The sequence below is a fragment of the Corvus kubaryi genome, unplaced genomic scaffold (genome assembly GCF_017639235.1).
Source record: "Corvus kubaryi isolate FWS band 111438036 unplaced genomic scaffold, C.kubaryi_AGA036_p1.0 65438, whole genome shotgun sequence".
Classification (NCBI taxonomy): Eukaryota; Metazoa; Chordata; class Aves; order Passeriformes; family Corvidae; genus Corvus; species Corvus kubaryi.
This window is the reverse complement of record NW_024582002.1, coordinates 230-71321: the sequence shown is the minus strand read 5'-3', so window position 1 is coordinate 71321 and position 71092 is coordinate 230. Positions and strand designations below refer to the sequence as shown.

General features: G+C 45.0%; 1 protein-coding gene across 4 annotated transcripts; it reads left to right on the top strand.

The window, feature by feature from the left end:
* Positions 1-18119: 18119 nt before the first annotated feature.
* On the top strand, positions 18120-65703 carry LOC121673441 (high affinity cationic amino acid transporter 1-like). 4 transcript variants are annotated; one of them, XM_042046732.1, is made up of 14 exons: positions 24399-24422; positions 36749-36916; positions 37088-37298; positions 43777-44160; positions 48948-49106; positions 51286-51460; positions 53351-53475; positions 55042-55264; positions 56049-56188; positions 57852-57954; positions 59675-59886; positions 60236-60384; positions 62578-62686; positions 63266-65703. In XM_042046732.1, the coding sequence occupies exons 4-14, from the start codon at positions 43791-43793 to the stop codon at positions 63373-63375; spliced, it is 1875 nt and encodes a 624-aa protein (XP_041902666.1). In that variant the 5' UTR covers positions 24399-24422; positions 36749-36916; positions 37088-37298; positions 43777-43790; the 3' UTR covers positions 63376-65703. The 4 variants fall into 4 exon arrangements, with proteins under 4 accessions (XP_041902667.1, XP_041902668.1, XP_041902666.1 ...); XM_042046731.1 differs by having other exon boundaries at positions 36749-37298; XM_042046733.1 differs by lacking the exons at positions 24399-24422; positions 36749-36916; positions 37088-37298 and adding an exon at positions 18120-18204.
* Positions 65704-71092: the final 5389 nt, after the last annotated feature.

Genomic DNA, 71092 nt, shown 5'->3' with positions numbered 1-71092 from the left:
GATCTACTTGTCTTTCCCAAGTTTAGTTTTATAGGAAATTCCAAAACTTTCTGGTTTTGATTCAGCAAAGAATAATAGCCCATTGCAAAACTGGGGAATTCCCCACAAAAATGGAAATTCCAGCTCCTGCACAGTGCTAGTTACTCTCACTAGTTTTAGTTTCTGGCTCGAACACTCCCTGTTTTCCCTCTGCTGCCCAGCCATGTCTGCCCCCTCCCCTGCCCTCTGCAGCCACAGCCTGGGAAAAGCACCAGCTCAGCAGAATGAGGAGGGACAGGGAGCCCATCCAGCATGGGAAAAGGTATCCATGTTCCTTTGTGTTTTGCCCACAAAAGCAGTCCAAGAAGGAAGGAGAACAGGGCTCGCAGCTTGGCTGAATGTGGTCATGAAGGCTGGAACTGCTCTTGCCACTGAAGAGGACACCTCACTGAGAGAGGACTCCAAACCTGCAGGCAAAAATGAACTCAGGTCTGGGCAAATTGTTCGCAAAAGTGGAAAAGCAAAGTCCTACTGGACCTGCAGCATGAGATAAGCCGGGTCCCTCCTGGGCTTGTCCCTGGCAGAAGTATGCCCAAGTGGCTCCTCTGCCTAGGCAGGAGTGGACTCCTCTACTTGGACATCTGTATCTATCAAATGAACAGGATATTTCCTCCTGCAGCCAAACTCCACTCTGCAGGTATGTTAACTGTTGAGAGATGGAAAGATGGATGTTGAAACACTTCTGGGAAAACTGTTTTTCTCTCTCCCCAGCGTGATTGTGCCAGTTCATCTTGAAAACTTGGCCAGAAGAGGGCTGAATGTAAATTGATTTACCACTGGATAAAAAAATCATGAGAAAGTTTTTGCCATCTCTAGTGGTTTTTTTCTCTATCTGGTTTCCACACTTCAGCATCACAGAGAATTGCTTTCCATGGACAAACTATACTTACCACCAGGAAAATCAACTTTCTGCTCTCATGTGCAACAGAGCTACTTGCTCAGGCCAGGAGTTTGCTGTCCCAGACATGTATTTGTGTGGGCTCACCCTGTCTGGACCCAGCCATGCAACCACAAGGAGACATTTCCTTCATGGCTCACAGATCCCCAGCACAGGCAGTCCTTGTGCACCTCAGTGTGATGGGGCACTCATACTTTACTCCTTGCTACATTTTAGGCCCTTTGCAGCAAAATATTCCAGCATGAAGCTTCCCTTTAGGATAAGAAAGAGGTTGCACAACAGCCCCAGTTGGGATTCCACACTGCAGTTCTTAAAAGCATACTTGTATCATACTTGTGTGCAATTTTTACATACTCCTGGCAAGCATTTCTGGGCACTGCTGCAGCATTCATGAGAACCAAGAGTATCCCAGCCTTAGAGAGCATTTCCACTGGTCCCACATGCACCCCTGAGTCCAGTGACAAGGGGAATGCACTGGCACATTGACTTGTGGCAGGATATGACTCCAGTCAGGGATAAATAAGCAACGTCTATTAAGAAAAAAGGAAAGTAATTGGGAGAGGGAAGGGCAAAAGTAACAAACTGAAAGGATAGAGTAATTTGATATTACAGAAAAATAGTTCTTTAACAATACAGAATGGAACATGGACTAGTTGGGTTTCTAGGTGTATCTCCTGTGATTCACAGACTGACTCACATCAGAGCATCACCAGTTATATAAAGGGATATGTTCTTGAAGGTATGTCATGGCCTGAATTTTCACAATGGAAGAAATTTAGATAGGAGCCTCTACTCTACTATTACACAGCTGGATCATCCTGGCAGTGACATACTGTGGAAAGAAGCAAGAACAGGACGAAGTCTCAAGAAACCTGTGCTTTAAAATTAGGAACTCATAAATTTTTCCCCAGAGAGGGGCTCCCCTGCAAGATGCACTCAATGTTCTTGGTCAGTGGCAGCAAGGCAACTAGTCAGGACTCAGACGTGTATAGATAAGGCAGGGATAATAAGCCCTACTTCTGCTTTCTAATGAAAATTCCCCAGTAGACTGAGGGCTGTGGGACTGATGGGACTCCTGGCTCATCAAAACAAACCTGCTTTTGCCTCCTGTGCCACATCACCTAGTGCTGCTTATAAAGCTGCCATCCTTTAGGCCGAGGTGGAGTTGGGGCCCTTTATGCTGGGTCAGGGGCTGCTCTGAGCCTGTGGGACCCTCGGTGAGCACCCAGCTGAAGCGTGCCCTTGGCAAGCTGCTATCAGCTTGCTCTGTGCCAGCACTGGTTTACAGTGCAGAAAGCTTCTTCAGCCTTCCTATGCTTGCCCTTGAGGCGTGAGGAGAGTGCTCACAGCCTCTCTCAGGCCTTCTCACGAGGCTTGGAATGCCCACTCCAGCAGTGTACGCTGATTCCAGGATGTTTTGTTTGCTTTGGGCATGGCTGAGCAGAGCAGGCAAAGGGCTCATCAGGTCTTCAAATGAGGCTTTCCACCTGCCATGTCAATGTAGGGCATACAGACCTACCCCAGGCCAGCACCACAGCAGAGACACATGGAGTTCATTGTTCTGCCAGCTTCTCCCCCTGTCACCACAGGCTACTGCAGACATGGCTACTGCTCTGCCAGGGCACACCCTCCTGCTGCAGTGCAGTCTGTTTCTTCTGCTGTGGTCCTCAAGGTGAAATAGGATCACAGAATTTTTTTGCTTGGAAAAGACCTTCAAGATCATCAAGTCCAGCCATTACCCAGCACTGCCAAGTCCACCACTAAACCATGTCCCTCAGTGCCACATCTACACATCTTCTAAATAATTCCAGGGATGGTGACTCTACCACTTCCCTGAGCAATCTGTTCCAGTGCTTGACAACCCTTTCCACAAAAAAAGTTTTCGAATATTCCACCTAAATCTCCCCTGGAACAACTTGAGGCCATTTCCTCCTGTCCTGTTACTTGTTACCTAGGAAAAGAGACCCCAGCTGGCTACAATCTCCTTTCAGGTAGTTGTAGAGAGCAATGAGATCCCCACTGAGCCTCAGTTTCTCCAGGCTGAACAATCCCAGGTCATGAATAGGATTTTGGCAGAAAATAACCATTTGGAAGAGCTATATCATCAAACTTTGCAAGTTGTTAGTGTCTCACTCACAGGAATGGACATTCTCCACTGGATGTGGATAGCCCCTGGTACTATAACCAGCTTCAGGTGCTATGAAGCATGGAGGCTCATGGACCCTGAAAACCCTCATTTTGAGACATGGGCTTTCTCAGGGGAGATCAAGGCACACACAGGACCAAAAGGCTTGTGAAACTGATGAAACTTTTAGTACTAAAGAAATACTTCTAACTTGTGTTTGATGTTGATGCTACAGCCACATTCTTCATGTTGTCTTACTGCTGCGATGTGGACTTAATGTTTAGATCAAGTTTTTCTTTATAAGACTAGTTGCTTCATCTACTTTTTTTTATTTCATGTTTTCATTTATAAGACACAACTATTGTCAACCTGGAATACTTAAAGTGAGCAATTAGGATAATTATTTTTATTAAGGTAACACCAGAAAGCCTTCAGTGAGGGTGAGGTTGCTATGATTTCATGCATCGTTCAAAGGTAGGGCAGAGACTGTTTCTGCTCTACCTTGCTGTCTCTCTCTTGCTTGTTATTTATAGAGGTAAACAAGCCCAGAAGAGAGACTGAGCAAGAGCTGAGGATTTGGCCCAGTAATGTTCCCGCACAGTTAGAGCCAATGCCATGTAGAGTTGTCCCCAGGAACACAGCTCCCTCCCAAATGAAAAGCCTGGGGGTGCTTTTGGGCTCAGAGATTGCTGGGGCACATGAATCACTGCTTTGATGGCTCTGGAAATACTGTGTCCAGCACCACTGCAGTAGGAAGTGCAAATCAAGTGGACTGAACTGCACCAGGTGTAGGATGCTGAGGACTCACAACCTCATGCCAGTGCAGAGGTACTTTGGAGGCCGGCAGAGAGGGTTTTCACTGTGGAGAGGGTGCTGGAATCCTGCTCTACACAGGCAGTAAAAATGAAACAATCTGCAATAAAACCAACCTGGATGGTTATTTACAAACAAACTTGTCCAGCCAACAGTGCTACTAAGGGCTAAGCATTAACATAACAGGTGGTTGAACCCTTAAGTGTCCTGCTCAGATGCTTCCTATGACATTGATACCCAAAAGAGTGGTTTAGACCTCTGACTTCCCAGTGATGGTTCCATATAGCCTGTCTGAGGTTCAAACCGTAATCTACTGGCACCTCCCTAGGGTGTTTGGATGATTTCTCTTTATTGATCACGTAAGCAGGCAGGGTCTGGGCATGCTGGAAAATTGGGCTTTGAATTGCTCATTACTCTCTCAAACGTAGACTCCACAGGAGGCAACAGTGACAATTGTTGGTATCATAGAAAATGCCCTCAGTATCATCTTAGTCACTTTTTGACATGTTTATCTAACCCAAGACAACCATTCATCTGGACATAGGTTCTTAAATAATGGTTTACCCCAAACTGAGCTCTAAAAAGTATCCATGATTAAAACTTAATTATTGCATAAACAACTTTAGCTTAATTGCAAGCTCCAGCTGAACAGACCCCCTGGGACATTAGGGAATTAAAGCTAATGCAAACAGAACCCTGATGTGTTTCTTCACAATATTGTGTTAAGTAAAATCCTTGAATTCCTCCAGTGTTATTTCAAAGAACTGTGTGTGATAAGTCAACTTGGTTATGTATGCTTGTGTGACAAATTGCCAAACATCCCACAGGGCAAATATGAAAAAACAACAGAGAAGTCGTTCTGAAGAAATGAGACTTTATTGACTTTTTTGTCCCACTTCCAAAGGCCATCAATGACATATTGTTGAAGACTGTGATTCCACAATTTTATTGAAATTGCAGAGGGTGGGCAGTAAAGTGAATCTCAGGTTGGCATATCATCGATTGTGTGATTTTTCTTTTTCAAACCAAAAAAAGAAACAAAGCAAGTGAGGGGATAGTGATGGAGAGCAAGGAAACAATGACAGTCCTTGATTCACTTCTTTTTTATACCCATGACAGCTGGTGCTGGTCTATCACAAGGATGGGATTCACACAGAAGAGGATATGATGAGAAAGCAAAATCCATCATCAGGGAAGTGACTTTTGAGCAGATCAAGAAAATCTGGATTCCATACTTGGGCTGGTTTTGGGGTTTTTTTAAGCAGAGAAATAATAACTAGAGACACAGGTATCTAGCTGGTCTACAGTGGCACTTTTTTGATCTTTTCTTCTTTGCAGTTGCCAAATACTGCTGTTCCAGCAGATCAAAACTGAATAAGGGCTTTTACTCTGTGCCATATCATGTTTCTGTTTTGCAAATGGTATGCCTTGAATAGAGAAAACAGTGTATGATAAACCCATTAGTTCATGTAGGACCACCCACTGCCACGGCTGGGGTTCAGCAGCAGAGCCCCAGCATTGAGCAGGTGCAGAGGAGCACAGCTGTCCCCAGAGGCCTCCACTCGTGCACAGCTGCACCCACCTTCTCTGTCCACATGACCACGAAGATTTAGGGTCTGCTCTACCATCTTGCTTCTGCCATCTTCTCCAAATCTTTTAAAGTCCCACATCACACACTCCATTACCAGGGGTCACCTTTGATTATTCTCTTTGCCATATGTCTCATAGTTCAAGGGCTGGTTCCCTTTTCCCTCCTTGCTGTTTAGACTCCATATTGACGCTATCAGCATCTTTTTATCTACTGATACATATTTTTACTTGTTGGCAGTGTAGGCCCTATCTCAAAGAACTTGCACTGTGGGTTTGACAACAGCAATCCATATTCCCCAGCAGCTTCAATAGCCTTGAGCTGTTAATTGTCAAGGACTACTATGAATGACATCAGGGGAAGATCCGGTGCTGATAATTTACAAAAGCAATAATTTTTGAATGCAATCTTCTAAGTGAGTTTGTGATGTGAACAATAATGGAAGAAGAGGAACTGGGGAGAGCTGCATGCCGAGGAAGCAACAAGGGATGCCAAGAATGAGCAAAACTGCAGGTGGAAGGGTAAAACTACAGACAAGCCAGGCAAAAAGTAATGAGGTAGCTTGTGCTAAATTACAGCACCAAGCCGTGAGTGAATTGTTGCCATGAAGTGGTGCCACAGGCGAACCCAAACTGTGTGTGGGCCTTTAGAAGTTCTTCTGATATTTCTGTTTCCAGATGTTGCTTCTCAGGATTTGGGTCCTGCTGGAGATGGCACAACTTTAGTTCAAATGCTGACAGTCGTTGATGCTTCTTCCTGGAAGGCTGCAAAGTACTGTTTTTCTTAACATTTCAAATGAAATGTCCTTGAAATGTCAGTTAGTGTGACAGTGTGACGAAAAGGATTTACAGCAGACCCGCCTGGAATGTGTATGAGGGGACAATGACAAGCAAGGAAAGAAGAAAAGAAAGCAGGCAGAGCAGTAAATGAATGAAAATATAGGGTTTATTTATTAAAACAGACAATCTAGTTGTTCTCAGTTTCACCAGAATATGTGTTATATATCAGCATCTCCTGCAAGGCTGTTTCTCTTTGCAGTGGGAGTCTTTCTTTCCTGCTAGATTTTGAATCTGATTTCCAGATTATCTTAATTACTTTCCAACTGAGTCAAGATACTGGAATGTTTCTTTTGGAATTGTGCAAAATGAGCTTTTTCTTCTTTTCTTGGAGATTCACTTCTATTTCTGTATGGAGTTCATGAAGTTCTGAGTATTTAAATTTTCTGCAGCTGACCAGTTTCAATGGCAGCTCCCCACACAAAAGGCTTCGTACAAACAGATTCTTGGCACTGTTGCAGATGAAATGCATTAAATGGCCTATGTGAAACTGCCCAAATCAACAAGCATTTTCCAGTAAACTTAGAGGAAGGAGAACAACCTGGACAACTCTGACCAATTTTGGAGCTATTCCTGCGGTGAGACTGGCTGATGAGAAAGGAAGTGAAGGATGGGAAGAAGCATTGAGCCACTTATCTCTGTGATGTCTTGATTATACAACTGAAAAGCAGAAGCTGTAATTGAACGCGGAGTCCTGTGCCGAAGTCTCTGACAGACACATGCTTTGAGGAGAGGAGATAAGCCAAGCTGGTTCTGGTACATGAAAATTGCCATATATTATGCTTACCTAAGCATTAAGGAGAACAAAAAAATGAAGAGAAAAATTATCACTAGCCTGAGCTCCATGGCTTCTGTGCCAGAGCACAAGGTGCTGCGGTCTTCCAAGAGCATCTTGTAAGCTGCTCAGCAGGACCAGCCACACTCTCACACACGTGTCCACACACAAACGCACAGATAGCTTCAGTAAGATGGGTTGGCAGCAAAGAGGCAGGAAGGGTCTCCGTTTAGAGTTCCACGGATGGAGGTTTATTGCATCCACACCACGAAGGAATCAACAGGCGAAGACCAAGAACAATGGAGAGTCCAGGTTTAAGTACGTGAGCGAAGGGAGCCTCAGAGACCAATGATCTGAGGGCATGGGGGTGGTACAAAGGTGGGACTAGGGAACGGGAGCCAGTGAGGAAGCTCTGGGGGAGTGGTGAGGGGCAAGGGCCAATGGGGGGAACCTGGAGTGGAGAACTTTCTAGGATATGAAACATATAAGGTAGCAAGGGGGCGGGGCGGCCGATGGCCAACCAAGAATGCAAAACTGGGGTACATTAACATACCAGAACAATGCATGCGGGGGGAAGCCTTTTCTGTTCACCTTGACCTGGGGAGGATCTCTGATACAAGAGAGTGTCTCACCAGCAGACTCTCTTTGTCCCTTGTACCCCTGGCTTACCGGCCCCCACAAAAAACGAGCTCTTCTCCGAGTTTAAAATATTAAGCAGAGGCTAAATGATTGGTTCTGAGCCCTAAAAAGCCTCCTTACATGAATCATTCACGAAGTGAAGACATGAACCTTATTTAATATCTCAGTTCCTAGAATGGGACTTTGGGCTTTTTACTATGGAAAAATGTTCCCTGAAAATAATGGCTTTATCAGTGCGATTAGCACCATCCAGAGTTTACTGCCTTCTGAAATCAGTGGTGCCTTGTGAGAGGTCCAGGACAGCACCTGGCTCTTGTGAGGGGTTGTCCTTCCTCATGCAGAGGTGCTTAAAACAGGGAGAATGTAGCTGGGTGACACAGCTATAGTTCATGGGACTGGATTTATCTCTATGCCGGGGAATGAGCTGATTGCTCTACTTTTGCATGGGCTGATTTATTTTGTGTTCTGGTTATGAATGTAATTCCTTAAGGGGAAACACTTCCATCCTGTTATATTTGTTCCTGTTATGGAGCCATTCCCCATCTCAATGTGCTTAATTTACTTTCCTAAGGTTGTCAAGTTCCTCTCAAATTTAGAATTCAAGCTTTGACGTACCAAAAATACCGGGCAGGACTCTCCAAAGTACAAGTAGTCTGAAGCTGCCCTGGAGACTAGTGAATTAGCAGACATTTTTTTAGAAAAAGACATGGAATAATAGAGCTATATTTGGATGTTCTTTCTAAATCGGTGGCTGTCTAAGAAGGCTCCTAGCACAGGCTTCATTGTAACTGGGAAATGGATCCATCCAGAGAGTTCAACCACACGTGTATCACACAGGCTGACAGCTCACATCCTATTACCTTTCTTTAATGCTTCATTTCTAAGTGATAATTATTTTAATGGGTGATTATTCTAGTTTTGAGCAGTTTAAGGAATTTCTGATATGGGTAAACAGGTGTAACTTTTAAAAACCTTTGCTTCATATAAATTTGCCCTATAATTGATCATATCATCTCGTGATACAATCCCTAGAAAATGATCTGACTAAAACCTATCATTTTATCTCCTTTGAGATACTTACATCCATTAGACAAGGTTCTCCATTCTCTCTTTAATTATTTGTTCTGGCAATAAAATCTTTGGTGGCTGTTTAAGAAATAAACCTGGAGCTCAAAAACTCCCAGTAGAAACTGTGGTGAATATAATTTCATTATACATAGCACAGAAAACATTCTATCTATCTGCTGAACCCTTTGTGGCCTACTGGGAGAGTCCTGGAACAGAGAGAGGGAAATGCCTCCTTCTATGGGTTGCAAACTGGATCGTATCTAAGTTTTAATTTTGAGCTCTGAGACACCAGTGCCAAATGAGTCACTGACCAGATGAAGAAAAAATACAACAGACTCCAGTTTTCTTTTTTGTTTGTCAGCCTTGCCCTGGCCCTTTTTTGCATGCAGGACAAAAATAAGAGTCCTAAACCTCCTTCATTCTTCAGGGAACCATGGAAAGCAACTGTCTGGGCACAGGAGCTCCTAATTCTGTGGTCAGTGAATGAGAAAGAAAGCCGTTCACACCAAGTCTATCAGGGGAGAGATTCAGGATAGGGTACTGTCCCTGCCAAGCAAACTGTGGCAAGTGGATACCCAAGGAAGGAGAATATCTACTTTTCAAGGACCACCATTGCAAGGGAAGGCTCTGGGGTTACTGGTACATCTGCTTCTCATGCTGAAGACTGGTGTGGGGGTGGATACATCTGTGTTGGATGTTTTCCCACTTAACTGCAATTATGAGGAGGGGATTACACCCTATTCTGAATGGTGACAAAGGCAGATGTGCCAGGCTGTGATGAACACATTGGGAAAGGGGAGGTGCTGCACACCACTGTGTTTCCTCCTTATAGTCATGAGGTAGGAGGGCAGATAGGTCAGGATCTGGTCTGGTCCTGTTTCTTATGACCCCAAGAGGGTGGCTGGAAGGAGGCAAGACAAGGTAAGGCAAGGCAAGTTGTGGTAAGGAGAAGAGCACATAGTTTTCAGATAGAAAATAAACATATGGATATGATAATTTCTTTGACTCCTGAATGTACATACCATCACCAAAGAATACATTCTCCCATTTGGTATTCAGCAGGCCTGTGGTGTCCAAAATATTGATAATTTTTTCCTATTCTGTCTACTCTCATATTTCTGACGAATATATATATATATATATAGAACACAAATTTGTGATAAACTGGAATAAATGTGCTGGTAAGAAAAGACACAGTCACAGTAGGACACAGAAAGTCAATAATACCTTGTATGTGCTACCAGCTCCTGCTAGACAGACTCTCATACTCTGCATCACTGTTTCAATGTGGTCTGTGAACAGGAGGGTCTCCAAGTACGGCAGCTAAAGCTGCAGTCTTTGTGAAAGTCAGCTCTCTTCTGGCAGTACAGAGATGGACTTTAAGGGATTAAAACCAATATTAGAATAAACCCCACCAAGTGTGGCTGGCCCAGAACTGTGTGATACTGGTCAGACATGAAACAATATGATTTGCTGGTCAGGTGAAACAAGTCAGCTCCTCTTCTTTGACAAGGACATGGGAATGTTTCAGCCCGCATAGTTCTTGGATGAGCAGAAAATATGTCTCTGTCAGCTCTCCAGGAGGATGGGTGAACTTTTGTCTGCATTCCTAGCTGAGACTGAGTGTCCTGAAGGGCACAGCTCCTTTGATCATGTTTCATCAGCCTGCTTTTCTGAGCAGGTTTCAGCCAACTTTTGATCTGTGGCTGGTAACACACTCTTAATTAGCCAGCAGTCAGTTCTGCAATCAGTCAGCCTCTGGCTTCAGGCACTGGGCTTCTTGAGAGGGCACCTGCCATGGCAAGAGTCTTCCTCTGGGCTGCCAGGACCACAAGGTAATTGCCTCATCACTCACATCTGTATTCACTGCACTCCCTGTATGAGCAAGTTGGGACAACCTGACAGGAAGATCAGCTTGTGGTCAGCTGTGAGAGCTACACAGAAGCCTGTGGTGATGTTTTTTCACTCTGTGGGAGAGCATTCCTGAGGCATATCCCATCAGCCCAGTCTCACCATATCCTTCTTTCTCAGTAGAAGATCTCCTCTTTCCGTGTCATGGCATTGGCACATTATGCTGGCAGAAGACAGGTGAGCTCTAAATAGAGCTAATGATCATCTTGTAACATAATTCCTCCTATGCCCACCCCTCACCTCCTTTTCTGCACTTCAGTAAAAGTACCACAGTTCAAAAATTGAACTAACCATTTTGGGATTCCTTTTTTTTTCCAATAAGTTGGTCACACCCAGATAAGCGTTCAGCTCCATTGTGATGCTCTGTAGATGTCCTCAGCTGGCTCTTGCCGGGGGAGTACTGGACATGGAAGTGAATCTTTTCTCTTGTGAATCCACATCTGCTTGCATTCAGATGAGGCTGGCTTTTTGAAACAGTCATGGCATTTTGGTCAAATGATCACAAAGCATACAGACAATAAAGCCATGCACTACAATGTGGTGAAGGTCATGCTTATGAATATTACAGTGGGTGGCTAATTGTTTTTCCAAATGTCTTAGATGCAAAATAAATTTCAAAAATAAATATCTGAGCTTGCACCTTCAAATGTAGCTAGTGGGTGTTTAGAGAGCAGCTCAGATATGAGGGAGTGATATCCACAAATTACCATTCATTTTAGCATGTTCTTGGCACCAAGTTCACCTGGCCAAGTGCATGCCCAGCTGCTAGCCTGGCTAAAGGTTGTGTTCCAGCTTTTCTTGATCTCTTAGTTGTCAGACATACCCAGAGGACTCTGCCACCAGCATGAATGCACCCACCAGCCAGGAGGCATACAACCAAGTCACCAGCTGGGACCATGCCATGGCCCATCACATTTCCTGAGCTCTATTTTGTAGAGTTAATTTCAAGGAGTATCAGATAGACTTCCATAGGAAATAACCTACAAAGAAAGGATAATTTTCCTAATTCTTATTGAGTTCTCTGTGTGAGAAGTGGAGGCAGAAGCAGAGAGGACAATCCGAGTGCCACTGACACTGCTGGGCATGTCTGTTTGCATTGGTGTCAGTGATTTAAGTCTTGTTACAACAAAACACCACATTTCAGCTCTGACCAGGGCCATGTGCTGTAAGGCAGCTCTTCTGCAGGAAGTGGAACTGTATGAGGCCTGCTGGCCAGCCATGGATTGCCTTTAGCTTCCCAGCTTGAGTGAGGATTCTCATTAAGCCTCTGTCATAGCTAGTTCTTCACTTAAATACAGCTCAGCAGCACTATTTAAAAGGTTTTAACTCAACAGATGTCTTCCTGTGTGGACACCATCTCAAACCATGCTGGTGTCCTGAATACTGATTCTGGCTGCATGGACCTCTTTGGTACATATAATTGCCTGCCAACACGGCAGGGTGTGTGCTGAGCCAGGAGAGATTTGTACAGCTTCTCAGGAGTATCTGTTCCAATCACAGTCCTGGAACAGACTGTACTCTCTCAGTGTGAAATCTCTCTATTCCAGTGACTTACTCCCTCTTCTCCCAAGAGTCAGATGTGTGTCTAATGGCCCTTGTGTCCTTTATTACCTCAGCCATTGGAATAAGCAGCTACTGCTGCACCAAATGCATACAAAAGCTGTTTGGTTTTGCCTTCCTTAGTACAGACTGCTTTTAGCTTGTTTGGAAAAGCTGCTGCAGATGCAGGTTATTGATGATATTTCTTTAACTGTTGGCATCAAGTAATAACATGGTTGATGTTTCCTAGGAGACTACTGGACCCTGCAATGTCACCTGCTGCTTCTTGGAGTTCTTGGTTTGTGTATCTGCTGTAATTGCTTTCCCTGGAATCAAATCAGTGTCAAGCTACAGCCTCTCTGACACCCAGTGATCTCTCTCACAAAAAATAAAAATAATTCCTGTAACATTTAATAATGAAACCTGCTGGTGAATTCTCTGTGTTGTGCTGGGATGTGCAGGGCTGTGAAAGCTTTGCCAATAGAATCAATCTTGTGCTGAGAAAAAAATAATCCCGTCTCTTATGAAATATTAATTTAAGTTGCCAGCTTCAGCATTCTAGGCTTTTGCATTTTTAAAGTCATCAGCTTGAAGGAAAACATATTTTCAGCTCTTGGCCCACTAAATACAGAGCAGAGTTGTTCTGGGAGTTTGTCAGCCTGTTCCTTGGCTAGACTGCTTGAATCTTATTTTCCATTTGGTCTAATCATCCCCAGCCTTGAAATAAATTGTTCTGGAGCCAGTATCTGGCAGTGGGAGGACCCAGACCTCAGGGCCATTGTTAGAGCTGGATTCCTGCAGAGAACATTCAGAGAACTCTCTCATTCTCTTCCCAAGTTTCCCCCCGCCCCTTACCCTCCCCCATCACCATAGAGCATTTTCTCATTTAAATAAAAGCTGCCCATCTGCTCTGGTCTCCACAGCGTGCTTCTACTCAGCTTTTAGCAAACTAGCCTGAGGAAGTGCTGTACTTTCTGGGAAAAATCCCAGCAACCCCCCTTCTCCACTAGCCAATAAATCAAAGTCCATACTCCAGCACCCTCTGGCAGGAGGGAGCAAAGATGGTATTACTGCAAAGGGGGAAGGAATCCCAGGAACACACAGCAAATAATATCCAGAGAAGACTTGTGATTGGGCATTCCTCAGCAAAACCAGTGTTTCAGAGGCTTTTGCCAGAGCTACTTAGGACATGCTGCGGAGCTCTAGTGAGGTTTCTGCTACACAGTACTCAGAAGCCAGTGCTGCTGAAGGGAGGAACGTCTATCAGCTGCCTTAGTCCTGAGTGGTTACTGCACAGTACATGGTACCACATGTGAAATAAAATGGAAAATACCCCCAGTGAAAAAAGGGAAGACATTCAGGGAAAAGACACAGCACAAGGACCTGCTCTGTGGCAGACACAACAAACAGAGATGATGTTTGTCATTTGGAAGGAGATGCAAAGCCTGCAGCGGCTCCATCATTTTGCAGCATTGACTGAGGTTGCCAGTAGGTCCAGAGCACACATGGATGATCAGCCCCAGACCAAACTGGATATTTGTTTATTTAAAATTGGATACAAATGTCCAAAGTGGTGTGGTACTAAAACCAGCTTTATTAACACTGGCAGCAACACCATAGATAAGACAAGACATGCAGTAAACCCTAGAGACTACACAAACTGATTTTTAAAAGGAAGGGTGTGAAATGCAAGCTTGGATAAGTACCAAAGTGAGTGTAAATTTGTTACATTCAGGAATGTGTATGTGCAGGAAACAGAGTCTCTTTGTCATTTGGGAAATCCTGCATGTTAAATTTCAACAGAAGGGATAGGAACCAAAGAAAGAGGAGACTGAAAGAAGGGAGAGATCAGAACTCTCTGGTGGACAGATTTTAAAGGATTCCTCTAAATGTGTCGGAAGGGAGTGATTTCACTATGAAAAGAGAATGTTTTCTTTAAGGTATACTTGATGCCAGACATTTTTCTACACTTCATCATCAGCAGGTCTCCAGTAAGGCTGTAAAAAGACAGCACATGTTTTTCTGCATTCTGTTTGAGAGAGATGCTTGTCTCCAACCACTGCTTAATTTGCATTCAGCAGCTCAGATGTTTCAACAGGCCAACCAACCATCGTTTCTTACTGTGGGGAGGGATGGAGACTGCTCTCACAGGTCTTTTAAAGAGCATCTCAAGCAAACAGCTATCCAGCATACTGCTGGTAAAGATGGTGTTGCATTTGGGCTATGAACTGGAGACAAGGCCCCTAAATTCTGCCTCTCATGTACTAAGACCTGGGAAAACACAGTAGCAGCGATTGTGCCAGCACACCTAGCTGGTCTGACACCAGCTAGAGCACTTGGGCTAAAGCAAAGTGACAATAATGGAAGACAGCTGCAATATGCTTGTCCTGCCAGAGAGAAAGGTTTACAGAAAACCATGTGTCTCATCTTCCTCAAGCAACACCTGGAAGCTGCATAATGCAGAGACTGAAAAAATGGTAAGCAAATCTCATTCAGGGGGACAAACTGAAAGAATGGTTGAAGTCTTGCTGTAAGAGCAACACTTGGTTGGCTGAGGTAGCTGTAGGTAGAGCCAGAGGACAGATTTGTCCAGGGTGCAGATATATCAGCACAAGTGCCAACACATACACCTCAAAAATCAATAAGACATTTTAAATCAGTGAGGTTGTTTATTTATGCTGGAAGCTATGTGTTATAACCATCTCAATTCTTACTTGCTATTACCTTTGGCTTGGGGAAGAAAAAGGCACAAGGCACTGCTCTCTTTAAGGGAGCCTGGTAAGAGCCAGCCAGAAAGAGCTGTACTTGCAGAGCTGTGTCAGGCAGCCCAGAGTGGCTGAATGTCAGGCTTTGAAAGGAGCCTGTCCCCATCAGTGTCCTTTGCTAGGACTGATTGCAGAACATATTTAGCTTTCTACCATTTAAATGTAGAAATGACTGCTATGTGACTCAATTAATAGCTCCAGTGCTCCTGGCCTGGCTCTCTCCCTTGAAGGGCAAAAGGCAGATCTCTGTGACTATTAATGTCCCTATAATGCTGCAGATTTGTTTTGATTTTCATGATGTGGCACTCCAGACCCAGAGCACACTCAGCTGGCTCTCCCAGACGTGCTTTCCCACTGTGCTCCCTCTTCCAGGGCAGTATGTCATATATCTCATTCCTCAGGGACAAAGAGTCAAAGCATTCTTTTTGTTTTTGAGGAAAACTGCTACAATTCCTGATAACGCTAAACTTACCAGGAATCAATTTCTTACCTCTGAGGAAAGGGTATCACAGCAAACACCAATCTCTTCCCCAGGCAGCGGGACCCACTCTTAATTTCTACAAGCAATTCTCTGCCGCCCCTCACTGAGTGACTGCAGGGAAGGGTGAGAGCCTGGTGCTCCTCCTGTCTGTGCTATGCATGGTCACCGATGGGCAGGATCTGAGCTCTGTCATGAGCTTCAGCAGTCCCAGGACATCTGCAGTCATTGTGTCACTGGGCAGGAATGCAGAGGCTCCATGGTGAGAGAGACAGTAATGGTCTTGTCAGGCTCAGTGAACCCTGCACAAGGTCAAGGCCCCGGGCCAAGTGGTGGGCATGGGTTTTCCCAGTGATGGAGACAAGTTTTCACATAACACTTCTGTGGCTTCCAAACACCAGGAGAACCAGGCTTGTTTGGGGTGAAAACATTGCATAAGGTGATTAGGTATTTTCTGTCTGAATTTAATTCTGCCAGAACCTGAGAAAGGAAACACAGTAGGGGAAGTTGGAGACAGCGAATACCACGCTGCTACATTTCAGAGACAGCAAGGGTCTTCAGAGGACAGGGCAAAGACCAGAGCTGCCTCTGGTTTTGCTACTCAGATGTTTTGCCTCAAACACGTGGTTTTTTACTGGGAGACTGGAGGATGCTGTGTTGCTCTGGAGAAAAGTATTAAAGGCTACCTGTGGGAGGGAAAGGCTGGGGAATTTCTAGATGGCACCACAACTGGGGTGGAACATAATTACTCCTCTGGAAAAAAAAGCATAAACAGCAGCCAAAACCCATAAAGTCTTAGAGAATTGCATGCAAGATATGTGCATTAAAATAAAGCCATATTATGAACCTAGGAGTGGATAGTAAAACACTAAGAATGTCCAAAGAGGAATGGGCCACATTAGGCAAGCTTAAACAGGAGTCACCACACGCACATAATTCCATGCTGCATTTTCATTGTCATCTTCAAGTTTCCTGCAAGGGTGGCCCTTTCTCCTTGAAGACTGCCCTGAGCAACTGACATTAGGTGGTATAGAATAACTTCCCAGCCACATCCACACAGCTCCAGGCTTCCCCTCCTCATGGCTACTGCAAAAATTAACTCTGTCCTGGATGGAAACAGGACACTTACGTGTCAGCAAGAACAGGAGCTGCGGAGGGCAATGACCCCACTTTTCATGGAGCAATGGGGAGACCAAAAGAGTATTTCCAAAGGGTGTGCAGTTTGTGGGGGAGAAGATGGACATATGTCAAATAGAGGAGGATCAAAGTCCAGGCATTTCCTGGTATAATTAAGCAGGTTCAAGTAAAAGCTGCAGTAATGGCTTCTTTTGCAGGCCATATTTGGGAACCTTTAAATAAGGAGGAGGATGCTTTTCCCTCAGGAGCATTTCTTCCAGGCCACATCCAGGAAGGCTGCTCTTATGGCAGTAAGAACCATCCTTGGAATAATTTGATTTGAGCCAGTGCCCCACTGTGTTGTTCACAGTGGAGGTGTCAGGAGGGCTCAGCAGTCACCCTGCTCAGTGTCTCACCTGGCCAAGACTTGGGAGACTGCATTAGCCCCACCAGCACTTTGCAAACTGCATCCATCTTACTTAAGCCAGCCAAACTGCCCCCAGCATCACTAGAGCACAGTCTTTGAGTGGGAATGGTTTTCCACTTAGATGTTTATTGCTTTGTGTCGTGGGTGCAACATAATCTCTGGTGGAGAAACACAACCACCACCTCTAAGGAACACAGGTGCTCCACAGCTACGCGGTTGGGGTTTTCACTTTACTTTATTTTTATGTCAATAAAGGAGAGTTTGTAGGGGGTTTCTTGGGGAGTTTCCCCATTAGCTCAGTGAAAAATTCCACATTGCCTGGGGAATGTGAAAGAAATTAAGACCTACACATATGTTTAGGTACCAACATCCTACTGAAATCGGGGGATTTAGGTGCCCAAATGTCTTTGTGTGTTCTTGGAAAGAGGAAGGTTCGGTGGTGGGAGGTCAAGCCAGGGGAGCAAAGGTCGGTCCTTAAAGCCGGCAGTAACTGCTGTGACAGGAGCCCCCCATAAACCCTGGGGACCTCAGGGGTGCGCACACCTGGGGTCTGGCCCGGCGGGTGACAGGGTGAAGCCCCAGCCACACCGACTGTTAGCTGAGGCTTGAGCCCCGGGGTCTGGGCGGGGGCTGGAGGCGGCTCCCGCCGATCCCGCCGATCCCGCCGCGGGAAGGGAACGGGAGAGGCGGCGGCGGCAGCGCGGGACGGGAGGCAAGGCCCCGGCCGCCCGCACGGGGGCGCCGCAGGACGGCGCCTGGCCCGGGGCCGCCGCCGCCGCCTCTGCCGCGGGCCCGGGATGGGCCCGGGATGGGCTTCGGGCTGGGCTCCGGGCTGATCCCCGTGCGGGAGGCTGTTCCTGCCTCACCGGTTCCTGGGGATTCAAGGTGTGAACACGCCTTTGAACACAGCATGGTCCAGTCTAATCATGTACGCTGCACTTAGCAGTGGTGATCACAGGCACAGCCTGCTCGCTTGCGGTGTGGCTTGCCTGGTTTTTTTCCCCGGACCTTGCTCAAGTGCCCAGAAACCATCAACTGGACCAGTGGCAGAGCGAGAGTTAAGAATTTGGCTATCAAGAGAGACTGGAAATGATGCAAGGCCACTAGTTCCTGCCGTACAGAGCATACACATGGAGCCCTACCATCACAGTTTGGTCCTGCTATAGAAGAGACTGTCTCTAATTCAGGTAGGAAGGCAGAAATAACAAAAGCTCTCTATTACTGCAACGACTGAGCTGGGAAAAAAAGAGAAGCAGCAGAAAAGATGTTCTCACTGGAGAATATTCAAGCACTATCTGGTTGCAGTCCTGTGCCATGTGCTCTAGGATGACCCTGCTTGAGCAGCGAGGTTGGACCAAATGGCCTACTGTGGTCCTTTCCAACCTGACCCATTCTGTGAAGAGGGTGCAAAGGGTGTATGTGAGCAATGTAAGAGGACCACAGAAACAAGATCTGAGTATGGAAGAACATGGCACATAAAACCGTCATGGTGCACTGGGTGAAGGACTGGCTGAAGGGCAGAGCTCGAAGGGCAGAGCTCAAAGGGCTGTAGTGAATGGGGCTACACCCAGCTGGTGACCAGTCCCCACCGGTGCTCCTCAGGGATCAGTTCTAGGGCCAGTCCTGTTCCTGTACTTACCAATGATCTGGATGCAGGAGTTCAGTGCACCATTACTGTGGTTGCTGGTGATACCAAACTGGGAGGTGCTTTTGGCTTTCTTGAGGGATGGGGGGCTTTGCAGAGGGATCTACATGGGTTGGAACATTGGGCTATGATTTATAGCATGACATTTAACAAGTCCAAATGCCGGATTTTGCACCCAGGATGAAGTAATGCCAGGCACAAGTATAAACTGGGAGAGGAGTGGCTGGAGAGCAGCCCTGCAGAGAGGGATCTGGGGTTCATGGTGGGCAGCAGCTCAGTGTGAGTCAGAGTTGCAAACTCAAGCATAAATGGATGTGGTATTACAGTTGTGTATCTCTACAAGCAAAGGGGGCTGTATTTGGGATTTAGTTTTGGTAGTGAACATGCCGTAGAAGAACTAGTTACTGTAAGAAAAATTGGATCAGAGTGTTGGTAGCATTTCAACAGAATGGGGAAAAGGTTAAAAAAGATCTTTCTGGGTTTTGTTTGTTTGTTTATTTTTCCACAGAGAAAACATCAAGAAATTTAAGAAAAGTAGTGACTGGAGTTAATAAATTTGACAAGCTCTGGGATTGCATATGAGGGTGTATGAGATTTTACATCAGAGGTAGAAAAATCTTTCTAGAATGCCAAACAAAGGGAAAATGAACAAGGACATTTTCCTGAGTTACCTGGATGAATGACTGTCCAAGGAAGGATGCTAGGTGTAAACAGTCTGTGGGAACAGATAAAGAGGTCAGTCAGTCTATGTAGCTATGTTTTGAAGGTCAAAAACTGTAGGAATACAGCACCAAATGCCAAAAGTCAAGCTGAGTTAGACCTTGCAAAGATCTGTGAAGATGAATGCGGAAAGGTTTGTTAACTGTATAAATAGAAACAAAATTTAAAAAGGAGGAAGTGGGGCTGCTGTGTACAGAGTAGGAGGCTGAGATCAAACACAGTATTTGGACCATACTTTGAATCATCAAGGGCCAGACCTAGGGGGGTTCACAGGCTTGTGATGCCAGGAAGTTAATTTAGCTCTGGGAACAAAATGTACAATGCTGAGGAAGATGTCTTATTCTTTTGCCTAGTAAGTGAGAGAAAGTCACGTTCTGGGGGCTAAAATCTACAACAACTCGGTGTGGTGTCTGAGCTGCTCATAAGGAAATGCCAAAGCCACCTGTCCAAAACTGTCTTGTCTGGTTCTAGGTTTACAACAAAGCTCCAGCCTCTCTGGAGCTACTCTATTTGCTGATACAGGCTACACCTGTATCAGCAAATAGAGGATGGTGAGGGGTTAGGATGGTGTACCAGTCCTCAACTGCCCATGGTGTTAAACAGTTCCTGCTACAGGTATGGTCTAGGCAAGACAGCCCTCTCCCAGGAAATGCGTGCACACAGTTCATGGGACAGCATCAGATTATTCTTCCCAGTGAGCAGTTTGGAGGTGGCCACCCTGCTATGGAGTTGTTTTGGAAAAGAAGGTTTTGCTGTATGGATGTAAGCTGTGTTGTGCAACCTGTCCTCAGAGACAGAGAACAAGTCCCATCTTCTTTAGTTACACAAGTCCAGCCTCTGAGACTGGGATGATACAAATGACTCAGATGTTGTTGGGACATCTTGGGGGTGACCTCAGTCATGTACTGTTAGAGGTCATTAACCACTAGTTAACTGTTTTTTCGTTAAACTGGTAGAGAGCTACTGCATTTCCCCATTTACACATTTTGTTACATCTTCACATTTGGCTTGATAAATTTTGCAGGAAATGTCGAACTGCTTAGTCAAAGCAGCTCTGGCCTCCTCACTGCCTTATCTGTCATGGTCTTGTGGTAGACAAGGCAGTATTCATCTCACACTTAGTTTCACACATCCAGCCCACATCTGTGCTTGGTAGTTAAACATAAGGTGTGTCCCTAAGCACTGTTCCACAAACAGCTGTATTGACTGCTTTTTTGTTAGTCTACTAAGCTTGCTGAAGACAGAAAATTATTATGGAACAGAATGGTTAGTACCCACACTATTAAATTCTCTTACCCTCCAAAATATGGTGCTTTTTTGAAAACAGGGAATGGCCACAGGCTTGTCCTAACAGCTCTTGTGTCTAAGGATTATTTGGGATACTGTTTGTTGGTATGGATGAAAACTGTGCCAAAGGCCTTTCAAAAAAATTTAGCAAAAGCGTGATTAAGTTCCATGAGTGTTCCTTCACCTTGTTTAAATTACAAGTATAGAAGGAGTCAGCACCACAATGTTGGTGCCACCCTGGCACAGTTTTTGCCTGTAACAACTAAACACTATCTTAGAACAACACACAGGCATGTTTGGGATGATAGTATGCCCCAGGGACCATTCCCAGTAGACAGCTGGGATGTGATCAGGTCTTTCTAGATTATGAACCAGCTAGTTCACTTCAGGTATCTTACTTAGAATGAGATGGCAAAAGGTCCAGTGAGGGCACTGATCATGACCAAAAGCATAAAATAACTTCCATGAAAAGGATGACTAAGTTGACTGGATCCTCCCAGACTAGAAACGAAGATCTGGTTAAATATATATTTCATAAAGATGTATAAAAGCCTGCAAAACACAGACATGGAAGTAGGTATGAATTGTTCATTGTCTTCTCCAGTGCAAGAAAAAGAAAGCCAACAAATAGCAGGGTCAAAAGAAACAAAATGAGGCCCAGGATAGAAGAGAATAATGCTACTCCTGGGTTCCACAGATTAAAATTAACTAGGACAGGCTGACCAGCTGCTTAATTAAAGAGCAAGGAAGGATTAAGGTGCAGCAAATGATTTTTGAATACGGAGTTTAATTCTAGCAAAAAAAGGAGAAATTTCAGAAATGTTTGGTTGGGGTTTTTTTCCTATTAATTGGTACTTGGTGTTCTTGGGTACTTCAGCTTGGCATAAAAGAGGGGCTTTTTTTCCAGAGCAATTTTAGGAGCCTTTATCTCAGACCACAACTCCCCTTATTTATGCATCTACATCTATTAATAACACAGGAGTTGAACCAGGGCTCTATAGCAGTGACAGGCAGAAGCAGATGGCAACATGACAGGTATAGCTGTTGTTTTCACATGGAGAAGCTGATGAAGAAACACAGCAGTAAAACATTGTTTTAGGGGTTTTTGTGAATGCTTACCCCCAAAATGTCCTCCAGTCTCTCCAATGGGTAACTGTTAATGGGCATGGTGCAGCTGTAATTGGCATTCAACAGTTTCTTTCCTTACTGTTTATACTTTTGCCTCTTAATCACTGAAGGATTGTTCTATTGCTCTACTTTTGTTCTGGAAAAGAAAAACAATTCCTTACTTTTTTCTTTAATGAATGGGGTTCCTACTTATTTTTTTCAGGATTCCACCAAGTGGATGGATTTCTTTATGGTTAAATGTCAAAATAAGCACAGTACTCCAATTTCAGCACTATTGGTTCATAATTACTTTCTACATCCTACATATGTTTCAAGTAAGGTGCTCTACTAGAAAGATACTGTTCTTTTTGGTAGTATTTTTTATTTCATTAGTACCATATAGTCCCATGCAGCAGTTTCACATGACTTTTGGGATCCACTGTGATTTCCTGATCTCTTTCTAATCAGAGTCATTTAGGTTGCAAAAGACCTCTCAGATCATAAAGCCCAACCATCAACCCAGTGCTGCCAAGTCTACCACTAAGCCATGTCCCTCAGTGTCCCTACACATCTTTTAAATATCTTCAGGGATAGTGACTCCCCCGCTTCCCTGGGCTGCCTGTTCCAATGCTTCACAACCCTTTTGTGAAGAAGTTTTTTTTAATATCCAATCTAAACCTCCTCCGATGCAATTTGAATTGTTGCTCAGCCAAATGTTCTTCACTGCTTATTTGGTTTCTTTCCTTAACTATCACTCTCCTCCTTTCTAGAATTCCACTTTATTTTTGGAGTTTCTTCAAGATTCATGTTCAGATGCTTTCTCATCCTGCAGTGCACTGGACAATTTCCCCATAATGGTCTCTTAGGAATGGTAGTGGAAATGGGATCTTGCCAAGCCTGGCACAGACCCCATGCTGTTCTCCTTCCAACATCCACAGCTCTTTTGGGCTGTTTGCCCCAGTTTTGGGGAGAGCCATGACAGTTTCATCAACAGTGTATTTTCCTGATTGGGAGTATTGTGCTTCATGGGAAGTTATGTCAAAAGCCTAATTCAAGTCCACCAGTGTCCACCATCATTGGATCCTGGGCTGCACCAAAAGCAGCATGGCCAGCAGGCTGAGGGTGATCCTCCCCCTCTACTCTGCTCTTGTCAGACCCCGCCTGGAGTTCTGGTGTCCCCAGCATAAAAAGGACATGGAACTGTTGGAGCAAGTCCAAAGGATGCCCACAAAGTTGGTTAGAGGACTGGGACACCTCTCCTGTGAAGACAGATGGAGAGAGTTGGGGTGATACTGAAATCAGATGGCTAGAAACTTTCTAGCACGGTTCTGAGTACTAGATAGCAGGCATTCTTTATTATAGCATGCTGGTCACTTGGAGGATATTTCCTCTAATCAATGCCCCAAGTGTCAGGTGTACAGTTTTTATCATAAACACTGATTACTTATTCATTAGCTATCCCCCCTTCCTGGACTTCATTTAACATAGTCACACCCCTTATCAAAGTCCTTCCATGGTTCTTTGGGGTTTGTCTTCAACATCCAGTGTCCTGTTCAGGGGACTGATCTTTAACTCCCGATTTTGATTAAGTGCAGTGTCATTGTTTTGCTTAACTTCTACTTTTCAGCCTTGCAGAGCTGAGCTGGCATCCTGCTTGCGTTTTGCATGACTTCTGTTTGCCTAAGTTACATCCTTTATTTATTTCTCCAAGGCTGTGCTGTTCTGTTCTACTGTCCCTGGTAAGAAGTCAAATGTTGTCCCTTATCAAGGGAGTGAAATGCTGTTCTACTGTCCTTATCAGGGGCTGTTCAGTCTGGAGAAAAGGTTGTGTGGAGACCTCACGGCAGCCTTCCAGTATCTTAGGGGGGCCTACAGGGGAGCTGGAAGGGGACTCTTTGTCAGGAACTGTAGTGATAGAAGAAGAAGTAATGGGTAAAAATTGAAAAGGGGGGAAGTTTAGGTTAGATAATAGGAAGAAGTTTTTTACTGTGAGGGTGGCAAGACACTGGAAGAGGTTGCCCAGGGAGGCTGTGGATGCCCCAACCCTGGCAGTGTTCAAGGACAGATTGACTAATGCTTTGAGCAACCTGGTCAAGTGGGAGGTGTCCCTGTCCACAGCAGGAGAGTTTAGGACCGGATGATCTTTAAGGTCCATTCCAAACCCTTAACAGTCTCTTGATTGATTCTATGATTATCCACTGCATCAATTTCATGCCGGCATCTCTTGCTCAACCGTGTTCTGCAGAAGCCAGCAGCTGTCAGAGCATGGTGTGCACTACAGCTGAATGGATGATTCAGTACAATCCAGGCCCTCAGTTCTCACTCCCAGGGAGCATGAGGAGGAAAAGAAAAACCGAGTAGCTTTTTAGTCCACGCCAAATGAGCGGCAGATAGCCGGCCTGGGAAGCCCCTTTCTGCCCCGCGCAGGTAACCTCCACCTGCCTTGCGAGCTCGCTTGCGCACCCATCAGCCCCTCCCCCTCATCCCCCCGCTACTAGCCCATCCCTGCACCACGTGGGGCTCTTCCCACGTGGAACAGCACCTCCCATTCATTGGGGCGGACCCGCGTAGGAGATCTAAAGCGGCAGCGGGGAGGTGGGGGTTGTCGCTGTGCTTCCTCGCCGCTTGCCCGAGCCCCCCGGCTGGGTGAGTCTGAGGCTGAGCGGGCGGGGGCCGTAGCGGCGCGTCCATCTTGCGGCGGGCGCAGCGTGCGCGTTCAGGGCCTGCTGTGGCCCCCGGGCGGTCCCCTCCGGGAGCTCTCCCGTCCCCTCGCCTGACCTCAGCCCGGGCTGCCGGGTCGGGTCGCAGCCGCTCTGCCGTCCCCACAATGCTGGCGGGAAGGGCCTTTCTTGGCGCTGCCGGAGCGAGTGTCCCCAGGGAACTGCCAGGGATGGAGAGGGCCAGCGCGGAGCTGGGGAGCATGCATCCGTGTGTGCCTGCTCCCGAACTAACCCCTTTTTTTTTGCTTGTCTTCTCTGCGGCGCAGGGAACGTGCTGTGCTGGAGGTGAAGGCCCAGGTGCTAAGGAGAAGCCGTCCTTGACGGCCTTTCTATGTCCAGGGTAGCTCCCGAGAGACTGCCATGCTGTGCTTGGCTTCCTTCGTCAAACTGCAAAAGAGACTGAGAATTTACCAAAAATGCCAGTATCGACCATAGGGCTCATAGTGCTCGAGCTAGCCCCGTACCCCAGGAGTTCCTGCAGTCTGCTGCTCCCGAACCAACTCCTGTGATCAGGACAGGGACTTGTCTCCATTTGGTTTGTCAGCGTTTTGCAGGCAGCTGTCCTGGCTGACAGGTGCCTCTCATCTTTTTTTGCATATGTATGTGTGAATGTGTGTGGCAGATGGGGTGGAGCAAGGGGAACTTACTAAAAATTATTAAGAGGAAATTTATATGCAGCTAAGGCTGGAGAGGAAGATTGAGACTACATATGGAATTGGTAGTTGGTTCTAGTGTCAGCTGCTGGAAACCTTAGTTTTGGAGCAAGGTGGTGTTTTTGTAGGTGCTGTATAGAGTCAAGACAGAAAGGCAGTTGCAGCTCTAGAGAGGCTGCAGATATGGGCAGGAAAGCTGAGATGATAATGGTGCTGAAGGTTCATGAGTTAGCATGTTCCCTGTGGTCATTTGCAGCTGTTACTTTGTGCTCGAGCAACAACTTCAACGTGTAGTCCAACATCAGCAGAACTAGCGGTATCCTACCCTGCCTCCCTTTTCCCACCTCTGTGGACTCTGCTAAGCCATGGGGACAAGTGGTGAAGATGTGGTCACACATGGCAATGCCGGTGTCATGTGGGACCCTCTGCAGTGGGACAGCAATGCCTCTTGAAGCCCTTCAGTCACTCGCTGATGCTTGAGTGTCTGCTGTCTCCAAGTTAGAGGCAAATACAATGAAAACTTGGAAAGAACAGGTGCAAATTTACCTGTCAGGTACTCTGTGGACTTCTGTTACCTTCAGCAGCCAACTAACATGTTTTTGGACAAGCTTTCCATCTAATGCAAAAGAGGAGGGACTGTGTAATGGCGCAGACTCCATAGCTGCAAGTCCTGGCCCTGGCACAAAACAGGAGCAAGCTCATGCATTGCTACAAGTCTTGACATTTACTTAGCATTCAAGTATTTTGAGTATGTTGCATTTTGAACGATTTGACAGGGACAGACCTCGACTGTGCTCCATCACATGCGTTCTTTAGATGGTCACATTGGCTTCGAAATAAAGCCTTTTCTTGAGCAGGGGAACTAATGGGTGTTTAGTCCCCGACTTACGCCACTTTGGTGGTATTTGTAAAGTTTTGAGCCTTGCTGCTTGTAGGGCTGTGCTTAACAGTGAGGAGGTGTGTTCAGAAGGCACTTCTTTGTTGGAGTGGGCTGTAACAGAAGTCTGAGGCCTACTAGGCTTCTAATTCAAGCAGCTCAGTTGTGTGGGTGAGACGCAATATGCTCTTGACTCCTCCTGGAGTATATTCTTGCCATATTTTTTCTAAGCGGAAGCAACTGACTCAGGGAAGAGGAAGCTAGTAACTCTTTAACCAGTTACTGGAGAAACCAGTTCCAAGGTGTACTGTTGAAAGATTTGTCACTCCCTCTTTTTTTTTTTTTTTTCCTTCTTTTTCCCCTTTTTTTTTTTTTTTTTTTCCTCCTTTTTCCTGTGTAATCTCTTGCCAGATGGCAGGTAACGTTCATTCTCATGGTGGTGGGCCTGAGCTCTGTGTCTCTGCTTTAAGTTGTGTGACACGGTAAATGGTGGGATATGGTGATCTTGGAGTCCTTTTCCAACCTTAAGAGCATGAATCTGAGATGACAGGAGCAAGTGCCAATCTGCCTGGTGTTGAGCACAGTTGATGGCCTAGTGTATGTGAGTGGAAGGGAAAAAAGGAGTGGTGGGAAAAGAAGAAAAAGCAGCTGGGAAAGAAAAGAGGGAGAAATATGGTTCGAGTGAAAGAGGGCAGGGGTCTTATTGCAATTATTGCCTCCGCTACCTTTAGTTCACCCTTGCTCTAGCAAGCTCCTCAACCTTGAGGACAGGTTAATGAGACTTTGATAGCCTTTCAGAAATGTCGCTTCCAATTGTATCCCAGCTCTAAGTGAGTAGAAAACAAAGTGGTAAGTTTAATTATCTTCTCTTGACCCATATCTGTGATGCCAAAAGCATCGGTGTAGAGTGGGTCAGGAGGAAAAGAGTGTGAGTTACTTTGTCTGCAGATGTGCTGGGTAGATGCTGGCTTGATCCTGGTGAGATTTATTGGCTGTGCCATCCTGGTGACAGAGGCATATGGGGATGCGACACAGCCCCTTTGCCTCTGCTGAAGGGTGAGCTAAGAAGTCCTGTTGACTTAACACTGTATGTGAAGAAACTGGTGCTACTGACCATCAGCACTGTGAGGCTGTGTGGTGTGGAGAGCTATTTCAGTGCTTCAGGCAGAGCTGGTTGGGGTCAGCTGTGTCAATACTGACCCATAGTTAGTAACCCAGGGTGGGTGCTCTGTCTGTTTGGCAGTATCCTAGGGGTTTTTTCATTACCTGTTATAGCCCCATCCTTCATCATCCCAGGGTCAAAATCATTGGAAATCGGCCATGTGCTGAATGGTGTTGAAGGTGGCATTCATCTGGGTATATGTACTCATCCATGTCCAAGGTGTTCAGCCAGGGGAGGGTTGGACATTCCTGGGGTGTGATTCACCTCAACCCAGTACACTTAAATAAATGAGTTGTGACCTGACGTGCTCATGTACTCATCTGCTTTCCACTGAGCATAAAAGAAGGCATGAATGGTCTAAGTGTTTATCTCAAGAAACTTTTGAGGTTCTTGGAAACCCCAAGGACTTTGGAAAAAGGTATGACAGTTCTGCCATAAGGGTGGGATTGTTTTGGTACTTGGGCACTTCCTCCTTAGTGCAGTTGTTGCAACGTTACTGGCTACTAAAACCTACTGGAAACAAAAAAAGAAAAAAAAAGAAAAAGAAAGGGAAAGAAAAAGGCGTAACTGAGTCTGATGGTCAAACAAAACATGAGGGCTATCACTTGCCATGTGACGGGCCCACTTGTTGCAGGACTCTTGACTATTGCCTGTGGTTCCTGGGCAGTTCGGGGGTATCAGGAATCAGGAGCTGGGGCTCCCACCTTCCTGTTGTGGTTTGTAGAAATCTAATGCCTCTTGCCCTGGCAGCACTGGCTGGAGCCGCCTGCCCTCGATGGTGAGTCGACTGGCAGCTGCTGCTGTTGCCAGGGTCCCTGATGCTGCCGGAGATCACCAAGGTGGTGGATCATAAATCCTGTGAATGGTATCAGAAGTGCCTGACTTCAGAGTTTCCAAAATAGAATACTGTGAGATGTTTGGTTCTAGGTATAATTTTTCAGTTTCTGTTTGGTTTTGTTTTTGGTCTTGTTGTTTTTGTTTTTTCCTATTCAAGTGAAAAGCAGTTCAGAAAACTTTATTTCACAGCAACACAGGATCCCTCCTTCAATTTTTCTGTAAATCATACCAGTTCCTTAGTGCCTTCTGTGCCATGTCTTGACCCTTTTTCTGAGAGATCCATGTGATTGCTATATTGTCGGAAACATTAAATTTATTAGTCTACTTAATGGTAGTGTTTAGCATCATATTTTCTTACATTCTTCTTTCTCCTGCCCCTTTCTGAGATGAGGAGTAACTCTTGGGTTCCTTTTCACAAGATTAGCAGTGAAATATCTTAGCAGGCTTTCCTGAGCTGTACAAATTTCCCAATTCACTTTTGCCTTATTTTCTGCATCCTTGTAATTCATTTGTATCTTTCCTTGTAGATCTTAGTGGCCCATTTAATTTTTTAATTACAAGGATGAGGATTTCACTTAATATCTTGCTTTTGAGGACTTGCTTTTAATTACGACCCTTATTTACTGAGCAAGCTATGTTTTATTGAAATTTAGTGCCTTTTTGAGTCATCCATTGCACAAAGTTTATTATAAGCCAATGTGGAGTTTAAAAACGTATAATGTCAATGAGCTTTTTGTTTAACTAGGGTTTATCCCCAGTTTTGATTCAGGTAAGCAGTTTAAAATGCCCCATACCAGATAATTTACTTATTCCTGAAACACGTTCTGTCAAAGAGAAAGTGTGTGCCATGATTCACGTGGATGTGTGTGGACCTGACTGCAAGAGACTACCAGGTATTTTAATACGACTGAGAAGAATGAGCTGTAGTGTGCATGCACATTGTCTGTGGCTGCAGTTGTGCCTACTGAAGAGTTTGCTGCTGGCAGCTGCTCACTGGCATCCCAGCTGCAGAGGCAATTGCTGCTTCAGTTTTCTGCCTGATACATCTAGGAGAGCTCTCTTCAGATTTGTGTCACCTCGAGGCTGGGAAGCACAGGCTGCTTCACTGGTAGGTCTTTGCTAACATGAGTTAGCAGCTAGGTTATATCATTGAAGTTTCAGCTGGCAAAGCAAATAGTATGGTGTTTCTCTAGAAAATATTTGTAACTCTGGTTAGCAGTGTTTGAGTGAAGTGGTCTGGGATGCTGCACAGAGAGCTCAGCCCACAGAGCAGTGAGGATGATGTCTGGGAGGTGAAAGGCAATGGTGGTATCAGGCATGTGGGTACATTTACGGCTGCAGATGATGCACTTGGAGCTGTAAGGAAACAAGTCTGCACTGGTAACTGTGCTGCTCTATGTGTTGGTAGTGGGCCATGTTGGTTCGGTGGCTTGATTAAACCAAAGGTGAGTTTGCCTTGAGTTTGGTGGGTATTTGTGGGTTGTGGTGTAGTGCCACTTTTTGTTGCTATAAAAGAGATGCCATGCAAAATCCCCTTTTAATTTTATGGGTAAAGCATTCTGACATCAGGGCTTGGGAGAACATGCTTCCAAAGAATCTGCTGCCCCAGACTGTTTACTGTGAAATCTGGAGTCAGTAAGCCAAACCAATCCTGGAAAATAAGAAAGGAAGGGGGGGGAAAAAAAGTACAAGCTTCAAACCATAGCAAAATCAGTCCATTGTTAATGCTAGTCATAGCTTCATTTGGGAATGCTGATGTAGGAGGTTTATTGGGATAGTTATGCAGCAGGAGTAAATGCACTGAACAAGAAATTACTGTGATTTGATAAATGAACTGTTTCCTTAAACTGAACAGTAGCTTGCTTTTGTCAGGTGACAAATTCTTAAACTATTGGAAAAATGCATTGTTGAATTTTTAGAACTAGGGTTGTTTTGTTGAAGTAACTCTTTTATAAAGCAGTTTCAGTTAACAAACTAAATAATTTGTTGTATCTTTAGAAAATATTCCAGAGGGGATTAGTTATCTCAGGTAACCAGAATATAGTCTTTTATCATTAGGTTGCTGATGAAATTTTCCTTGGGGTTGCACACTGCCTGACAGCTGGTTGATGACCCATGTGAGATACTGCCCAAGAAAGGATGCTGCTGCATGCCACTTTGTTCTTCTCTCTCCAAAAAGTTCACAAAACAGGGTGACCTGTAACATATGTGATTTGAAGACTTACTCTTTGTCTCAGGTTGCAGGGACAGGCTGGTTTATGTGCTTATAGCTTCCAAAAGCTGAGAGGAGGCCATTGAGAAGAATACAGCACTGGGCTGATCTAGGTTTGAAGTGCAGAAGTGCTGTACCATTGTATGTCTGTCTGTGCTGAGTACAGGTACATTAGACACGACCTAATGTCTGGCTGTGCAGTTGGCTGGAAAAAAGGAGCAAAATGTTCTGGCACTGCGAGCAAAATGAAGGCGCTGGATAGATGGATTAGGGTGGAGGTGCTACATCTTGGAGGAGAAAAACAATAGGTGTTTGTTGGGATTTTGGAAGTGAGAACTTCTGTGAGATGGGAACAGAAATTTGGCTTCTAGCAGCTTTATAGTTCAGGAAAAGTACCAACACAAGCAATACAGTGAAAAGTGTAACAGCTAAGTAACTGGAGAAGAGCAGAAGCAAAATGTTTATGCTTTGCTCTGGAAGCTCTAGGATCAGTGCTTGGACAGTCCTGAAATCCAAGTGTTTCTCCAGAAAACACTATTATTTTTGAGGAAAGCAAATGTAAGGAGGAGTTGTTGCTCTTGTGAGAGAAGTGCATGTCTGAGTTGTTAAAACCCCTAAGACTATTCAGAGACTTTCACATCCTTATTATTAACTGTCCACAGAAAGACCTGTCAAAATTCATTGAGGTGTTTTTTCCTTCAGCTGGGTCCACGTGCAGTCCCTGTCTTGAGCATTAGTCTGGTGGAGTTTTTGTAGATGTTTGCTAGAGCCCTGCAGTAGCTAGGGAAAGCAAGTAACTCTGGAGGGCCATAGCTCCCATCTCTCCTCCAAGGGGTAAGTTTATGCCTGGAGGTGCCTGTCTTAGCCTGCTGGTTACAGAGGGGGGTGAGATGATGCCCTAAGTCCCTGTGTCTGCTCTGGAGCAGGCTGAAGCTAATCAAGAGGAATCCTGCCCCTCATAACCTGGTTGGCATGTGAAGAAACACAAGGATGACCCCCAAAGAAACTTGTATCAGTGATGAAACCACACTGCTGTACTTTGGCTGCTCCAGATAAATGGTCACAGATGTTAGAGAACTTTTGAACCTGTTTTTTCCTTCACAGGAAATACCTGGAGAGCAGAACAGCATGGTGTAGAGCACCATCAAAAACACAACAGCAGTGCTTTGCTTTTCATGCTCCTGTTCAGACCCTTGGGGTGAAAATGGTAATTACCATTTGTTTCACTTACCTTGCTTTAAACCCACCTATTTTCTTTTGCAAGTCCCAGCTGAGTGGAGCTAAGCAGAATATTTACAGCCAGTTTGTTTCCTTCTTGCTGTCACTTAAAGCACCTTGCAGCAGCAGAACTTATTATACTTCGAAGTTTCTTGTTCTAGGTAAGTGACATGGGGACAGACATCGCTGTACATGTTCTGAGAGGTGTTGCATTATGCATTTCACCATACTTCTCCTAGACTGTCATATCTAGGTCTCTCTGTGTATTCCCCCAGTCCCATAAACATAATTAGGAATGATTTCCTTTGATGCCAGAATGATGATGTGGAAAAATATAATAATGTTATAAAAAGTTAGACTGGATGATATTAGTAATTTTTCTGCCAATAAAAAGAGCACACTTACTCCAAACACTGTATTTTGGTGATAGGGACACAATTATTTTTAAGGAGAGCAGTGTAACTTCCCTTGACAGGACTGTGTGCTGCGTGGCTTCACTTCTCTGTCACTGGATTGCAGGAGCATTTTTTGGAGCAGACCAGGCTTCTGCATGAAGAGTAGGGAGGTGCAGGTGGCTATTACTTATTTCAGTAAATTCAGAAATCTGAGTAAGATTTTAGCCTACAGATTAGATAACTACAACGCTGATGGGGTTGAATAAAAAGTAGATGACACATCTGGTTTTTTGCTCACAGGAGTGAATTACTTCTGTAAGTTGACTTGTGCTTCCAAGGGAGCTAGAACTAGCTCTCTTCATGGAGAGATGTGGGTTGTAAGACCTGGCTTTCTGCCACACAGATGGCAAAATAAACTGTTAAGAGTGGCTACAAGGTAATGCTTCTCCTTGTGCAAACCAGGGGGCTGAATCTGCAGTGTATTTTGCAGTGACCTCATGGCTAGGCTCAGGCCAAGTCTGTCAACTTTTTGCATTTCTTACCTCCTGGTATTTCTGCATTGTCCCTGCTCCTTCAATGATTACATGCAGCAGCTTTCTGCTCAAATCCCTCTTGGGGCTGCCCAGTGTGGAGTCCTGTGTTGAGGTGGTGCAGGATCCCTCTGCATGGCATTGTCAGCAGTGAGATCTGAAATGTGTGGCTTGTGGTCTGGCTCACAGTTTGGCTGGTCAGTGTCATCTTTGCTTTTTGAGGGAAAAAAACCCGTTAAAATCCCACAAACTTCAGCAAGTCTTGCTCTCATCCGACACAGGAGTGGGAAGCCTTTTGTTATAGTTTTGATAGATGTTCTGAGATAAATATGAATTGGGCTGTGTTTGGATGCCTCTTTTCCCCAGTTCTTCCCCATCAGCAGCCTTGAATGTTTGGATTAGGTGGAGGCAAAACTCTTCTTAAACAACAGCTCTCCTGTCCCAGAGCAGGAGAGAGCTGAATGGTGAACTTGTGCCTAAGAAAAGAGTATTTACCCAAAGCAAAAATCCTCCACACCTTCCTCACTGTGAAATTTAATTCCACATCAGTGTTTTAGCTCTTTTCTGATGAGATTTATTTAAGTAGAATATATCAAAACTAGGTTCTGATATCTGTGTGTGAAAATAGGAATGTTTGGTTACCCCACTGACATACTAATCAAACATCATGCTTGTATGATTTGCCATGCTCTGTACTTACTTTGGACTTAAATGCCTAAAACAGATGCAGTTTTCTGAGGCATTTTGTTGTAAACCCATCACTTTAGGAGCTGTGAAGTCTTTGCAGTGATGGCTTGTAGGATAATTTGCAAAACACTTCTGAGACTGAATTTTTTTCCATATAGCCCCATGCTTTATCTCCTTTGCTCCACCTCCTTGCACCATCTTCTGCTCTCATTTTTCTGTGGGTGTATGTCTAGGCTACACTGATGTAGGCATATCCTGTAGTCCTGGCAGCCAGGCTCTGCGACTGACCTGCACAACCAATTCCCATCACAAAACGACGGTCCCTGGTGAGGCTCATGTCATGGACTGGCAGAGAAAGGGAGTCATTTACTGCCCAATAAGTTGGAACATTGCCATATCCCAGTTACAGTGGGGATGTGGCCACACCATTGGTGCTCAGCATGCTTCTCTGCCTTGGATTGGGCTACCCAGACTGCCTCATTTAGGCTTCCTCGTGTGGGAGCTTCTCATGCTGTTCAAGGCAGCTGAGGCATCAGTGGCCCATCCAAGTCGTGCACTTCTTGTTTCCTTCAGCACTGAGCGACCCTGGTCAGTGGGGTGTGTCTGGTCAATGGGCAGTACTAGTTGGATCAGATGGTAGGATTCAGTCATTGCTGCATCATTCCAGTATGCATCAGGGCACTGTCTCTCAGGGGAAGGCTTTTCTGAAGAATTTTACAGTGGGAATTACTTGGAAGAGCCACCCCTGAAACTGCAGATGGGCAGCAGCCTCTCTGCTGCAGGAGAGGATGTGTCTGCACACAGCAGCCAAGGGGTGTGAAGTGCTTGTCTGTGCCTGCAATGATGAGCATGTGGTGCTTGGAAGGAGCTGATCCCTCCCCAGCCCTTGAATCATGTCTGGAATGTGGGAATACTGAATCTAAAAGCAAACATTTTAGCTCCTTTCACAGTCAGCTTCTCTTCTGTATGGTGCAAATCATACTTGCAAAATGCTTTAGTATTAGGTCTGTAGTCATGCAAGTGCCCTCAGAAGGTCGTAATATATTTTTAAATTCAGCTTGTGTGTTCATTTAGAAACTAACTTTGGTTTCTTCAGAAAATGGAAGTTTTTCTTAATTCTTCCACTGTGTTGAGTCACTCTCCAACAGCCACACCAGGGTGCAGGGCTGATAGATCTCACTTGGAATGCTGCATGGGGCAAGCCCTTGAATGGCCTGCAAATCGTTGGAAAAACTAAATTAACAAAAATGAATTCTAATTGCTTTGTTTTGATTGCAGAAGCCTAAAGGAGTGATGTAGCATAATTTGAATTTTCATAGAATCCTAGAATGGTTTGGATTGGAAGAAACGTTTGAAGTTCCATGCAGTCCAATCCACCTGCCATGGGGTTACTCAAAGCCCCATCCATCCTGACTCTGAATGCTTAATTTGCATACACGGTTACCCAGGGAGAGCAAAACCTTTCTCAGAAGCCTGCAACCACCTTGGCATAAGGCACAGGGAGCCCCATGACTTGACCACTTAAAATTCCTGTTCCACTTCCTCCCTGAACGAGTGTGGGTCCAGCACACGCTGTGTTCTGCCTTGTGTGAGCAGTTCTTTTGAGGTTTGTTACGGAGTGTTTCCTTTGAAAAAGCTCTTCAAACACTTCCACCTCATTCACAAAAACAACTCCTGCTTTCCCAGTAAAGGGACCTTTTGCTTCAATTCAGTACTCTTTTTGGTAATGGAGGAAGTTTTTATTGAGACAGCGTTTTGTTAATTGGGACAGTTTTTTAATTGGTGCAGCAGTGCTGGGAGTGTGCCTGTTCAAGAAACATCTGACCTGCAGACATGCTGATCCATAGGAGTGGCCACAGGTCCATAATCCAGCCCATCACTCAGGCAGGATGCTCATGGCTTGCTTGGCAAGGGTGACCAGGGTCTGCTGCTGCCTCATGGCCCTGCCTCCAGCTGGAGCTGCCACTGCTCACCATGACCTACCTGCTGGCCTCCACCTGCTCCCCACTGCTCAGGGACATAGCAAAATCCAATTATTTATACCCACTTTGATCTGCTTGTTTTCTGCACCTGAAAATCTCAATTCAGCTGTGCCCTTCGTCTTTGTGAAATAACGGTGTTTGGGGAAGCCTTCTCCTTCCTTTCTTCTGTCAGTATGATTAGATGTGTCCCGTGTCTGTGCAGGATACTTTTTGTTCTGCATGAAGGTTGGGGCTCTTAATGTTTTGTTTGTTTCTCCACTATTGTTTTAATAACAGACCAACTTCTGTTGCTGTCTAACTTACTTCCTTATCCCCTAAGGACATTTCCCACCTTCTTCCGAGCAATGTTGTCCAAGGACCACAACTGCTGTATGCTGAATGACACGACCAGGACTTTTGGCTAAGCAAAGATCTGTCTTCATTTTATCTGGGTTTAAGGAAATAGAAGCTCACTTATTAAATATTGTTTCCCAGAGCATTAATTTTTTTCTGCTCAATACCAAGGCTGAGTCCCTGGCAGATTATGGGCGATGGGTTGTTTCAGGTGAATTCCTGCCAGCGTGTCTCAGGCTTTCATTTGGGAAGTTTAATTATCAGTGGAGATCCCCTTTGGTGTTATGATCAATTGAGGGAGTTAAATCAAGAAATTTTCTTGCAAGGTGTAATTTGAAGTCATGCTGAGGAACTATTTGATGAGACTGTACTAGAGCTGGTGGGAGACTTTTCAGTTAGATGCTTTTTCATCAGAAAATAGTGCTTCATGTAATTAGAGAAGTGTGATGCCCTTTATTGGCTAGGCAGGAAGACATTTCCTTAACTTTTTATCTCTGAGGAGCTGTGGATGGCAAATGTGGTGCTGTCCTCCTCAAAACATCTGGGTGCTGTTTTGAACTGATAGTATCCTGACCAGCTGAAATTTGAGGTGTGGGCTAAAAGGGCTGAGGGCACTGAAGACACCTTTCACTGGATGGTGCTTCTCAGATGGGAATCCATCCTGGAAAGTGTCGCATCCCTCTCCTCTGCCCTGGCTGCTATCTGTGGTAGCTTGCCATCCGGTCAGCTCTAGTCACAGTGTTGAGTTTGTTTCAGTGGTGCTGTTTTCAGCATGATTGCCCAGGTGGTTACAGGTACAGCTGTGGGATGATAGGCAGTAGTCTGGGGAGAGGAAGATCTGGTTTAATGATTTAACCCTGCCAAAACAAACATGTCTGGCTGCACCTGAGTTTTCCCTGCTTTGAGGCAGGGTGCACTATATCCAGTGTGAGTCTAAAAGGTATTTCTCTAACCTGTTTTTGCAACACTTGGGTGGTGGTGATCTTGTATTGAATCCTATCCCAACCTTTCATTGTGCCTGCAGTTGGAAAGTGATTGTAACATCAAATTCCCCACTGCAAATTAAGCGTTGTATGGTGAGTGTTTCTGCAGTAGGGGAATTAATGCCTATCCAACCTTTTCCCTGGTGAATGGCTTACTGTGTTGCCACATTTGTTGATAATCACAGCTGGAGCTTTGTGCAGAAGAAAGGGCATCACAATTTCCATTTTGGAGACTTTGAAGCTTGAATTCTGAGTGTTTGAAGTACTCTGCTCATGACTTCCACAGCAGGAACCTCCCTCCTTTATTTTGGTCAAAAATGACTGTTCATTTCAAAATGGATTTTGTGTATCGTCACAGATAACCCAAATCAACTTTTCTGCAGATACTGAGAAAAAACACTGAAGTTTGCCTGCTTTGAAATTTTGGGGAAGTTGAGAATTCCTCTCTGAACTTGTGGAAAGGGATGGTCTTTGCCATCTTGGAAGTTGTCCTGGGATGAGAGGATTTTCTGACCTTGGTACAGTCAGAGCCGTGACAATTTGGAAAGCAGGTGGGTGAGCTGCAGCACCCTGATGTTCTCCCAAGGCAGTAATTGAGCACCTTCTTCATGTCCAATGGGACTTGGTGGTCACCTTTCAGTAATTGATTACTGGTAAGTGGGTGGTATAGGGATTATAAAGAGCACCTCACTGCCCTTTTTCCAATGGAATAAATCCTCTAGGTTTATGAGACACCTGGAAAGGAGTGAGCAATGCTACTTTGAAAATGTTCGTAATACTCAGGAGTCTGAGGAACAGAAACCTGCAGCATGCCCAGCCATCTGTGACATTGGGCTGGTCCCCCAGCACCATCTCCCTCCTGGTGTTAAAGGATCTGCTCAACAAAGGAGAGTAATATGATCCCCTTCAGACAGGCAGTGTGCCTTTAAGCAGGTGAGTAAGATTGGGTTTTGTGTACAAGGCGCACCCACACCTGTGTGTGCCTGTGTCTTTGTTTAATGTGTCATTTATATTTAAGTGCATGGCTCCCTTCCTTTGAGTAGTGAATGCTTTGCTAGTGGCTGATCTTGATTTTTAATGACAAAATTGGTAAAGAATATAACATTAATGTCCATATATGTATATATATATACACACACTGATGTAATCTAGATTAATGTATATTGAGATATATGCATATGTTTGCACACATATGAAAAAGAAGAAAAAATTATGATAATCAAGAAGGGAACAATTTAACAGCACATAGACAATACCTTCCTTTTCTGGTTAAAATACTTCAGCAGGACAACATCTCTTCATGCACAATGAAACAAATGCAAAGAATTGCAGCTACTCTGGTGGCTTTTGACTTGGACTCCTTGCCATTGCTGCTGCTATAGTGAGATAACTTCCAGCTTTGCATAATGCTTGGTCATGCCTTTGCTTTCACTGCTGTCTTTGCTGCTGGCTGCATCTGCAAATGGCTACAGTCAAAGTCTCTGAGTTGGTCCTCAGCACTTGTCCCAAGCACGTCTTCTCTAAACTGCCTGCCTTCTCCAGCACGCCTGATAAGGGGACAGCCAGATGAAACTTAGGGTCTAATGCCACATCCTTTGCTTCTGCTTCTGAAAATCTAGAGATAGGTGCTCAAATATCTGTTGCAAAAGCTCAGCATCTTCTGCAGCCATCTTTTCTCTACGCTGTTGCTTGTTGCAGAGTAACATAAAACATTGGAGACTTTCATGGCAAGACATTTTGGAAGGACATATCTGACACAATTCCTGCTTTATACTGGAATGGATGACACCCAGGACTGATGTGCCTTGGTGACTTTGTTTCCTGAATGATGCTTTAGAAAACATTCAGGAGTTCTAGTTGGTCACTTACATTATGACCATTTGCATTTAGGAGTCTGCAGTTGAATCTGACACCCCAAAAATACCTGTAATGCTAACAGCAGTAGTAGGAATTGATGTTTTCCACCTCTTTTCCTGTATAGGACTTTTGTGTGAATGATGCTGCCTTGGGGACGGAAGCAGCAAAATCAGCCTTTTGGAAAGGGTTCCCAAAGGGTTTGTTACCTATGTGTTGATCAACTGGTTGGCATCATCACTACACACTTGTTCAGGGACCATGTTTAAACTAAAAATATAGGGTGAAAACCTTTCCATGTTGTCAAATATGCTGGTGGAAGCACAAGCTCCTTGTTCCACAAGCTCTTTGTTCTGCAGACTTGTAGCAGTGATTATACAGCTATATGGGGGATATTTTTCCTCAGCATCCTTTTGGTCTTCAACAAATGTTAGATTGTCCACAGTACATGACTTTGCTGTGAGAGAAGGGTACTGATGGCAGTAGACATTTCCACGTGTTTCAAATGGAATAAGCATATACATGTGGGACGATGTTGAATGAGGATTTCTGCTCACTCGTCTTCCAAGGAGATGTCTGGGGACTTTGCTGGACATGCAGCAAGCTTAGGCTTAGGTTTTGTTCTTTGCTTAGTAGAAAACTCCTTGTTCTGTGTAATCAGCTTTAGTTTTATGCTCTTCTGCAAATTGGAGAAGAAAATTCTCAGGAACAGCAATGCCTTGAAATAGGTAAGGAGCAGCGTTTCAGAAGTTGAAACAACTTGTAATTGTTGAGGAAGTCATAGTATTGCTTATGTAAAATGGTGCTCTGTCAGCTTAGTTTTACACATGGTGTTCTATGTTTAGCTGGACAGATGTTTATTATAGTTTACTTTTTTCTGTCAACCACATGGCAGATTGCTTATTTTATTATGGGTTTGTTTTGAAGAATGGGGAAGGAAATCTATCAACCTGATATAATAGGTATGTTAACCATTAGATAAAAGGAGGAAGAATATCTTACTTTATTTGAAAATACAATAGAGTCAAGACACAAAAAGTTGGATAGGGAACAAAAGTAATAAACATAATTATAAATAAAACACGAGTACCAGTAGCAGTTGGACTATTGAAGTTGGTGGGAGCTTTGCCATCAACTTCAGTGGGACAGGATTCACCCAAGGATGTGGCCCCTGGCCCAGGGTCCACCCTGCTAGGCTACCTAGGTGTGTCCTTGCTTCCCACCACTCTCAAAGACCTCAGCTCCAGCCAAAACATGGAGATACCCAAAGCCTTGGGGTGAAGCCATTTCCTACCCAGGGTCTGAGTGGCTGGGACTTGCAGCTCAGTGTTTCTTATCAGAAAAACCAGAGCTAAAGCAGGGGTGAGAGGAGCTAGGTGTGAGCAGAACAAAGCTAATCTATATTCATTCAGATTCAAGTTTCCTCATCTTGAAGGTGGTTAGGTATTACCAGGTAACATTTCCGGAATAATTTATATTGTTTTATGTTATTAGGACTGCATTATGCCGCAGGACTACTGACTGTACATTCAAAAAAAGGCTCATCTTTTCAAGTGAGGTTGGGAGTGGAACCAGCCCAGAACAAAGGGTCACTTCAAAGTCAAGGATGACCGCTTCAGAAAGCAAAATCACAGCTGGATGCAACTTCTAAGGAGGGGAAAAATCATAAACTTCACCAACATCACCCTTTGATACACTTGCAAAGATAACAAATGATACAGAGAAGGTTTTGGGCAGAGGTGTAATGACTCTGTACTGCTAAACATCCTTCTAAACAAAAAAATTGTTCTCCTGAAAAAAACCCACTTGTCTTCATTGAAGGTCTCTTTGTCAAGCTACAGTGAATTTAATTGAAAGGTTGATTTGGTACCTGCTGTTTCAAAACCAAAGAAGACATGTAAGAGATGCTTAGGATGGTGATCAGTGGCCTGTGAGATGAATGACAGTGCTGTATGTGAGGGCCACAAAACTGTGGCGCTATGCCCTGCATGCAGCTCCCTGTTTGTTACCTGCAGGCTGTAGGAAGTATTCTATTCACAACAGAGATGCTCAGACCTTAAGATGCTTTTTGGGAAAGAGGGAGTTGATATCTTGATCTGGAAATCAGCTAGATGAGCACTGTCTGCTGGCATTAAGCCAATTGCAGGATGTTGGTCTTAATTTCCAGGCCTGTCATAATTAAATAGCCCCTCTTCTAAGCAAATTATCCATAAAAAGCAGTTCTGTTTTATTCTTGATGGCTGTACTACAGCTGTGAACACCTGTAGAGAGGCCCAAGGGAACTTCCAAATGAAATTGCACTCTTGAGTGATATATAAACTTGAAATAATTCACTAGGTTATTTTTTTAATGAATAAATTGTATGTCCCCCTGCCCCCTTGGACATTGCCAAGTTCTCACCCTGATCCTCCATCTCTGCACCAAGGGTCTGTTCCTCTTCTGGGGACATTGCCCCTCACCAGCCCTGTTTTTGCCAAGGAAGTGATTTCTCATGACATGTGTGTCTGTGAGAAGGCAGGGAATTGGGTACCAGTTACCCCTTCATTTCCAGTGCAGAACTAAAACCAGTAAATCATGTTTGTTTTGCAGGATACCAGATTTTGTTAAAGTAAATGGCTGCGTAAGAAGTAAAAAGTCTACCATTATTGTTAGGTAGCATGTTTTTGAAAAAGAGCCCTTAAGCCAAATCCTGAAAGTCTTAGCATCCACAGCTCCTTGGGGGTCAGTGGTGGGGGAAGGAGAAGGGAGAGTGGCTCTCACCTGCAGGGAAACTTGGTCCACCCTAGAAGCACATCCCTGGACAAAGATAATGTCAGGCTGCACAGCCTGACCTCTGCCTTTTGCTTTTGTCCACCACAGAGTGCATCCTCCTTGGAGCTTTGTGTGGTGCATGGGGACAGTAGGTCACTTCACACTGCAAGCAAGTGTATCATTAGTGCTATCTAGCAGTTAGGGTTCAGCCCCATTGCATTGTGTGGGCATTGTAGAAACCCCCACGTTGATGAACAAGTGTGCATCACAAACCTTTTCCTTCTGCACACTGCATGGTCCAACACTGCAAGATACCCTCCTCCCTCACCTTGCTTTTTCCGCATAAGAAACGTTCAGCACTATGTTCAGCAAGGCTGATGTCAACTTGGAGGTGCAAATCCTGAGGAACACAGTGCATAAGTCACTGTGGTTTGGGGAGGTCTGGATCTGTAGCCTTCCCAAGGGTGAAATGCCTCAGGAAAATCTCTGAGTTTCTCTGGTTGGTCTAGCTCAGCCTCAGGGGTCCACTGAGGCCTGGCCACGGCTCTGTGCAAAGGACACAGGAGTCCAGCTGCGCTTCATCTCTGCAGACCTCCCTGGCTCAACATTCAGCTTCTCCCTGATCTGGGCCATCTCTGCTTGCTTTCTTTTTTTCTGTCTTTATTAATAGCCTCAGCTGGGCCTTCCCTGTGGTCTTCTGTATTGCTTCTAACTCCTCTGTCTGGGCCACTGAATGTCTAAACTTTGCCATAAATATTGACTTAGGACAAAGTAAACTGTTTTGCAGCAGTCCTTTGGTATGTCTTGATGTTTCTGTACCTCAGAATAGATCTGTGTTTGTCCTGAAATTCAGAGTTTGGTTCTGAGTCAAACTGGTCTTGCATTTCACACTAACTTTGGAACATAAATTCATTAACGCATCTCCTGTGTGTATGTTGCTCTTAGTTGGGTCTAGTTTATGGCAGGAATTTCTTTGTTTTGTTTTGGAGGGCTTTTTTTTGTACCTTCACCATTTTTTTCTTCTGCATGGCACTGGCATTCTTCCCATTTCCTGGAACTTCAGGCTGAATGTAAATCAGCACCACTGCTGGGCAGAGTGGATGAGTTAGCCCCATTGCCAGGATTTCACAGGATGATGAAGGCAGCAGTGGGATCTCTTCTGCATTACTCTGGTGGGAGTTAAACAAAACCTAGGACTTGTGTCATCCTAGAAAGCAACAGAATTCATAGGGGATACTCCAGTGCCACAATCTTCTTGCCCATTTAACCCAGTTCAGAGTTTGTGACTGCCCTGTCCCAGCTTTAGAGAGGTGGGCAGTTGTCCAGCCAGAAGCAATCCTGGCTGACATGGATTTGGGTAAGGTTCAGGTGGGAAGGAGATTGTTCACTCAATCTGACATACAAATGCACTTAGGTAAAGACTTATGCCTGTCTTCCTGCTGAAGGGAGAAGATAGTTTTCCCTCTCTGAATGCGTTGGGAACTCCCATAGTTAATGAAACAAGAGTTTTGTAAGATTGGCCTAAAACCTGTGTTTATTTGTCTAAATCCATGTCTGTTGGGAGCATGTTTGAGAGCTGTTGGTGGGATACAATTCCTGACACAGTGGGCTTTGTACTTCTCAGCCCTGTTCCTGCAGTTGTAATTACTTTCTCCTAGCAGGGGAGTTAGTGTAAAGCCAAGAGAAAGGGATTTCAGCCGGGACTTATGACCGGTGTCTTGGAAAAGTGAAGAGGATTTTTGGTTTTGTAGTTGATGCTGTGGTGATAAAACTGAAGCATGGATTTAACAGTTGACTCAGTTAATTAAGTTTCTTAGCATGTATTTTCCCACCTTTTACGCTGGGTTTTAGCTGCAGCTGATGAAGTACCAATCTCACTGAACTGTACTGTAAATTGCATTTAGGAGTATTTTTGCCTGCATGTTATTCTCAGCATAGTATTGTTGTTGGTGTGCAATGTGTGCTGCTGGAAAGCATATGCCTCAGTCCAGCATTGCATCTAAATAAAATAACCTTTTTCCTTTTGCATAATTAATGAAGAAACATTTTTACAGCCCTTTTGCTGAAGCCAGGCTTAATGGTGCAGTGTGAATACCAGGGTGGGGCTCTTGGAGCTGGAGGATGCAGTCTGAGATAGAAGATGAGGTTCATCCTTAACAGGCTGTAGCCACACAGCCTGTAGATTTGTAGAGTAAAGCAGAGAAAATGTGATGTCTGCACAGCACATCTTACAGAGGAGGTTGTCCTGGAGTAGCTGTTCCTTAGGCTGAGTACCCATCAGCTTGGGAGATGTTACATACACCCCTACAACATCCTCAGGTTTAAACCGATCCCAGCAGTACAGGGTTTGTGCATTCCACAAGCTCTCTGCAGTGTGAACCACAGTGTGGTAAATGGGGCAACTGGGATATTCACTTTTAAAGTACTCTCTTGCTCAGAACAGGAAAACCCTTCTGAAATCTGAAATATGGAATTTGCATTTTTAGTTTGCCCACTTGTGTGTGGCCTGGGTGACTGTGGAGTGGGGTGGGAGCTGTATTCGAGTATTGCCTCTCTCCTGGGATTGCAGAAGGTTTGCAGCATGACTGAGAGTTGGAAGTAGAAAATGCTTTAGTTTTGTTTATTTTAATTACCCATGGTAAGTGCAGATGAAATGCTAAAGGAGACATTTTGCCCTGTAAAAAGGTGGAAGATGGGAAGTTTCATTTGCTGAAAGGTAACAGGGCTGTACCATTATAACTGTGCAGTGATGCTGATGTAGGAGGGTATTCTGATCTGAATAATGATGGCAGCATCTTTCTTGCAGACCCAAAAAAGAAGATGGAGTGTCAGAAAATTACCAATTTTGGAAACCAGCTTCTTCGTCGGAAAAATGTGGACTGCACTCGAGAAGACAGTCGGCTCTCACGATGCCTCAACACGTTTGACTTGGTGGCTCTGGGAGTGGGCAGCACTTTGGGTGCAGGTGTCTATGTACTGGCTGGAGCTGTGGCACGGGAAAATGCAGGACCTGCCATCGTTATCTCCTTCTTGATTGCCGCCTTGGCTTCAGTGCTTGCCGGACTCTGCTACGGAGAATTCGGTGCTCGAGTTCCTAAGACAGGATCAGCTTATCTCTACAGCTACGTGACTGTGGGTGAGCTGTGGGCCTTCATCACAGGGTGGAATCTAATCCTCTCCTATGTTATCGGTAAGTATGGTGGGTGTGCTGCCAGACCCCAGCTTTAGTTCAAGGTGGCAGCCTGGTCTGTAAGGTCACCCTTGTTTGGGTGCCTGTGTTACCAATAGATGCTTCACTCGCACTCACTGAGGATTTCAGGACTCGTCTGCGAGATGCATTTTTGGTGGCTCCTGCCAGTTGGTGAGGTGAGTCGAGTCGTGTGCTGCTGGCTGAGGGTTTATCCTAATGTGGGCTTTTTGCTGCTGGGAATTCCTCTGAATCTCCACCTCATCCCTCTGGCGTTCCCTGGCTGCTGCACACTTGCTAGGGTGCAAAAGAGTGTCCTCTCTGCTGAGAAAGGAGCTGCTCACAGAAAGATGCTTTTATACAGAGCATCTGTACTCACAGCTGATCAAGGATTAATTCTGGTCCCTTTGGGATCTATTTAAAGTATCTGGAGATAAGAGTTTTGTCTTGTGAATTGCTGCAGAATTAATCTTAAGATGATCTGCAGGTTCACAGTCTCTGGAAAATACAAACCAAATCCCTTCTAAGCCCTTGACTCCCACTAGGAGAGGCCCTGGATCAAGCTCAGAGCATGCGCTGTGCAACTCAGCTGATGCATTAAAACTAAGCCACACTTTGCTAATTAAGGATTCCTGTCTTTTCAAGCACATTCTGGGCAGGCTGCTTGTTATCACACCTCTAATTAAGGCTGCAAGAGACTCGCCAGTTGAGACTGAAAGCTTGCTAGTTAAACTGAAAACCGACTGTATGCTAAATTATTAAAGAGAGTTGGTTTTTTTTAACTGCATTTTATGGGATCTGTAAGCATTACCTTGGAATTTAGTTTCCATGGTGCTTGGAGATCATATCAAGAACAACATAGTGGCATAGCAGCTGCCTGTCTGAGATCATGCTGGCTTTCCTCTGTGTGTTACTTGAAATATTTTTCTCCTCTTCTCCTCCTCCTTTAAAAAAAAAAAAAAAAGAGAAGATGAAAAGCCAGATTCAATTAAACTCATGTCCTTAAGAAATCAGAGTCCTGTAGCTATTTTGTGAATAACATTCACTGCAATGAGTAGATAAAAATACTTCTTAAAAAATTAAGTGTATAATTTCCTCCAGACTTCTAAAATGGACTCTGCTTAGGCTACACATAGATAAATTGAACAGATTTCTTGGTAATTTTTCTTCTGTTCCAGAAAAGTAATGATAAATCGTCTCCTTCATGCCCTTCATCTAGTTGGTTTTGGGGCCCTTCCTACCATGATACTGGACGACCAAAATGAGTGACATAGCGGTGGTTGCTGTCCCAAAACCTGATTCTGCAAATGCACAATGAAAACTTTTGCCTACTGAATGTTCTACTCCAAGGATCTGGGCTCAGAGTGGTATTTCTGAGATTTTTTTTTTCCCCCCTCTCATAATGGATTTTGAACAACTGCCTCAGTTTTTATCTCAGAGTTGACTGCTCATTGTATTGTCACAAGGCAGAAAATACAGTAACAAATAAGTAGATACTATCCGTGAATGTGTTTGAATACAACTTTGTGACTTTTATTTCAGTCCTGTGTCAAGAATGTGTATTTGCAAACTGTCTTTCTCATAATTTGTGAGAAAGGGCGGCTAAGATGGAAAAACACTGGGGGAGGATATGAGGTATAGGAGGTCTCTTTATCTCACTCAGCATTTCTCTCAGAGCTAATTGCCCCGTTTGTGAGCAAGGACAACTCCCAGCAGCTTCTGGGGCATGGAGGAGAAAGATATGTTGGGTGCCACTGTAAGGCCCCAATCAACTCGCTTGATGAGACTTTTGAAAGTGTTTATAATGGTTCCTGTACTCTGGGTTAGACACATGGGAGAAATACCAACCAGATATTCTCAAGAGGTCAAAACAACACAAAAGTTTACTGGCAAAGTTTAGAAAAATCAGGAGACTTTGGCAAAAAACTTAGTACAACATCCAGTCAACATAAAACACTTCTCACAGCATTGATTTAGCCCATCCAACTTAGCAAACTTTAAACCTGTTCCATATTAAGGTACTCAAAATGTTCCAAGAAGAGGGAATTAGAATAAGGAGTGAAAGATAGAAAAGACATACAAAAGCACACATAGCTACCAGCTCCTGGGTTCCAGCAGTGTTCAGATACCAACTCCATGAGGAAGGTAGGGTCAAGATGTGCTGGACTTATGCTCCACCTTAAAAAACCCTGGGCCTTTGTGGGGCCTCCCTACAGGTGGGACTTCTGGTCATTTGGCCACTCAGGAGCTGGGTTAGGCGGAGTGGAGTCATGCTCCTGGTGTGCCAATGCCGGGCTGGAATAGAGGCTGGGGGGTGTGGGGGCAGGGCACTGCCTCACCAGGGCGAGGCTTGACCAGCTCTCTCTCACACACAGAGGCATCACTAAATGTCTCGAGACGTCAGTCCTTTGAGTCACATGCTGCACTTCAGAGCCAAGGCTTGAGGGGGCAGAAAGCCAAGTTTTTTCTTAATCTTGCTGAGAAAATGCCAAGCAGTGCATTGAAAATGAGCTCGCATCTCTAACGGGCTCAACCAGCTTGGTGTTTTCATGCTGAGGTTCTCAGATATATGCTCAGGAAGTGTTATGAGGGTGGAAAAAGAAATCCTGGGGTCCAAGGATGGGTGGGCAGTAGGTTTTAATTAATTGAAGTGACTTGACTTGGGGGAAGGCTTGTGTGGAGTCTTGGAGGTGGGTGATGAGAAAAAAATGGGCATGCAACTGATCAGTTATGGTCTAGAGAAAAGGAGGAAGGTGTTCAGGATCTGATGAGAACTTTCTTCTGGGATGATGTGGATTTGGGGAACTGTGCCAGATTGTGGGATGCATTTCAGGAACTGGAAACTGGTGGGAGCTGGTAGTATGATGAGTAGCAGCATCTCTGGTAAGCAGCTGCTGCTGGGGTTTCCTGGCACTTGGTGACCTCCTTATCTGTGCCTGTTCCTGCAGCGAGCCCAGCACCTGAGCTCTGCAGTTCTCCTGGGATCTGTGTGCTGTAGGCAGGACCCAAATCCAATCTGGTGAGGCTGTGCTGACCCAGAACTAGTAAATCCTCCTGGGTACAAGCTGAATCTCTTTGCACTGTGCTCTCTAATAACAGCAAGATATTATCCAGGTGTCTGCATTGTTGAAAGAATGTCAGATTCCTCCTGCTCCCTCAAGCCTGTTGGTTACAGAGAGTTCTGGATAAATGGCTGATAGTTATGTGGAACTGGCATCCAAGCAGCTGGCATCTAATGTAACACATGCAGGAGCTGGGTGTTCCTGTCCTAGAACGTAAAATATTAGAGCTAGGACAAAAAAATAGCACTAAAATAGTCTTTTTCCTCAAATCGTGCCAATGCTAAGCTGAAATTTTTAATGTGGTATATGATAACTTTTGCAATTTCTTAAAATTAAATTGGTGGCAGTGATGTCCAAACTCTTTAAAGGTGTTCACACTGTGCACTCTTCTGTCCTGGTTAACAGAAGAGTCTCCCAACAGGTCTGTTCTGCAGCTTAATTTTTATGCTGTTGCAAAGCTGGATTGGGCGGGTGAGTGTTCCCAGCTGTGCTGCAGGTGCTGCCCACCACTGCTGCAGAGGATTTGGCTGTAGGTGAGCACAGACATTGTTTGACAGGATTGCAGGTGCCGGAGTTGGGACCTGAACACCCACTCACAGGTGAGTGTGGCAGGACAGACTGTTCTGGGTGGAAAGGGGCTCCTGATGGCATCCTCTGAGGAACTGCTCTGCAAGCCAAAACCAAGCCAAGCTCTTTTTTTAACTAGGTAATTATGTACAGTAGTAATTATAACATGCAATTAGGTGCTGTTATATATAGTGTATGTACTGTATAAGACATTGGGAGTGTAACAGTAGCCACTTTAACACAGGAGAGCGAGAAGGTGGCTTTTACCCAAACCTACTTATTTTACAAAATGCTGTCACTGTCTGGTGGTAGCTCTTTATTGTTACTATTTCAGTTCTCTCAAATTACTTTTATGGCCCAGACACTGTCCCCAACTTGCTTGTCCTGAGACCCCAGGTTCAGTCCTTGCCCCAGCAAAGCTGCATGTAGTTGAATGCACTTGAACCACAGCAAACAGCGGCCCCAGAGGGTGAAGTCTGAGCACTTTTGGAGGCAGGAACTATGCCACTTGCTGTGATCATCACCAGCATTCTGCAATAGGCTGACTTATGCTCAGATAACACGTAAATTGTATCTGGGTCTTTTTCCTGCTTACGTGCTCTAGCACTGGAGGTTGGAGCAGACCTGAGTGTTGCCAGAGTGCAGAGCTGGGCAAGTGGTGTGGTCCAGGCTCTGGTGCTCCAGCATTGCACTGCTGGAGGGCAGCTGGATTCTGTAAGGTCTCTCTGCCTGGGCTGCAGCCACCTAACTGGGGCTGCCAGAGACTTGTGCCAGCATTACATTTGGACCTCTCTGGTAACAGAAATTACCAGGTTTGGGGGAAGGTCAGCCTGTTGAGGGTGTAAGGAAAAGGTCAGTCAGGGCAGTATCTAAGGCAAAGTTGAGGTTTGCAAAGAAGCCTGACTAAAAGGATTTTTCTCGTCTTGTCAGCTCAGCATAAGTCTGAGGACCACCACCTGTGTGTGTTACCATCAGAGCAGATGCCAAGCAAAAACACAGGCTGTGGGCTGGATATGGAGAGGAAAGTCTACTCCCAGCACCTGGGAGCACATGCATGGTTGCTTTGAGGCCCTCCATATTGAAAACCTTACAAGGTTCCCCCTGGTTTGGAACATGTGCCAGCTACAAAGGGTGATGTTTATCCTTTCTGTCCTCTGGCAGGAACCTCGAGTGTGGCCAGAGCCTGGAGTGCTACATTTGATGAAATCATAGGGCAGCACATTGAAAAATTTTGTAAAAAATACATGACGATGGATGCTCCTGGAGTGCTAGCAAAATACCCAGACATCTTTGCTGTGGTGATAATCGTCATCCTAACAGGTGAGGCACTGGAGGGATTTGTGGGTCTTGCACCTCCTTCTGTAATCCCATTGTTTGCTTTTGGAATGAGCATGAAGTCCTGATTTATTTTGGACAACACATTAAAGGCTTTTTCTTTGCTACAAGTGTTAGATTGACCTATATAGCTGCTGTGGAGTTAGCACAGGGCATAGCCTGTTTACAAGGTTTTTAATTAGAGGGGAGCATTCCTGATATTTTTTGAGCCACTTTTAAAACCTTCAATCAAATTTTATATAAGGAGGAAAAGAAAAGATGACTTGTTATCCTCAGTCAGGTATGGAAATTTAATCCTTCCCTCCACAAATCCTATTACACAAGAATTTAATGCAGTTGCTCTATCAACCTTATTCCCTTTTTGATAATCTGCCAGTTTTTGATGCCTTGAGCCAGGAAAGTGAGGGGAAAAAAGAAAGAGGACTTGGTTACAATTTCATGTACTACCTTTTTTTTTTTTTTTCCTAAAAATATATTTGGGCTTCAATTTGCAAAAGTGAACACAAGACTCCAGAGAAATAAATGTGTTCTAGACAGTCTGCGCCTCTTTTTTTTTTCTAAAAATGTGCCAAGGCTTTGATCATAAATTGGAAAAGTTTTGACAACTTGGAAGATCAAAATGCTTCAGAATGTTTACCTCTGCTCCAACTGGATCTTGCAAAGCATTACCAAGTTTAGGCAAATTTTAAAAATTACGCTTCTGTACTCTGTGATTTCCAGCACGCAGAAGCTGCAGTGTAACACTAGCAAGGTTATCCTGACATTTCCCATTCTGATTGGAATGGCCTTCTCATGGTGTGAGCTGTGCTTACAGGGACAGGCCTCATAAACAAGGGATGCTTTAGCATTTGGGTTTGCATTTGGATCTAAGATTACATCGAGGGCTGCTGAAGCAGCCCTCTGTTTTCAGGATTACATCTGAATGGGAGAGATTTTCCTCTTTGTTCATTTGTATGTAATATGAATTGCTCTCATTTAAAATCAGAATCTGGTCTTTCACCTCATATACAATTTACAAAATTTAGAACTCCTAACTTAAGCACTGCTGAGGTGTGAAATGGTAAAGGTTACTTTATAATAAGGTGGCATTATGCTCCTGCATGAAGCAAATTCCATGGATTTTAATAAAAAAGGCAAACCATTCTTTTCTAAAAAAAAGCTGCTGAATGAGCAGCTTTAGTCCCAAATATAATCACCACAAGTTTACTTCTGCTTGCACTGTCTTGAGCTTCAGATTTCTAAATGGTACCTTACAGATTTTCATGGGCTGGTATGCAGTCTTATCAAACACTCCTGATATGGCAGTGTCAACTTATTTCCTATTTTCAAAGAAGGAAAGGTGAGTACACAGGATGCTCCTTCAAGTCCCTTGGAGTAGCAGTAAAAGAACACTGTTGTGCTTCTTCAGGCCCGTAGGAAGTTTTTTTACTTCTCCTTCAGCCTTAGATTTGGGTTAAAGGTTTCAGTTCTTAAAAATCAGGCACCTGAAGAGGAACTTAAGAGAGCTTGTCAACCTGAGAAGCCAAGTTATGCCTCAGTAAAATTCTGTTTGCCGAGGCCTGTAGCCATGCTCTTCTCCACATAAATGATCTTAAGATCAATCTGAAATCCTGCTCTCACTGAACTCACTTGCAAAACTCTTGCTGATTTAGGTGGGAGCAGGGTTCCCAAGATGCCACCTTCTTCTTTGTCTTCAGCGCTAGAAGTAGCTATTAGAGGTAGAATCCTCCTGGATTCTACTCTTTGCTCATATTTCCCTGTTTCTAAGGAAAGTTGAGTGTTGTTCATAACTTCTACATTTGGCCAAGACCTCTAAGACAATGTTCCTTCATGAAAAACCACCTGTTGTGCTTTCTCCAGGTCTCTGTATGGAGTTGGAGGCTGTGGGAGTAGTTAAGGTGTGTTAGCAAAGCACTTCATCAGGGACACAGTCCACATGGGCGTGCTGGGTGGGAAGGTGTGTCACATTCTGCAGCAGTAATATCTAGTCTGGAGTCTTCATCCTGCTTCTGGGCGAGTTAATCCTGAGCTGCCTGGATTTGTGAAGAAACAAAGTGTGATAATTTGGGAGGAGCACAGCATGAACACAGTTGAGCTACATCTGTGAGTCCCCAGTGCCTGCTGCTGGTGGTGAAATACCTGACCTATGCCATTTTTTCCCCAGGCCTTTTAGCTTTTGGAGTGAAAGAATCTGCCCTGGTGAACAAAGTGTTCACCTGCATCAACATCCTTGTGCTTGGATTTGTCGTGATCTCCGGCTTCGTGAAAGGATCTGTTAAAAACTGGAATCTGACTGAACAGGACATTTATAACACCAGCCATAGCATTTCCAAATACAAGTAGGTTGGATGTTTTCTTTTCATCTCAGAAGCTGGTGCATTTTCAACAGCAAGTTTAAATGGGGGGTTGTGGACCGAGTTAGAAAACCAGTGAATGAGATGGCTGCCTCCTTTGCCAGATACCTTGGAGGCAAAGCTGTCCTTGGTGCGTGTTTGCTGAAAGCAGGCTGTTCCTATGGGCTGAAAGTGCTAGGAGTTGGCTGCATCGTGGGCTCTGCTGTAGGACTGACCATTTCTAGCCTTATGACCAGTATAGCGTCCAAAGTTGAGAGAAAAGAGCTCTTTAGACAGTGTCCTACTCAAGGCTACAGCGGGCTGGCTCTCCTGTCTGTATGAAGCCATGTCCAAGTATAGCTGTGTACTTTCTTTGAATACTTGGGCAATATGTTTGGAGCATTGTTACACCTTTTAGACACCTTGTCTCAAATGCCTCAACAAAGTGAAGGCAAGTTGCAGATTATTTTAATGCATTGCAGCAAGCATATCATAAATATGTTTTTAATTACATTTTGCTGTTTGGCCAAAGTTCTGTCATCCTATACAAGATCAAAATTAAGGAGCTTACAAGGCTTACCAGTAAGACAAAGCTATTAATTTTTTCTTGAGACTGTACAACACAGAATAAGGCCCTTTAAATATCTCCACAGGTATCAGCTCAGTCCTGGCTTGCTACCTAAACTCTTTATGGTGGCCTGCAAGGAAGCACAGCTGCACAAAATCTGATGAGATTCATAAATATTGTGTGGGTCAAATTTATCTTGTGTAAAAGCCGCTTCTTGAGCCTCTTTCCAAAATTCAACCTGCTGCAAACAAATTGCTTCTATAGGACAGGTCCCCTCTCCTTCCCTGCTGCTATTCCCATGCAAGGAGCAATTAGTGCAAGAGTTTCAAAGTATAGCTGCAGCTCTTTGACCTGTAGGACTTAATATTTTTGTAAAATCTGTCTGGGGTTTATTTTCTCATTATTTCCAGAGTAATCCACATTTGGCTTGTGCTATTTCTGTAGGCCAGTTTTCATCTAAGTCTCAGCAGAGCTGCAATGAGAGAGTTCAGATGCTTTTATGTGAGAAGACTTGCAGATTTGGGATTTACTTTAGTTTAACTGCCTTAATTCATCTTTACAAAGGCTTTTCACTGAAAAAGTGACCTAAATCACTTGAACTGAAGGGTATGCTTGTTATATGTCACTCAAGACAAGGCACATGGATCTGGGGTCCCCATCCAAAGTGCACTGAGATCAGCCTGGGCTTGTCTGCTGACTTAAACGAGCTTTGGATAAGGCTCACCAAAGCATTTGGTGTGTCAAGGATCCAGGCTCCACTTCTCTCTCATGGTTGCAAGCATGGTTTGAGTATGAGCTTGGCATAAGGACTTTGGAAGTTGAGAATGGAAGATGGGGTGGATTTTAAACAGTCATGGCACCTTGCATTCCTCTCTTATGTCTACTCACCTACACTTTGTCTGAGTCCATCTGATGTAAAAAGTGGATGGCTTACCTGTTTCTCAGTCTTCAGCTTTTCCAAAAGCTTTTCCTAAAGCTTCTGTTTGAATGAATGTGTATCTACACACATGCAGTAATGTTAGGAGAGGATTTTTAATATTCATGCTATTTTCTCCGTGTCTTAGCCAAGACATTTTTATCCACCCCACAAAACAGGTGGTGGGAACAAAGCGTGAACCATTTTTATTCCGTGCATTCCCCAGCCTGTTGCAGGCCAGTCCAAAGCTCAGCAGTGGGTAGGGCTTAGCATTTTGCCTGGTATTTGTATGCTAGCATATGAAAGGGACAGCCTTCAAACTTCAGCTTTGGATCTTGTTATGAGCTATGTGAATAGCTTTGTGCCTCCCAGCTAGGCAGGATTACTTCTAACCCAGTGCCATGCCTTTCAGTCAAACACAGGAAGAAAAGCTCTACGGTGTTGGAGGTTTTATGCCCTATGGATGGAAAGGAGTCCTCTCAGGGGCAGCCACGTGTTTTTATGCTTTTGTGGGATTTGACTGTATTGCTACTACAGGTAAGAGGGAAGATGTCTTCATTCTGGTTATGAACCTGGCTGCCAGTAGACTGACTTTCAGTAATGTTGCAGAGCGCTGATAATAGGGAATTCACGACACCGCATTTGTCATCCCTCTGAACTTCAGCTCAAAATAGGCTTTTGGCTCAGCTGCTACTAATAGTGAAAGTGCTGAATTTGTTCAAGTCCCTGAGTGCCCAAGTGCTGACTTCTAGCTGCTGTGGCATGCAGATAGGCTGTATAACCCACAAGCTTCCTCCTTTCTTCTTTGCCTGCAGGGCCCAAGCTTGTGGATAGTCAGATACGACACTAACCAGGTCAGACTCCACAGAAAACATGTCCAGGTTTACCAGCTAGGGCAAACAGGGAAGGCCCAGGTTCGGATGAGTTTGAGCCTCTAACTCCAGATGATACTTTAATCAACAGGTTATTCTGGGACAGAGTTCTTCAGTGCCTTCAGCTGAAGAGGCTCTGATGGCTTGGAGTATTTTAGAGATCCAAAGAAAGAGGAAGCCTCTGGGGAGTAATCTGCACCCTAAAGCTGTGCCTCAGAATCAGGAGGAGTTTTTACCTCTAAAGGTTAAGAGGTCTCATTTCAAGAGAGAAGCATAGTTATATTTCTTGTGGCTAAGAAGAATCCTAATTCCCTGAAGAAAGGATTATCCTTAATTTCACATTTGGCAAGAACGGTTGGAGCAGAGGGAGAAGGAAATCGTCACAGACAGATAAAGGATTACTATGTCCTGTTCTAAGCAAGGAGTTTGAGAAGTGCTCAATTACTCCAGCCAGCCCTGGAGCCTCTCCTTGTAAGAGAAACATTCATCTGCTTTTGACTTGTAGGTGTATGGATCTATGTTTATCAGTTTATCCTGCTGAAATGCTGTACCTCAGGAGCTCTTGCTTCCAGAGCAGTTTTGTAGGACTAGGAATACGCAAATCTGTTTTGTACTTGATCAGTGCCTGAATTTTGAGGAATTTTGGTTTTTTACACACATTTTTTCCTACTTGTTTGTTGAAAATTTTCCATAAAAACTAGAGGGGGTCCTTTTTCTAAGATGCATTTTCAAAGATTCATATGACTTTCAGGTACTCTGCCTTTCTCTGGAACTGGACACCTATGGTGCCATGATCATGGTGTATCAGTTCTGGTGGAGATGCTACTAAAATGGGCATCCAAGGATTTTCCCTACAGCTGCACAATAATTTCTTGTTTCATCATCTGTGATCATTGAACTCTTCTTGAGTGTGCACCATCAGTAGGATAGAAGGAGTATAGAAGGATGATCTATTTTGGGGAAAAGACTGTTTTTAATCCAGATTGTTTCTGTGCCTGAGTTTACAAGGCTTCCATGAATGTGTGTCAGAAGAAGTGACAGGAGCAGCAGAAATGGGAGCAAACAGGCTGTGGGTATTCCCAGTGGATGGAGCAGGCCATGAGGAGTATTATGGTCAAAGAGCACGTCTGTGCCCACAAAACCTTTGAAAGCCCCAGCCAGCACTCCTGCCCTAGGCTGGGATAAAGTTCTTGCTGGTCATTTAGCTGATATTTAAATTCCTTTCTTCTAGGTGAGGAGGTAAAAAACCCTCAGAAGGCCATTCCTATTGGCATTGTGGCATCTCTGCTCATCTGCTTTGTGGCTTATTTTGGCGTGTCGGCTGCCCTGACACTCATGATGCCTTACTACCAGCTGGATACCAATAGCCCTTTACCCAATGCCTTTAAATACGTGGGTTGGGATGGAGCCAATTATGCAGTGGCTGTCGGTTCCTTGTGTGCACTTTCTACGAGGTAAGGCACTGCTCTTCATTTTTGCATCTCTCAAGGCACACATGTATCTCCACCTCTTCTGAAAAATGGAGCAGAGACCAGGGATGAAATATGGAGCTACTGACTTCAAAAGGACCAGGATTTCATCCTGTGATAGATACCAGAGAAACAGGTGACCAGTATCAGTTCAGAAACTCCCATCTTAGCAGAACACCCAGCAGGTGCATCTCAGGAATATAAATCTGGATTGAGTGACTAAGTCATGAAGGCAGCTATGCAATGCAAACACAGTTTGGGTGCAAAACATCCTAGCCTGCTGGATGGAGAGCAGACTTGTGTCAGGTAGTGCAGGGTGCATCTTCAGGAGTGCATGGGGCATACCATATCCAGGGCCATATGTCTGCAGGTTACTTGCAGGACAGGCATCTGGATGGGAGGCAGGGCAAGCTGGAGGCAGAACATGTCACCTTCTGAACTCAGAAGGCCTATTTCAGATCAACTTAGATGTGCTCAATTAGGTAAGCAACTTGCAGAGGCTCATAGAAGTGACAGCTCTTTTACTACCTGAAAGTCAGGCTGGTTTTATGGCCCTTGGCTAAGTTTAGCTATCCAAAATCGTAGAGCTGCACCTCAGTTAGCAGTTATCAGTAACATGGGTGTTCAGAGGGAGTCCTTGAAGGAGAAGCTGAAGTGAACGAAAGCCACCTGTTCGACAGTTACACTGCCATAAACTTGATTTCATTTGTGTGCCTGTGCTCAGCAGGAGGTAATATAAGTAGATTATTTCTCCTTCCTGTGTCCGTAGTCTCCTTGGCTCCATGTTTCCGATGCCTCGAATAATTTATGCTATGGCAGAAGATGGACTTCTCTTTAAATTTTTGGCTAAAGTCAACGAGAAGAGAAAAACTCCCTTAATTGCAACAGTGACATCAGGAGCTACTGCAGGTAGGATCCAAAGACTTGCACAAATCTGTGGAAAGGAGACATAAGCTCATCTTCAGAGCAGATAAGTCCGCCTGACTCTAGCCCACTTACTAATTGGATATATTGCAGAACACAACATCCCAGAGGGTGTCCTGGATTTCCAGGGCATGCCCTGGAGAGTCTGGGTGAGCATTCGTAGCTTGCTGTGTGCCTGTCCCTCTTTCTCAGAGCTCATTGCTGCCATCCTGTCTCATGCCAGGAACTGCCTTTATCTGCTCAGCCAGCCTTAAAAGTAATTAACTCCCTGCAAGGTGGCAGCCAGTGGTGTCCCAGCATCCTTGTGGTTGTTGGCCTGGCTTGGCTGAAGACACCACATGCCTGTGGGTAGCAGCTCTGCAGAAGATGCCAGAGCAGCCAGAGGCAGGCAGATGGCCCCTGTGGCACTGGCATTTGTTAATCAGTTAGTCACAGCTGGCAGCCATCCTGTTCTCCCCTTCCTTCTCCTGGCTCCCCACAAATATGGGAATTAAACCTCCCAGACAGCAAGGATGAGCAGCTTACCCTGTTCTTGCTGTCACCCCCTTCGTCATGATGCCTGGCAAAGAGGAGAGCCTTGCTGCTTCCTCTTTACCTTCTGCTGTAAATGCAGGATGAGCTGTGGGTACAAGAATGCCTTTGGTGGGGAGTTGCTGCCAGACTGCTGCCCTGGGCTCTTGAGTTCCTGTGAAAGGGCTCAGCTCCTGCCAGTGGGACTCACAGAGCCTCCTCACAGCTTCCTTCTCCTGCACCTTCCTCTTCAAGTATTCTTGGATCCAGACCATGGTGGGGTAGGGAAAAGAGCAATATAAAGTAAAAAAAAAAGCTTTGCAGTCTCATCCAAGTCGTGCCTATGACCAAAAACCCACACAAAGCTGCAGGGACAGCTCTTGCCAGCTGAGTTTGAAGGTTGGGCTGGGTGTTGGGCTCCAGGTTGTGCATTAAGGACAGGCTGGGCCAAGCTCAGCTCTGAGGTCCCTACACTCTTATATGACTCTTGGTGTCACCTGACATCTGACTGTGTGTCTTCTATCCACTTACTTGCCTTCTGAAAGCCCTGTACAAAGTCCTGTACAGCTGGGGTTACTTGGTGAGGGTGTGTAAGCAGGGTAATCTCTAAGGGATGGCAGCCTTTTTCTGGAAACTCCCATGATGATACCTGCTACTTCAAGATGCCCTCTTTGATGCTTGGTCCCATTGCATACACAAGCCTGGTTTCACTCCAGCTGAGCTGAGACACCAGGGCAAGGTGCTGCCCATCCTCTGTTCCCTCTAGCTACTTCCAGGAAATAGCTGTGACTTCAGGAGTACTGCAGCTACACTGGGGGACTAACAATGAGGTTGTGGCTTAAACCCCTGCTTATTCTAGGTAGTTGGGTGAGCATACCCACATGAGACAAACAGGCTGGAATTTACTGTAGTAAGCGTTTCCTGTTGTTTCAGCTACTGAGGCTGCGACAGCCTGTGGGGGCTTAGAGTGTTCATGCACCAAGGCCTGCCTCTCCTTGTCTTGGGACATCCTCAGCTCCCCTGCCAAGTCCGGAGCAAGAGTCACATGTGTGCTGCATCATTATTAGTCCTCCTGAGATGTGCATGTTCTGCCATGTTGCTGATTTTTCTTCTCTCTCACCTTCCTCTCATCCTACAGCTGTTATGGCCTTTCTCTTTGACTTGAAAGATCTTGTGGACCTCATGTCCATCGGGACCCTCCTGGCTTACTCCTTGGTAGCAGCCTGTGTGTTGGTACTGAGGTAAGAATGTTGAAGCTTTGTCTCTTCTGTCACACAGAGAGAATTCTGCACAGCAGTCAGATGCCCTCATAGTTTCTTTGGGCACATCTCCAGCTGCAGACATGTGAAGAGCTTGTTTCTTTAAGCTCATGGGGGATTATGTTAGTTGGATCTACAGGGAAGTCCTCTGAACTTGGTTAACCTTTGTTCCGTGCCAGTCCTGCTGTGGTCAACTCTAAATGCCCCAGGAGAGATGCCAAGGGATAGGGAGGAGAGATGTGTGATCCTGGATGCCTTCCTTGTCACCACTCTTGTCCCCAGTGGAGATACAATTTCAGGTTGTCCTCCTTTTGAAAGGGGATTCAAGATGAAGTCTAGCAGCAGGAAAAGAACTGAGCATGTGTTTGCAGGATCAGTGCCTTAAGTGTGTGTCTTTTAGAAGTGCTGAGCTCCCACATCTTCCCAAACCTAAGCTAAAAATCTCAGGTCTTCAGTGCTTGGCACCTTACAGACAACAGCACTCGACTCATGAAAAAAATGTCTGAAGATGTTACTGAAAAATACCTTTGTGTGTTGAATGACTTATTCAGAATCAGATGGAGGCTTTCACAGCAATTGCACTGAACTAAGAACAGTCTTGCAGTAGGTGAAGGGCCAGTGCTGTTCTGTAGTACCATTGCTTTGTGTTTGTGCTCTCTGCCCTGCCCCTTGAAAATTCTTGCAGATTTACCTTGTCCGTCCTAAGTTTCCTGATTTCCCAGCCTACTCTTTTCCTCAGAGCTAAATATGGCTTTTTAATTTGTTTTTGCAAGCTGCTGTACCTACTGCATTTCCCCCATCATGGGTTGGCAGAGCCAACAGCCTGTCTTGTAGTGGCCTGGGCAGCTGATTTGTCTGCCCCTTGACTGCTTAATGATGTAGCAGCTGAATTGTTTCCAAAGCTGCAAGATCCTGCCGCTAGTTTCTTGCTGTGGCTAGACCCAAGGATTTCACTGCATTTCACAATTCTCAGTGTTTAACAAATGCCTCATTGTGAACACATCCCCATAGGAACAGTTTTAAGGTGACTTTCAGTCCTTCAGTCAGATATGTGGCTGAGTCACTGACAAAACCTTCTGTAACAGAGAGCTGAGGCTGGAAGAGAGATTTTTATTTGTGGATCCACATGGTTGTGTGTCACAGCCGTGTTGAATGTGCTGTCCACATATGCACCAACTGTTCTTGCTTCACTTCTTCCTTCCCTATGGCAGCAGGCAAGCTAGCAGAAGAGTCTGGGATGGAGGAGTAGAGGCACCACGAATGTTGCTGCAGGGTGCAATAGCTGCAGAGCTGTTGGCTCAGCCACCTCCGTGCCAAAATGCAGGAGCTGATTTGCCACAGATGACACAATGGCCTGGTTATGACCATCTGTCTGTCCCTCTGCCGTTTCCTTCTCCTGTCACCCAGTCATGTCTTGGTGACATGGATGACAGGATTCATGAAAGGGAGCACTGTCCACTTCAAAACACTTCCGTTACTACCAAGCTGTAGGTGATAAAAGCTGGCCATATTTGCTTACTTCATGATGACATCATTCCTCATATTCCCCCATGAAGCAGAAGGGTATAGACGTGACGTAGGCCTGTCCCGGTGCTGTAGAGGTCTGGCGTGCAGCCATGACTGTCTGTGGGGCTTTTCAATTTGTGGTAGCCTCATTTAAAAGCCAAACTAACAGGCTCTTTGTGTCATTTCCTTTTACTAGGTACCAACCAGAGCAGCCTAATTTGGCGTACCAGATGGCTAGGTCGACAGAGGAGACAGATAATAACGAGTCTGTGAGCACCAGTGAGTCACAGGCTGGGTTTCTGCCAGAGGAAGAGGAGAAGTTTTCCCTCAAAGCCATACTGTGTTCTACAGATTCGGATCCTTCCAAATTCTCTGGTTTGGTGGTGAACATCTCAACTTTCGTCATTGGTAAGTGCTGGGCAGTGTGTCTCTGGGGCAATGAGTCAGCTGGTAGGGCTTTGTACTCACCATGGTGGAAAAACTCGCCTCCTTGATGTGATTTTGATGAGCTTTTGTAATAGCCAAAATAACTGAAGGTCTACAGATTAAATTCCTGACTTAAAAAGAAATCCACAGATGGGGTGTGTGGGGGTGTAGAGTGGGAAAGGCATATCTGTTATGGTAAGGGTTTTTGTGAGTTGCTGTTTTGTTTGCTGAGCTTCCAGATTCTGCTTTGCCTGCTTATGATTTATTCTTAGGTTTTCCCTGTATCTAAAAAAAAAAAAATAAATCAGTAATCTTTGGTGTCTGTTCACAGGTTTCCTTATTGTGGGTATCTGTATCCTGACTTCCCTTGAGCCAAACATTCTGATAAACACTGTACAGATTATTGCCGCCATCCTTGTTGTCACTATCATCTTCATTATACGGAAACAGCCTGAAAGCAAAACCAAACTCTCCTTTAAGGTGAATGTCCTGGGACATGTAGCTAGAACAGAGCTGTTTGGGAGGTGGTTGGAGGAGGAAGTGTGTGTTGGCCTGTATCAGAAGGAGGGCATATGGACATGCATATGGACATGCATAGAATATAGGCATGATGTGAGCTTTTCTGTCCAGGAGAAGCTGAAAGGGCAGAACCTGCTACAGAGGTGTGGCTGGAAGGGAAGGGCAGGACCCTGCTTTTGAAAGGAGATGGTTATAGGATAGGGAAGAGACAGAGACTGGAGGAAAGGGGATGGTTGTGAAGGGCCACATGTGATCATGGATACAGAAGGAGAAAGAACCCAAGAAATAAACTTGTGTGTGAAGATCCAAGGCTCTAAATCTCTAAGAAAGTGCACTTTCATGTCCTCCTTAGTCCCCATGGAGGCTAAGGGATGACCATTCTCTCTTAAGCAGCCTTAAGTATGAGGAACTCTGTTGTTTTCCTCTCCAAGCACACCATCCTTTCTGTATTAAACAAACACTGGGATGAGTTTTTTCCCCCAATATAATCCTACAAGTCATGCTGTATCATACTGATTTCAGGTAGCTCCCCAATTTATTAAATTAATTTTGGATTATAATTCCATCCTCCAAACTGCTTTCATTTCGACTGCTCTTCAATTAAAGTTTTTCAATAAATCCACAGATTTTAATAACTTAATACAACCAGAGTTTTCCAAGGTAGTGTTTGCAGCTCATTTTGGGGTTATGGTCCCAAAGGTGGAAGCAGAAATGTCCAGGAGCAGAAAACTTAGGAATTCTCATCTAGACCTTATTTTCTGAACTTGCTTCTGAGGAATTCTGCTCACCTTTCACTCAGGATATTTTACCTCCTTTTTTTCTCCTCAGCCACTACCCTGTCTGAGAAAAAAGAAAAATTATATCTGTCACAGCTAAATCTGTAATCATAAAATCACAGAGTCATTTAGGTTGGAAAAGATCTTTAAGATCATCAAGTCCAACCATTAGCCCAAGACTGCCAAGTCCACCACTAAGCCATGTCCCTCAGTGCCACATCAACATGTCTTTTAAACACCTCCAGGGATGATGACTACACCACTTCCCTGGGTAGCCTGTTCCAATGCTTGACAATCTTGTTTCTTATCTCCTTGCTGTTCTTTAGGCATTTACAACCTGACTGTGATTTTTCTCCAAAATCACTCTGGAAATCCTGGGCTGATCTGTTTGTTTCCCAGTTGTTTTTCTGTATTTTTTTAATAGGTAATTTTTCTCCCTACTCCAGTCTTTAGAGACTGTACTAGTCTACCAAGAGCTCTCAGAGTTGCTTATTTAATAGTTCAGAGATCACTTCTGCAATCTCTGGGTACATAACTCACCCACCTAGGGAAATTTTATTTGTCTCTACTGACTTGATAAAGCCAAATTTATAAATATATTCTTTTCTTTTCTGTGTGCCTATCTCCTTTCTCTAATTATGTGAGCAGCTACTTAGCATAATTTTTTTTTTTCAAAACTTAAATCAAGAAAGGCCCGCATTTCAGCCTGTTTGTTTTTGTAAATCTCCTTTTCCCTTAGGACTGAAGTTCACTTTCCACTTAGTTCCACCATATTCAGAGATCTTTCTATTGTTACAATTTGCCTTGTTTGATTTTATCTTTGCATACCAGTGCTGTTTTTTATATTCTTATTTTTGCAGTTTGGCTTTACTGTCTCATTCTTCTTTGATTCTCAGACCACTAAGGCATTCTTGGTACAGCTGTAGTCATCTCTTGTGGTATTTTCTGGTTTTCTTTGCCTTGGGATAATTTGCTCTCTATTGCTTCATTGCCTTGGTACCTGCTGGACCTCAGGTCCCTCCTCTGGTACTCCCCTTAGCTTCATCTCTTGGTGTTCAATAGGTGCCTATCATGATACAGTCCTTGGTTTTTACTCTTCTTTCCTTTGCCCCACAAGTATTTAGTATTGCCACTAAAATTTGCCCCTTGCCTCCTTCTAGACCACAAAACAAGCTTTTAAAACAGGTGAACAACATCGTTCACATCCCCCTGCTATGGTGGACTGATGTCCTTCTTTTGGGTTTAACCTTGTCTTTTCTCAGATCTGGCAGCTGAAGAGTTGGTAACAGCCATCACTTCCCATTTGCAAGGGATGTGCTGTTCTTTCTTACCTGTTAATCATGCCTGTGGATGTAACATGTCTCTTGTTCTTTTTCAGGTACCTTTTTTGCCCTTTCTTCCTGTTGGGAGTATTTTTGTGAATATTTACCTCATGATGCAGCTAGACGCAGGCACATGGATCCGGTTTGCAATCTGGATGCTCCTAGGTGAGTTAGAATGAGAAATGTTCAAAGTTACTAGATTTTGTTAACCATAAATTTATTGTAGCATTCCAGGGAGGGATCATCCTTGGGCAAGTCTGGTGACTTGACTGAAGCCATTTAGGCAGCGTGTAGCAAGCTTTGTTTCAAATTCAAGGGTCTTGAAGCCTTTGTGTGGACAAAACAACAACCCATGAACCATCTTATGGGTCTTGTTGCCAACAAGAAACCATAGAGCATTTCTTGTTGGCTGGCCTTGAGCTGCTGTCCAGGTGGTGGTGCTTGTGCTTCTGGAGCTGAAGAAGCTAAGCTGCATGCCAAGATGCTCCCAGCAGCCATGTAGATGAGGCTGAATTGCCTGAAATGCTCAAATCAGGATCCTGTTTGGGGCTGGGATAGATTGACTTTTAAAGGCTGGTGCCTGTGTTAATGGCTTTTTTTCTCTAAGGAAGGTAGTGGCTGTGTGCTAGAAGCTGACCATGAGGATGGCTGGACTTACACTGGTGTAACTTGTGTCAGTGGGTGTGCGTAGCAGTTTCTATTTCCTTACAGAGCTAATGCTGCTCTCTCCCTTGGCTTCCACAGGCTTTATCATCTACTTTACCTATGGAATATGGCACAGTGTGGAAGCCAGCTACACAGCCTCAGCAGAAGTGGAGAGAAACACAGACACTGGCTCAGACAGCTGTAAATGACTTGTGTTTGGCTTACGGGTGACTGAAGAATGGCTGCAGTGAAAGAAACTTTGTGGTGGGGATCCTGAACGAGATTACACCTGTAATCAGTAATACAGGAAAGGAAGCAGAATGCAGGCCTCCCCAGCTCTGTTACTGCAGCTTGCAGTTTGTTTAGCAGCACAGTTAAAAGGGACCACAAGATGAAAAGACAACTCTGGCATACTCCCAGCAGCACTGGCAGCTAATCTGGGGCGCTTCCCTCTCTCCCTCTCCTGTTGTTTTTTTTTCCCCAGTTTGTAGAAAGAGAACTGCTTCTGTGTGCAAATGCTGCTATGAAACCAGGCCTCACAAATGTCCTTCTTTCAGTAGCCCCGGGAATTATCTCCCCACAGATATTCTACCTGATCATACATGGAGTAGATTTTGCAGTGCTACTGTCAGGCATAGACCAGATCCATCCTTTACCCTATGTGAGCTGTACCCTCTGTACGCACAAAAAAAAAAGGCTCTCACCAAACGCTAGATTTCACCAGGTTAAGAAAGCACCTGCAAGATTTGCATTTTTTAAAGTATCAGGTCTTACATTTTTTGTTTTAACTGTTTTTTTTAGCTGTGTGCTCACATGCTTTAAAGCACATCACTGCTGTGAAATATTGGGAAGCTTTGTGGCTGCTGATTGTCAGGTGAGTGATCGCTCGCCAGCACACAGGTAATGCCAGCAGGTGCTTCTCCCAACTGTACACTCCACAGAGGAATTGCCAGCTTTAGTCAGGAAACTTTGTGGTGCAAGTACTGCAAAGGCTTGAAAACAATGGGTGTCTCCAAAGAGCCATCCTACCTCTCTGCCTCAGAAATCACCAGTGGTGTGGCTGTAGTGGTGGGGTGGCCAGCAGAACTGAGCCAGCTCTGATAGCAAGTGGAGCCCTATTTTCCTTCCCCCACATCAATTTTGTGTGCTGGGTGCCTGGCATTAGCAAAGGATTTGGCAGTGATGCTTTGGTTGGCATTGGCGGGTGGAGCACATTCCTGCCCTATGAAGGGAAGCACAGGAGGATCCTCAGAGGCATGAAGTTCATACATGAGCAGTGCCTGGTGTCTGCCCCCTGCCCAGGGGAGGCTGTGGGGCTGTGCAGGGGCTTCTCAGTCCCAGCAGAGCATGCAGCCCAGAAAACACTGCTAAGCTCTAGGGTCTGACTTGCTGAGGGGAGCTTTCCCTTTGGGGCTGGAGATCACCTCCAGAGCCTGCCTGTAGTGAAAGGCAGGAGATTTGGAGTTGAGACCAGGGTCTGTGTTTGGTTGGCAATGCCTTGGTTTTGGCTGTAAAATGATTTTTTGTTTTAATTCTCTCTAACAGCTTTCCCTAGCCACATTAATCCACTACCCTAAAAAGGCTTATTAAAGCACCATGAACGTGAGCCATGCCCAAGTAATGCCAATGATTTAAATTCACGCTTCAGCTTGTACTGAAACACAGATCATAGAATTGTGGAATGGTTCGGGTTGGAAGGGACCTTTGAAGATTATCTGGTCCAGCTTACCTGACATCAGCAGGGACATCTTTCACTAGGTCACGTTGCTCAAAACCCTGTCCAGCCTGACCTCAAACACTTCTGGGGTTGGAGCATCCCAAATAGATACTGCAGAAATCCCCTTTCCCGATGTGAATGGATGCTTTCCTAGGTGTCCTTTGTACTACTGCCTCTGAACGCTGGACAATCTTTGTTTGTCAGCATGGCTCTTGCTGTTGAAGCAACGGGCTCTTGTACCTGTCATTGAGTTGGAGAACCAAATAGACGCCTGCATGACTTGCCCAGGGTCTCACCAGGCATCTGATGCAGCAGAAAGGGGAATCAGACCATCTCCTGGATTACATGGCCAGATTGTGGACCATTTCTGACGTTTCCAAGAGAGACTTTATAGCCTTTCTGCCCACTGAAAGGTTTTAATCTTGGCTTGTTTCTAGTACACTGGGAGGCTTTTCTTGGCAGGGTTGGAATTTGAGGAAGTGAAGGCAATGTGTTCATTGCCTCCCAGGTGCACTTCAGGGTGTGTTTTGAGTGCAGCTTCCCCACAAAATGAAGTCGGGAGTCTGTTCCAGTCACTGGGTCTTGACCATCTGTCAAGCCTTTGCTCCTCAGGCATATACAAAGTCTTACTCAAGCAGGAAGAGATGAATATAGATATTAAAAGCCACTAAGTTGACTTCTATTTTGTTTAAACACAGACAAGGTCAACACACTCCACAGCCTCCCAAAAGGCACTGAAAATATGGTGGGAGGGCAACAAGATTGAAAACTCAGGATCAAAGTTTCCTATTGTACTAAAAATATAAGGCTGTTTTTCCCTACCTGGTTACCAGCTTCTGTTCAATGAAAACATGAAGCTTGTGTCCTTGCCACAGCTCCATCTGCACTGAACAAGCCAGGGGCCTGGTGGCTCTCAGCAGGAGGGCAGGGTGAAGGGGACAGGGGCTGGGGTGTTGAAACTGAGTGAACTGGAACACTGGGGAGTTCAGGTGCTTGCTGAGGAGCCTGAACCACTGGCAGAAATATTCCTGTTGCCACATGCTGCAGCACAACACCTTCACGGAAACATTGCAGACCACAATCGCTGTTCTGGGAGCCCCAGTCATATTGGAAGCATCCTAGAAAATGAGTCCATGGAAACTCACAGCATGTGAGCCAGTGTCAGGTAACCCAGCTGACCCGCCCTGGTGCCCAGAAGCTAATGGCTGTGTAGCTTCAGTCTTTACCTTAATGGGGTAACCCTCTAATGGGGTTTTGCTTTGTTTCCCATTCATCCCAGTTTCTGTGTGCACAGAAAACACAGCAGGACGTGCTGATCTGTATGCGTCAGCCCACAGGTGCACTGACGCACGGTTTTATTATCAGGAATATATTACACTTATCTGTACATCATACTTGAAATAATACAAACTCTTCTTGTAATCATTAGCCACATAATAATTGGGACCACAGAACAACTGCTGCATGGGAAGCTGTACAGAGGCTCCTCAGAGTGTCCATGGGACACAACCACCATCAGTGCAGAGATGTAAAATACCTGATTTTGCACTTGATAGTTTTTCCTTTCCTCCCCCTGCGTGTCACCACCATAAGCTTTTGCTGCTGTGCATCGACTGAGCCAACCCATCTGTGCCGACAGTTCTGGAGCTGCCATCCCAGCAGGGCCAAATGGTACCTTCCCACAATAGAAAGGAGCTTTCTGTGTTCCCCGCTTGCTGCCATCCCACGGCTGATACCTGCTCCCAGTGCCCGTCTCTGGAACCCCCTGGGAGCAGCTGTAGGCTGGTTTTATTGCCGCCGCACCCTTCTGCATTGAGTTAACATTAATCAAACAACTTCCTTAAAGACAGGTGATAAAACCCTCTCTGCTTAGCGCTGGCCCCATTCCCTCTCCTGCCAAAGGCCATGCTATTTCCAGATGGGAAAGTCCCCACAGTGGCCATGGTGTTCAGGAAGTCTCCAGCCCTGAGAAAGCAAAAGATGCTTCCCCTTGCTTGTCTTTGAACAGAGATGGGCAAGGAGCATGGACTAGAGCTACAGCCCCTACCCTGCTGGGAATGCCAAGCTCACCTTGCCTGGTTGCACCTCCCTGGCAAGAGCAGGGCTTACCAGCTTGACCATGCAACCGGGGGTCTTCATTCCCTGGGAGTGGCTGCCCCATTCAGGGCTGCTCCCTTCCTCCCACTGTCCAAGTGACCTGGGCTTTTCTTTTGCTCCTACTTCAGCATGCAGAGGCAAAGAAAGACAGGACAAAGTATAAAAAAGGAATAACCTTTTATGGGGAAAAAAGTCCGTATTTCTGGGCTTGCACCAGAAGGAGCCACTCTTCACACCCCCCACAGGGATAGATTGCTGCGTCCATCTAGTTAGGCAGAACTTCCTGTAGCTTTGCTAGTGACTGGGCAGGCCCCAGAGGCTGTGCCAAGGAAGAAACCAGTCAAAGGCAGGATTGGGAGGCAAAAATCAGATCGGATAGGGATTGGCAATGTTACCAAATAATGATGGTTCTGGGTTCAGTCCCAGTTTTCCCACCATAAAAGCCCCCACTCCCAATTCACTGCTGGAACCATCTCTTGAATATGACTTTAAACCAACAAAGTGATAAGGAAAGCACCAGATATAATGAGGAAAGATGGATAACTTATACCAGGTTCAGCCAGCCTGTCCTGGGCCAATAATATGCTTTTAGTGCATTTAAAATTTAGAGTAGCATCTTGGTAACAACTCCAGTTGTATCATCTTAACCATTTTTAGAAAGGGTAAAAAGGAGAATCCTAGAAGCTACCAACAGGCCACTCTGATGGCCTTCTGCAATGGTGTGACTGTGTTGGTGAATGAAGGATGAGCAACTGCTGTCACCTGCCTGGACTCTGCAAGGTCTCTGACGTAGTCCCACACAGCGTCCTTGTCACTAAACTCGGGAGATACGGCTTTGATGGATGGAAGCTGGATATGGAATTGGCTGGATGGTTGCATCCAGAACAGCTCAATGTCCAAATGGCAATCAGCAAGAAGTGGTGTCCCTCAGGGGTCAGTATTGGAACCAGTACTTTGTAATATCTTAAATGACACAAACAGTGGGATCAGGTGCATCCACAGCAGTTTGTGGATGACACCAAGGTGAGTGGTTCAGCTGGTACACTGGAGGGAAGGGATGCCATCCAGAGGGATCTGGACAGGCTTAAGAGGTGGGTCCATGTGAACATCATGAGATTCAACAAGACCAAGTGCAAGGTCCTGTATGTAGGTCAGGGCAACCTTTGGTAAGAACACAGGCTGGGGGAGGAAGAGACTGAGAACAGCCCTACTGAGAAGGACTTGGAAAAGGACTTGGAAATAGTGGTGGATGAGAGGCTGGACATGAACCAACAATGGGTACTCAAAGCCCAGAAAGTCAGTTGTATCCTGAGCTGCATCCAAAGCACTGTGGCCAGCAGGGCAAGGGACAGGATTCTGCCCTTCTACTCCACTCTTGTGAGACCCGTCCTGGAGTGCTGCATCCAGCTCTGGGGGCCCCTGACACAAGAAGGACATGGGCATCTTGGAGTGGGCCTAGAGGAGGGCCACAAAGACCTTAGAGGCCTGGAGCACCTCTTCTATAAAGACAGGCTGAGACAGTTGGAGTTGTTTAGCCTGGAGAAGAGAAGGCTCAGGGGAGACCTTTTAGCAGCCTTCCAGAACCTCAAGGGTGCCTGTAAGAAAAATGGAGAGAGACTTTCTACCAGGGCCTGTAGTGATAGGTCAAGGGACAAGTTTTAAACTGAAAGAGGATAGGTTTAGACTGGACATAAGGAAGAGAAGTTTTACAATAAGAGTGGCAGGATACTGGAACAGGTTGCCTGGAGAAGTTGTGGATACCTCATTCCTGGAAGTGTTCAAGGCCAGGTTGGATGAAGCTCTGAGCAATCTGGTCTAGGGGAAAGTGTCCCTGCCCATGGCCGTGGGGGCTGGACTAGATGGTCTTAGAGTTCCCGTCTAACCCAAATCACCCTATGAGTCTGTGATCTCACTGTATCAGAATTATATTGGTGGGATGAAAGATGACAGTGCTGTAGGTATTGCGAATAGCTGTGCACTTAGCAAGTATCAAAGTGATTAAAGTCATACTTGGCAAGAAGGGGCTTTGTGTGCATGTGTGTGCTAGGTATCTATCTTACTTTCAGGTTGTACTTGCTGGACACACTAAAATCTAGCAATGCATTTCAACAGTAGTAGCTGCTGTGGCATGATCTATTCTAACAAGATGCTCAGTTTACTCAGTATCACAGTACCATGCAAAAGCTGCTACAAAAATAAATTTCTCTAAAAAGGAGAAAAAAACTCATCTTTCTTTTTAACACTGGAACAGGCCACAGGTGCTTTGACGGTGGTTGAAGCTGTATCTAAGCTGCAGCCTGTGAATCCTGAGTACTTCCCAGGAAAGCTGAAGCACAGCTCCCACTTGAGCAGGATGGCAGGGCTGTGCAATGCCACGCCTGTGGGTGCAGGGCCTGCTGGTGCCACCACGCACCCGGGTGGGAAAGCCACTCTCCCTGCAGCACTCCTGCACCTCAGGGATTTCCTCCAGACACTGTCTCCCTGCTAACTTTGACAGCAGTGCACAGAGCAGGCCTGCATGCAGGCATTTTGTCCTAAGCTGGGTAGAAGAGCATCACACAGGTCTCTTTGTTTTTGAAATTGTGCTCAGGGATATTTTTATCTTGTTAGCAATGCCCGTGAGGGCCCTGCAGACAGTCTCACCCCAACTACTCCTTGGCCTCACCATCCCCTCAGGTGGGAGGTCACCCCAAGCCTGGGTGAACATTTTTGCTCCTAAATGGGAAAGTTAAAGGTAGTTTAGCCACTCATTTCATCTTCAAAGTGCTCTGTAACTTTGGGTAAGATGTAGCAATGTGAAATAATGCAGATATGTGGAAGGAAAGAAATTCTGACCTCATTTGCACCTATGTAGTTTACTATGCTCTATTTGGCATTTGAGGTGGAAGGAAGCTACAGCCTTAGCAGGTGCCCAGTATCTCATATTAGTATTGGAAACCTCTCATCCAGCAAAGGTCAAGGATGAAAAACTTATTTTCTCCTTGCTTCTGGGACTTGAAATAAAACAAAATGGAAAGAAACGTAGAGCCAGAGATTTTGATTGCATCCTAACCACAACAAGGTAAAACAAAGTAAGATCTGACTAGGATTTAAAGACACTAAAATTGAACCATGTTAACCAGTAACCTCTACCAAATTTGCTAAAACCCTCAGTTTTCTCATCTCTAGCCTATCTCCACTTACAATACCAATGCTAAGAGTTAAAAAGCAGTGGATGGTATGCATATCTTTTCTGGTGTTCAATGCAAAGGTGATGGTTTCGAAGGCAGTACTGTCTTAGAATTTCAAATTCGCTGGTGTTCATAGAGTACCACTTGGTGGTCACTTGGAAGGCGCTTCTACTTCTGTGTAACTTTCTTCTAGGTTGGGTATAAATATTCCTGGGAGGCTTAACAGAAATGCATTTTGTTTAGATACAAGTCTTAGGCACGAGTTAGAAAACTGCTGACTGTAATGAAAATATATCAGCACTTAGTAGTATCCAATAATATAAAAAATGCAATTCAGAACATCTGCAACTACATATATATGTGTGTGCGTCTATATATAAGTATAAAGGTACAATACGTACATGTATATAAACACAGACACATATACAGAAATATTCACAACTTGAACTATATTTGTAACTAACCTGAAATACTGCAGCAAAAGTTCATTCTGATGAACCATTAATAGAGCATTTCCCAACTTTTGGCTCTAACCATAGTTAAAATGTTCACACATCAAACTAAACCTTTTGCTATCCTAACTTTCTGCTGTTCTAGCTCTTGGCTATCTTTTTTGCTACCCTAGTCAACATGTCAGAACCAAGAGTTTCTACATGGGGACTATAAGAGTATCCTGCCTAGTGTAAAGCTATGCAGCTACTGAACATGCTTGCAGCCATGAACCCTGGGTGCCTGTTGATGGTAGTACTTCCTTGGATGGTAACAATTTGCAGATTGGAAATGCATAAAAGGCAAGGAACCTTCGGCACACAGCTGCCAATTCATCGCCGCAAGGTTCTGACTTTTGCTGGAGAGGAGTTCCCTGATGAGCAGCGATAAAAAGGAGTGGATGGTGCGGCTGGGAGTTTGACTGGGCTCACGGCATCTCCCTCCTGCAGCTTC

Bases quoted from the DNA above. Each gene is read 5' to 3' on its own strand.
- LOC121673441 (XM_042046733.1), top strand. From the start codon at position 43,791: ATGGAGTGTCAGAAAATTACCAATTTTGGAAACCAGCTTCTTCGTCGG. The intron at 49,107-51,285 runs GTGAGGCACTGG...TTTTTTCCCCAG, and splicing joins GATAATCGTCATCCTAACAG to GCCTTTTAGCTTTTGGAGTG. The intron at 53,476-55,041 runs GTAAGAGGGAAG...CCTTTCTTCTAG, and splicing joins TGACTGTATTGCTACTACAG to GTGAGGAGGTAAAAAACCCT.